This window comes from Benincasa hispida, chromosome 4 (assembly GCF_027475165.1).
Source record: "Benincasa hispida cultivar pf3 chromosome 4, pf3_genome.v1.1, whole genome shotgun sequence".
In the NCBI taxonomy this organism is placed as follows: Eukaryota; Viridiplantae; Streptophyta; class Magnoliopsida; order Cucurbitales; family Cucurbitaceae; genus Benincasa; species Benincasa hispida.
The window spans coordinates 14,185,877-14,257,965 of record NC_143481.1 but is presented as its reverse complement, the minus strand read 5'-3'; the positions used below and the strand labels follow the sequence as shown (position 1 = coordinate 14,257,965).

The 72,089-nt window shown below is 36.2% G+C and overlaps 2 protein-coding genes and 2 pseudogenes across 6 annotated transcripts; 1 reads left to right on the top strand and 3 right to left on the bottom strand.

The window, feature by feature from the left end:
- Positions 1 to 35,287: 35,287 nt before the first annotated feature.
- LOC150036509 (uncharacterized) lies at positions 35,288 to 38,284 on the bottom strand (annotated as a pseudogene).
- A 4,952-nt stretch (positions 38,285 to 43,236) lies between these two features.
- KCR1 (beta-ketoacyl reductase 1) lies at positions 43,237 to 46,304 on the bottom strand. Its single transcript, XM_039030392.2, has 3 exons — positions 45,332 to 46,304; positions 45,131 to 45,200; positions 43,237 to 43,777 (listed from the first exon to the last, which is right to left on the bottom strand). The coding sequence occupies exons 1-3, from the start codon at positions 45,967 to 45,969 to the stop codon at positions 43,523 to 43,525; spliced, it is 963 nt and encodes a 320-aa protein (XP_038886320.1). The 5' UTR covers positions 45,970 to 46,304; the 3' UTR covers positions 43,237 to 43,522.
- Positions 46,305 to 54,125: 7,821 nt separating this feature from the next.
- LOC150036508 (uncharacterized) lies at positions 54,126 to 55,291 on the top strand (annotated as a pseudogene).
- Positions 55,292 to 67,176: 11,885 nt separating this feature from the next.
- Positions 67,177 to 70,437, bottom strand: LOC120076873 (CAAX amino terminal protease family protein). 5 transcript variants are annotated; one of them, XR_005481658.2, is made up of 9 exons: positions 70,190 to 70,397; positions 69,940 to 69,998; positions 69,607 to 69,849; positions 69,092 to 69,152; positions 68,500 to 68,624; positions 68,307 to 68,369; positions 67,989 to 68,113; positions 67,323 to 67,537; positions 67,177 to 67,243 (listed from the first exon to the last, which is right to left on the bottom strand). XR_005481658.2 is itself a non-coding variant. In XM_039030819.2 (8 exons), the coding sequence occupies exons 1-8, from the start codon at positions 70,278 to 70,280 to the stop codon at positions 67,390 to 67,392; spliced, it is 915 nt and encodes a 304-aa protein (XP_038886747.1). In that variant the 5' UTR covers positions 70,281 to 70,437; the 3' UTR covers positions 67,177 to 67,389. The 5 variants fall into 5 exon arrangements, 3 of the variants coding, with proteins under 3 accessions (XP_038886747.1, XP_038886748.1, XP_038886749.1); XR_016529416.1 differs by having other exon boundaries at positions 69,940 to 69,994; positions 70,190 to 70,353; XM_039030819.2 differs by having other exon boundaries at positions 67,177 to 67,537; positions 70,190 to 70,437.
- Positions 70,438 to 72,089: the final 1,652 nt, after the last annotated feature.

Genomic DNA, 72,089 nt, shown 5'->3' with positions numbered 1-72,089 from the left:
TTATATGTATGTTTATAATGTATAGACTTATAGTATTGTGGAGCCCAATATTAAATATCTAAATTTTAAATCTAAGTCCAAAAGTCAAACCCAAAGTTGAAAAACTAAAAAAAAACTCTAAATTGAAAAGAAAACCACTATGTTTGCCCTGCCGTCTGGAATCTGATAGCCGAGTGCCAACTACGTCTGAAGTTCAGGCCTGATAGCAACTTGTCGAGTTGAAAACCACTTGCGTCTGGACTTTGCATTCGATTTCGAGAAAGTGAGAAACCCTTCGGCTTTAACTGCGTCACGACTCACGTCTGCATTCGATTTCGAGAAGACCTTCAAGCGTCCGTCTACCCTACCGAGCGTTCGAGTTCGTGAAGAGTCGAAGACCCTTCAAGCGTCCATTTAATTTCGAGTTCTTTCGAGTTTGAGTACTTTCGAGTTTGTTCAGTTTGATTTCGTGAAGACCTTTCAGGCGTCCGTTCGAGTTCTAGCCGCTGCCAAGCCTACCATACGACTTTCGAGAGGTGAGATCTGGAAAGGTAATTCTAATACATGAGATTAGTTTGAAAAGTAGATCAAATGATTGGTAAGGATATATTTTGATTGTGTTGTTTTGTTTTTCATTTGAAAAATAGAGACTTGTGTTGCTGCCCTAATCTGTCCGTTCAAGCCGCTGCCGTCTGAGATCTGTTGTCGTTTAAGCCGGTAAATTTTTTATAAAAATTAGTCTTTGTGTATGTTTGAGTACTTTGAATTTTAGGCTTGAATATGTTTGAAAAGTATGTTTGAATGCTTTTAATTTTAGGCTTGAATATGTTTGAAAAGTATATTTGAATGCTTCTAAGACATTCCATTATTCTAAGACATTCCATTATTCTAAGACATTGGTAGGTTGAAATCTTTGGTAGGTTGTATGCTTTGAAAATTAAGTCCAAGTCTAAAGAGGGTTTTTTAAATTAAATATTTGGTAGGTTGAAAACAATGTCTTCATCACCTTCTACAAATAAAGATTCTCCAAGTCCAATTCCAAGTCCAATCCCAGATTCAACCCCAAATTTAACTCCATGCTCCTCGAATGATGATAATTTGAATGTTGATAATTGTGTTATTCTTGGTGAGGATATTGAGAAGGGATCTTTAAAGAAGAGATTGACATCAGTTGTTTAGAACCATTTTAAGAAACAAAAAATAGATGGAGTGGACAAGGCAGTTTGTAATTATTGCAAACGAAAATTAGGGGGTGAAAGTAAAAATGGAACCAAATATTTGCATGACCATATTAAGATGTCCATATAAAGGACAAAAGGACATATGACAATCCCTATTGAATCCCAACAGAGAGAAGAACAATACATTGAGTTTATATAACTTCGATCAGGAAGCTGCAAAAAAAGTATTAGCTAGGATGATAATAAAACATGAATATCCTCTCTCAATAATTGAGCATGAAGGTTTTAGGAAATTTTGTAATGTTATCCAACCATTATTTAAGATGGTGTCAAGAAACACAATAAAGAAGGAGATTTTGAAAATTTATGAGACTAAGAAGTTGAAAACTATGACATTGTTGAATGAGATCAAAGGAAAAATTGTCCTTACAACGGACATGTGGACTTCCAACCACTAAACAAAAGGTTATATGGTTATCACTGCACATTTTGTTGATGATAATTGGATTTTGCAAAACAAAATAATCAGGTTTATATATGTCCCTTCTCCACACACTTCTGAGATGCTTCATGAAGAAGTAATGGAATGTCTGTTAGACTGAAATATTGTTCGAAAATTGTCATCTGCAACTGTAGATAATTGTAGTACAAATAACTCCATGGTTAATATGCTTGTTGATAGTTTGTGTGGAAACTTAATATTGGATGAGAGTTTATTTCATATGCGGTGTTGTGCTCATATTCTGAACTTAATTGTGAAAGATGGGTTGACAGTGATAGGAGATGGGATAAAAAAAGTACGTAGTATTGTGCCTTTTTTTTGGGTGCATACACAAAAAAAGAAGGAAAGATTTGAGGAAAATGCTCGTCAGTTGAATGTTTATGATGGTCAAATGTTGAGTCTTGATTGTTGTACTAGGTGGAATTCTATATATTTTATGTAGCCACTGCATTGAAGTACAATGTTGTTTTTTATCGATTAAAACAACAAGAACCAACGTATAAGTGTTTGTCTTTGGATCAAGATTGAGTATTAGCAAAAGAGATATGTAAGAAACTGAAAATATTTCATCACGTGGCTGAAATATTTTTTGGATCCAAATATCCTACTGCTAATCTTTTTTTCTCAAAAATTTATAAATTGAAATTGGCTATTTATGAGTGGATGAATTCTGGTATTCAAGAGATAAGAGACATGACTTTAAATATGATTTTAAAGTTTGATAAGTATTGAAAGAAAATTCATGGGGTAATGGCCATACCTACAGTTTTAGATCCACGTTACAAATTGAAGTTGATTGAGTTTTACTTCCCTATAATTTATGGAGATAATTTTTTTCTTGAGGTGAAAAGGATTAAAAGAATTTGTTTAGATTTGGAAACAGAATATCAGCTGAAGTATGAAGGTGAAAGTGATGAATATCGCTCTAAAAATTTAGTTGGAACATCACATAATATAGAATTTGATGATTTTAATGATTAAGACTTATTTGTATTAAATTCTAATAATATGAATCAGAAGAAATAGTTTGATGCATATTTGGATGAACCTGTCTTACCTCGATCATTTGATTTTGACATTTTGAGTTGGTGAAAATTGAATGGTGTCAAGTATCCCATTTTACAAGAAATTGCAAGAGATATATTAGCCATCCCGTTATCTAATGTTACATCAGAGTTTTCTTTTAGTACCTGTGATAGGATTATAAGCCCACATTGTAACAAACTTCATTCGAAGACGATAGAAGCTTTGATGTGTGCTCAAAATTGGATTGCAACTGAAGTTTTGACACGTTAGTTTGTTTATTTTGTTTTACCTCTTTTTAGCATTTAATATATTAATCAATATTTTATTTTATTAAAAATATGTGACAATATAAGGCACTAGCACGGGAAAAGAAATTGTTAAATATTTAGCAACTATTTTAGAAGATGTTGACGATTCTGATGAAGATGACGTGGTGACTAAGATATGCTCAAGGATTAACATGATTTTCTTATGACACTTTTTATTTTTTGTGGTCTAGCTTTTTTTTGTGACATTATTTTTTAATTACATTTTAAATATAGAAATAAATAATACCCTCAACTAATGATGGGTTGATGCCAAGAAAGGAGAAAGATTTGAATGTGAAGTCATCAGTGAAGAGAAAGACGAGCAAACTTTATTTAATTGTATAAGACATTTGTCTTTAATTGACTTCCTTATTCAAACTTTATTTAATTTTAAATTGTAATCTTATTTAATAAATTTGTGAGTTTTTAAATTGTGTTTATTGCATAGATTAGTCTAATATTTTGTTTATTTTTTGTGGACAAGTCAAATTTTAAATACAATCACTTGAATTAAAAAAATGAGGAATCCGATAAACTTATTTAATGGATTTGTGAACTCCTAAATTGTGTTTATTGAATAGATTAGTTATTAAATTTTGTTTATTTTTTGTGGATTAATCAAATTTTAAATAAAATCACTTGAATTAAAAAAATGAGGAATCCCCACGGGTAACTAGTAGTGGATTCTTTGCGAGGAACTAGTACAAGAATCTCCGCCCCCATTCCTGCCTTCAAATGGCGGGATGGGGGTGGCGATGGGGGGAGGGAGGAATTTCCTCCACGGGGCTGGGGACGGGGAACCCCTCGCCCCGCCCCGCCCGACCTCGTTGCGAACCCTAACTATTTACAAGTTTTAGGGCATAAAACCCAACACTTACCATTCTTGATTGACATCTGGAGAAAAATTAATCGCTTTCTGAATGTAAAAACAAACGTTGAATAGTTGTTGCATCGTGGAGGAATCACTACCTTGAAAGCAATTACAACGTACACTCGGTATCAATCGATGTACCGGTCGGGTAGGGTTGAAAAAGTAACGAGAAGAAAACACTCACAAAATAATAAATCATAACGACAAGAACCAATCACAATAATAAAATTTACATACTAAATGGATAAGTAATAAAAAAATCATTTCTTTGCAAGGTGATTACTCGAACCCACTTGTCCGACAAATGGACGACGCGAGGCGCGTGTGTGGTGAAAGAGACATCTACCACCACCACACCACCTTCCTATGGGCCTAAGCCCAATAGTCATTACCAATACCACCTACTTCATGAGTGGTTTTTGAAATGGGTTTTCTACACATGAAACCCTAATAAGGAATCTATATTTCATTAATATTCCAATTTTTCTCATTTACAAGAATATCTAACTTTCTTTAAAAAATTACAAGCAAATTAGAACCAAGTTACCATATTGTCTCCGACAGTAAATTAATTATACATTTTTTTAAATATAAAAGAGAAAAAGAATTTTAAATAAGGCGCACTCTTTTTGGAAAAATATATTAAATCATAATATTTTTTAAATACCCACAATTTTCTATATTCTTCAATTTCTCTCTCAAAACTGTTAAATACAATGTGATATACATATTCGATATATACTGTGATTTATGCACTTTTTTTTGTAGCTTTTTTATATATTATGATATATGTATTCGTTTATTTAATATAAGTTAGAGTTTTTATTATTATGATTATTTAGACTTCATGTATTATGTATGATATATACATATTTTTATTTGTTGAGATTTTTTACTATACTGTGATGTAAATGAAATTTATGATATACACCGTGACTTATGTCGAACATTAAGCCAATATGTGGTTTATATACTGTGATAAATTTCATCTATTGGTTTATATTATGATTTATGTCAATCATTGAGTCAAACTCTAATTTATATATTATGGGTATTAGTTTGGATATTTTCAAATATCTAACAAAGTGTTCTAAAGTATATTTAAAATAACCATGAATATGCCACATAAACCAATAAGTTGATACATGAAACCAACGTAAATCGAAAACAAAACTTTATTAAATATATTTTCTCTCTCGAATTAAACAAAAGAATAAAATCACAACAAATAAATGTATTTTCTCTCTCTAATTAAATAAAATCTCAACAAATAAATGCATTTCTCTCTTCTAAATCAAGGGTATTTCATAATGGAATTTCTTTTTTCAATGTCACATTCTCTCTCTAGCTGCTCACCGTACTCAAGGATATTTTAATTCAAAAAAATCTATTAATTCTTATGTACGAAAATATAAAAAGGTTTGGACATTTATGAAAATAAATTTTGAAAAATGATGGAAGGTATAATAACCCCTTTTGAACAAAAATCATTGTTCGAAAACTCTTAACTGCTTTGTAATTAATGTGGATTTTAAGAAATTCAGTATCAATATACATGAGTTGCATGGACAACCATAATCTAACGACATTAATTAAATAAATTGACATGCATTGTAGGAAATAAAAATAAGGATACACCAACTACCACTAACCAAATGCCATTAATGAAATAAATTAGGCGAATCATGTGAAGAAGTTCAGATAGAAATAGACATGTGATACTCTCAAGATTAAAATATCTATTGGTACGTTGATATATTTGTAAATTGGACTCGGCATCGATATTTAAATTTGGTTACTTACAATTTATAAGTCAGAGAAATAGTCCATATGGTTAGGTTATTGTTTTTTTAAAAAAAAAAAATTAGAAACATACTTATCCGTGTCTTTTCTTACATGAAAATTATTATTATTATTATTATTATTATTGTCATTTACTTGGTCTTATTAAAAAAAATTTAAGTTTAAGTTTTATTAAAAGTTTATGAACTAAATTTGATCAAATTAAAATATATAAACTTAAAATACAATTCCTCGAATGTATTTTGGAAAAAAAAATTAGAGAATAATTTGGAATTAATGTATGGAATTTTTATTTAAAAAGAGAAACAAATGAGAAAAGTGCTTTAAAAAAAACGAATGGAAAAGATTTGATAAAATATTTTGGAAAAAATTTGAAGAGAAAATATTTTGAAATTAGGTTTTGAAAGCTTTCTCTAGTTAGATGAATAAATGAGATAAGAGTTCATCCAACAACAATACGAGAAAGAAATTTGAGAGAATTCTTTTTTTTTTTTAAATCTTATGAAAGTTTGAGAAAATATTTTGCAAAAAGGTTTTGATAAAAGATTAAACAAAATATTTTGGAAAGATCAGTTTTTGAAAATTTTCTTAAACAAGAAACACAATTTTCAAGAAAGAAAAAAAATATAAAAAGTTTTTTTTTAAGTTTTTTTTTTTTAAAAAAAAATATGAACAATGAATAATTTCTTTGCAGAAAAACAAAGATGGTGGACAAAAGATAGTTCAGAACCTATTTAGGGTTAAAGAGTTTTATGAGACTTGTCTTTGAAAAAAAGAAATAAGTGAAAGAACTTTTGCCAAAAAGAGCATGGTTTTGAAAAAAGGAAATAAGAGTTTTTTGAGAAAAAAAAATGAAGAGAAAAAAGTTTTGAGAAAATATTCAGAAAATAGTTTTTAAAAAAACAAAATTAAAGAGAAAAAGTTTGAAAAAGTTTTATTTGTTTTAGAAAAAAAGTTTTCTTTTTAAAAAGATATATAAACAAGAAAGAATTTTTGCAAAGAAAAACAAAAGGAAAATGTTTAAGAAAATATTCGGAAGGTTTGAAAAAGGAGAATTAAAAGGGAAAATGTTTGGGAAGATAATTTGGAAATTTTTTTTTTAATGTTTTCCTAAAAAAAAAAATACATCAATCTTTGCACATGCACATATAAATTGAGAATTTAATAGTATGTATGAAAATTAGGGTTGGCAATCGGACTGGATTGGGCTGGGAGACTCCCCGTGAGGGTATTTGTCCCATCCTCGCCCCCGTCCTCGCCAATTGAAGGTAGGGACGGGGACGAGAATTCCCCACAGGACCCATTTCGGATTTTTTTTTAAATATATATATATATATATATATATATATATATATAAAATAAAAAAATTTAATCGAGGACTGACCGAGGACTCGGTTAGGATCCTTGGTTTGACCTTTATTCCTTGGTCCAATCGAGGATTGGGTCTCGATCCAACCCTGCGGAGATTTTTGCCAACCCTAATGAAAATAGGTAGATACACAAAATGCACAAAATGTGAGAGAAAAGTGAGGCGGAGAACAGAGAACAAATGACAGTAAAAGAGTTTTTCAATGGTCCAACTTAGCGCATTAATTTACATTGGGCGAAAGGATTTTATAGACCAATTTTGGTCTATTTTGGTCATACATAAATATTTGGCCAATGTTTAGAGGGATTTCTACATAAAAGCCTAAAAAATAGGCACGTTAATGTCTTGAACTTTTTTTTTTAAACTATTAACCTCCCTATTTTCACTAATATAAGTGATTATTTACAATTTAGCCTTCACCTACATTATATATTATTTATTTATTTAATGCATATTCTCTCCCTAAAATTCACACTATTTTCTCCTTCACCTTCCCACTCTTTTCTCCTTCCCCTTCCCGCTCTTTTCTCCTTCCCCTTCCCTCTCTTTTCTCCTTTCGACGGTGTCATTTGCAGGCGATAGATGAAGGCGTGGGACGAATTGATAGCTCGACACGAGATGACATGATCGACCTGGGACGATCGATGGCTCGGCATGAGATGACACAAACAACTTGGGACGAATCGATGGTGCAGATGACATGGGGTGAATCGACGGTGATGGGTTGAGAAGATTCGTGGTGGCCATGGCTAAAGAAGAAGAGATGAAGATGGAGGGTTATGTATTATAAACCCCCATATGAAGATGTGTTAGAATTAGAAAACACGCAGCGGAAGAAAAATAAATCATTAAGCATTCTAATTTATTAATTTTAGTTTTAAATTAACATGCTCACAAACGAATAATAGGGTTTCATGACATACCTTTGAAGAAACACTTGAAACTCGAATCCAGCTGCAAATCTTCTCCATGTCAACTTGTGAGCTTGAATTAAGGGAAAATGAGAAGAAGATCACTGGTTTATCAACTGAAGACTCCTTTTCAACTTAGAGAGATTTTCCGCTAAAATCAACCCAAGTGCATGCCCGATTTCCACTTCAATCTTTAGTATTTATTGCATGACTTTCATGCAAAGGAATTGTTGCATGAATTGTAGCTCATGCTTGGAAGATTGACTAAAAAATATGGTGGAATATGTGTGAGCTAGTTGAATAGAAAGTGGAGAAATCCCCTTTTTGGGATTTTCCATTTTCTATTCATTTCAATTTTGATTTTGTAATTGATTTCTAAAATCAATTTTCAAAAATGAAATCCTTATTAATTTTACAAAATTAATTCAATAATTAATTTTCTAATAAAATTAATAATAGTTAATTAATTCAACAATTTAATTAATTCAATATCAAATATTAAATTAATTTAACACTAATTCTACCATCATGAATCCCCATTCATGAATTTAATATTTAAACCATATTTAAATATTGATTGATTCTTCAATTTCGTTTAATTCCAAAATTAAATGTTTAATTATATTATATATAATTACTAATTCTCTTAATTATAATTTGAACGTTTCAAATTAACTTATCGCGCTACTCTAAGGCTAATCCATTTGTGAGCAGGGGGACCTCGTGGACCTAGATCATGGGCTTTAACGATCTGAGATTAATTAGTTAAACTCTTTACACTGAATTAACCCTCATTCATTAACTACTGGGTCACTCCACTAAAGCCTAGAGTTGCATTCCCCTCATTGTAGATATGTTATTCATTCGATATAACCATGATTAGTAAGTTAACTCTTCACAGGTTGTTCGTAATAACGGCTGGGTCAAATGATTGTTTTATTCCCGAGATTACCTCTTGTTCCTTTAAGTTCCATTGATCCTCTAATGAACAATACCGATCATCAAACCGAGTCTCTCTCGGGCCAATGAGAGGGTGGAGCCTCTTGTTCAAGACCCGGAGTCAGCATTTAAGGGAACAACCTCTCTACTGTCCCTGAAAGTGGGTAGGAGTGAATTCCATCTTGCACCCTTTGTCCCTAGCTATCTACCCGGTCTTACCCTTGAAATGGAGGTTTATTGAGTCGGTGTTGTTGAGTCAACCCTCACCTATGCAAATCTAAGGATAATCTCGAATAAACAGGAGTTCATAGTTAGCTTAGAATTAAGGTCAAGTTATCTAGGTCATCGTTTTGAAATAACCAGTCTTAGACAGTAAACAACGTTATAAAGTAAGAGTGACTTATTTCGTGGTCCGATCTTGTGCAAACTCATTGCACATGACGCCCCCATTCCTCATGTCATGACATGAACGAATTAGGATCACTTCGTTTGTAGCACCTTACAACTTCTTTAACAACTACAGAGTTGGCTGTATCTGATAGTGTTACCAGAATAAAGCACCCAACCTTATTCATATACTATAGACCATCTTGACTATTTACTCGAACCTGATCCACTTTTATGTCTCAACATAAAGTTCAAGTATTCATATAATAGTCATGGATATTTTTAATTTATTGGATTTATTTCTAAAATGAAATAAGCAATTCATATATTCAGTAACAACTTAATGAATTTTGCAGAATAAGTTTTATTGTTTATAAACCACGAGTTTTAGGACATAAAACCCAACAAGATGAACTTTATTTTTTCCTTATTTTTTTATAAATACTGTGATATATATGTACTTTTTTTAGTTTTTGTAGGAAATTTGATATATATTGTGGTATATGTATTCGTTTATTTGATAGAAACGAATGTTTTTTTTTATTTAGACTTATTGTATTATGATATACATACTGTGGTGTAAATGAAATTTATGAAGATTTATATATTGTAGTATATTTCATATATTAGTTTATACTGTGGTTTATGTCAAGCATTGAGTCAATCTCTAATTTATAAATGGTAGTATATTTCATATATTGGTCAGAATATTTTCAAATACCTAACAAAATGTTCTAAGGTATATTTAAAATAATCGTAAATCCATCAAAATGTTCTAAGGTATATTTAAAATAATCGTTTTTAAAAAAAAAAACCAATAAATTGATATGTGAAAACCAACATAAATAAAAAAAAATTTATTAAATGCATTTTTTTCCAAATTGGAAAATAGAAAAATAAAATAAAATAAATGCATTTTCTCTTTTCAATTGATAAATGAGAAAAACTATATTAAATGCATTTTCTCTCTTTATAATAAATGTATTTTCTCTCTCAATCATTAAAGTAGCTTTGAAATAAGGAATATATATATATACAACGAATATAAATAAATATAAAAAAGAGTAAAACTGTCCAAAAATAACACTAAAATACCTTTTTGAAAAAAATCAGATTTAAAGACATCTATGAAAATATATGGCCAAAGATAGGCTTCTCATGTAAAAATGTAATGTTTACATTAAAATAGGCTAATAAGAAAAATAGTAAAATTTAAAATTTCATTTGGAAAATGATAAAAAGGTTTTAAAATTACAAAAATAGCCATACGATTTTAAATAATAGAAAATAATAATTAGTAAATGATCAAACTACCCTAAAAACAACTAAATTAAGTGCAAACGAGAATTCAAGGATATAATGCTTCAAAAACAATTTGAATACCACAAATACACTATATAAACATTCTAGAAGCAATTATTAAAAATCACCTCATATGGTCCTTCACGCTTTCGACTGTCAATAGGACGTGTGCGTGCAAGGGAAGTGAAGTTGTTATTGGCAAGTGAGTATTTGAAGAAATTACAATCTTTGAACAATGTGATTGGACAAATAGAATCATTTAAGGACAAGCTTAGAAGCCCTATTAGATTTAGGGTTGTGTTTGACATCAATCTCAGAACGTCGTTGTAGAAAACAGTGTTCAAAGAATAAACAAACGTAACAAACGCAAGTAAGAATGACCAAGTTGACGACTGATAACGGGCAGAAATGCATGTTATTACAGTGCTAAGTTCTTAAACAATGCTGGCTTGTGTTGATAAAATATGTTAGATTGCGTCCAAAATATTAAGTTCATAACATTGCGGTCGCATGCGTTCATCGCATAGAAACAGTTAATTTTTGTATTTTTATGCAGAATATGCGTTGATGCACAGCGAAAAGTGCGATCACAAGAAATCAACGGACGAGTGCAGCATTACCGCAAGGCTTTGCGGTGATTTGTGTACGCAAACATCTACTCAAGAAGGGTTGCCGCATAGAGCCGGCGCAATTTGGTGGGCGCATCTGGGTGAAAGGCATAATTAATCACGATGGGACAGAAAGCTGATGACGGTCGAATCCGAATTAAGTTGACAAGCCGCTAACGATAACAAGTACACTCAGCTTTTTGGTGACAAATATTTGACACATCAGTCAGAGAATTAAAGCCATCCCATCTGTGCAATCATAAGAGAGAAGTCGCCCTTCACCCCGAAGATCTATAAATACCGAAGGCATCCTTCAGAAAAGGGGTTCACGAGTTCAAAGTTTAGCTTTGTCCATAGTTTCTTTTTTATTTTAAGGCGGAACAAGAGAAGAGTCAAGACGCTGGAAGATTGCTCAGGGAAACTCGAGAGAGAACCCGGAGGCATAGAAAGTAGAGAGCGGGCCGACTCTCGCGAGAGCGAGATTATCTTTTGAACACGAGTAGAAAAGACAGTGTAAAAGCCTGGGAAGCAAGAGATTGCTACCAGGCTCTTTATTCTCTTCTTGCATTGTTATTTTGTACTTCAACTTTATATTTATACAGTGGAAGTTCTTATTCTACATCTATTCACTCTCTTAGCACGCATGAGTAGCTAAACCTATCGAATGGGTTGAGAAGAACTAAGCTAACATGACCTGTTTTATCGCATGAGTAGCTAAACTTATCGAATGGATTTTCATCGCATGCGATCATCCTATTTTATGCTGTGCCTAACACCCCTTTAGAGCTACTCGAGAGAGAGTTTAAAGGAAGAACCTAAGACTTGAAAGAGCTAGGTTAGAATCTAGACTCGAGAGAGAGATTAGATCTGCATAAACAAGAGATAGGGACTTAGAGATAAGCTCTGTTTGCCAACCTGCATCGCATGCACCCTAGAGATAGGTATGAGATTATGTGGTCACCTTATTTATGTGTGTATCATTTTGTCATCGCATAAATAAGAATAGAGGCTTATGTGTAGGTCCTATAGACTCATCGCATATATCGCATGCGTTCTAGCATTAGAAGCCGTAGCATTCGCATCGAGAGATGGTTTACTATTGTATGTGTGTTACATGATCGCATAACATGAACGCATCCTAGGAAGTGTTAGCCGAAACCCTTCTCAACCCGTTCACCGCATACTCATCGCATCTTCCGTTTTATCAACTCTTTTCAAAACTCTGCTGCATTTGTTTATTTTTATTACCGCAACAACATTCCCAACAACTACTTGATTTATTTGGTTACCGCAAAGTCTTCTGAGAAATTACCATCGCATATTGTTTTCCCAAGTCCCTAAGTTCGACCCTGGACTTACAGGAAACTCAGGGGGATTTACACTTGGATTCCACTGAGAAAACTTGAGTGCTCAACACATTTTCGTCATCGCATTTCATCCATAATTCCACCTCATAATGCAAGAAGAGAATAAAGAGCCTAGTAACAATCTCTTGCTTCCCAAGCTTTTATACTATCTTTTCTACTCGTGTTCAAAAGATAATCTCGCTCTCGCGAGAGTCGGCCCACTCTCTGCTTTCTATGCCTCCGGGTTCTCTTTCGCGTTGTCCTGAGCAATCTTCTGGTGTCTCGGCTCTTCTCTTGCTCCACCTTAAAATAAAAAGGAAACTATGGACAAGGCTAAACTATGAACTGGCTGAACTCTGAACTCTGAAGGATGCCTTCGGTATTTATAGAGCTTCGGGGTGAAGGGCGGCTTCTCTCTTATGATTGCACTATGAGATGGCTTTAATTCTCTGACTGATGTGCCGAATATTTGTCACCGAAAAGCTGAGTGTACTTGTTATCGTTAGCGGCTTGTCAACTTAATTCGGATTCGACGTCATTAGCTTTCTGTCCCATCGTGAGTAATTATGCCTTTCACCCAGATGCGCCGGCTCTATGCGGCAATCCTTCTTGAGCAGATTTTTGCGAACACAAATCACCGTAAAGCCTTGTGGTAACGCTGCGCTCGTCTTTGATTTCTTGTGATCGCGCTTTTCGCCTTGCGTCAACGCATATTCTGCATAAAAATACAAAAATTAACTGTTTCTATGCGATGAACGCATGCGACCACAATATTATGAACTTAATGCTTTTTGGATGCAATCTAACATATTTTATCAATGCAAGTCAACATTGTTTAAGAACTTAGCACTGTAATAATGAGCATTTCTATCCGTTATCAACGACCTAGCAAGAATGGTCGTCATAAGCTAGATGAGATGATGCAATTCAAGGAAGGGTTGCTGAACCAATGATGGTAGCCATGAGATTGAGGAGGAGAGAGAGATTTGGGGAAGGGGTAGCAGCTAAGAGAAAAAGAGGATGAGATTTATGGGTTTTTGTTATTTTATTTTATTTAGATTAGTGGATAATGTAAACCAATATTTCATCTTGACGATTTAAAGTAGGGTACATTTTATTTAAACTTTTTTTATTGATTTAAATTCTATTAAAAATTATTACATTCTAAAAGAAAATCTAAAATTTAAAATTATATTAAAATTTATTCTAACGCATGGGTTTAAAAAAAAAAAAATCTAATTTTTCTTTTAATTCTCTCTCTATATATATATACTTCAATAATTTTCTATCTCAAATTCAAAATTTACAAATTCCAAATTTTTATTAACATAGATTCAAAAATTTTAAATTAAAAAATTTCGATTGTGATAAGAAAATATATACAAAAATTGAAAATTGAAAATAATTACATGAAACTGAACAAATCGAAAGAATATTACAATGTGATAAGGAAATGTATAAACAAATCACAAAAAATAAAATAAAATCGAATATGGTTAATGAAAGATATATTTGAATATATATTGGTGTCAGTAAAATATAAAATTCTGTTATGATTCGAAACCACACAAATGATGGCTTATAACTTCACATCACAATTACATATGTAAATGTAAAATATTATAACTAATAATTGGGAAAAATGTTGGTTAAAACTTCGTAATTTTATTTTACAATTACAATATATGTTGGATCTCATAAACTATGCATTGCAATTACATTGTATGTGTAAATGTAAATTAGTTAAATCTCTTCTTTTTTTTTTTTTAACAAGGCACGTGTATTTTTTCTAAAAAAATAAAACTGAGTCTATATACGTACATATATAAAAAGTTTTTAGAAAAATCTATGTATCTCAAAAACTTTTTAAATAATAATAAAAATAATATCATGACATAAAACGTGAAATTTTCAGAATGTGAAAAAAAAAATTCCAATTAGTTTGATGACAATATGTATAAAATAATGAAAAATATTAAGATACAATTTAAAGTAATTTTAATTTGATAATAAAAGATAAATTTAAATTTAAAATTGGAGGAGAAAAATAAGAAAGAGATTAGTTTATTTTGAATCAATTTGAGAAGTAGTTATCAAAATCTAATTTGATAATAAGATATAAATTCGAATTTCAAAAAATTCGAAATGGTGCTCATGTTCTATTTTGGAAAATTTATTACGTTATAATATGTTAACCTAGGTTGTTAATCAATCTCTCCATATAACCTCTATTTTATCTCAATTATTAATACTAATGGATTTGATTTCCTGCCAAATCTAAAGATATAATATAAATTAAAATCAAAATGGTGATAAACAAATTAAGGATGGATTTTCTGAATATTTTGAAAAAGTAGTAAAATCAAATCAAATCTGATATGAAACCGTCAATTCAAATTTCAAAATGAGAGAAAAATCTGACACCTTTATCTAAATTTGTTAGGTTGAAATCTCATAACCAATAATTTCAATTACATTGTATTTTTATTGAGAATTAATATACAATCTCATAATCGAATATTTCATTTACACATATTTCTATTGACAATTGATAAACGGTATAGCAATTATACGTAAATCTAAAAAACCGTTATCCGACCATACTATGGGTAATTTGGGGATTAAAAAAGTATATGTCACGTGTGCAACATGTTTTTGCCAAAAGCCTTATTAATTCCGTTTTTTGACAAAAATCAAGAGGACCCTCCGATTTTGCTAATTCCTCTGATTTCTCATTAAAATATTGGTTCAAACGTTATGTCTAAAGTCCGGCTTTTGAAATTCTAAAAAACTATGTTAGGAGAATCTTAACCGACTAGGCTTTTTGGTTAAACAACTTACTTATTAATCTATATAGAATTACTTTTAAAATTGTTCTAACATGCAAAAGTTATTTGATGGAGCTTTTAGATTTTAGCTTTCTTAAAAATTTAGTATCTTTCTTTTCCTATCTCAAATCTTCATTTCATCAATTTATTCTCTTACATTTATTCCAAATTTTAATTGGCTCACATTCTTATAACAATTATTTTTTTTAAAAAAAAATTGTTTCATAATTTTTTTTTTCATTAAACAAAAATGGTTGCAATTCAAATCATATATATTTTCAAATAATTATACAAATAAATCACACGGTTGAATGAGAAATTTTGGACCAATCACAAATTACCATGTCATTCATGAAGAAATTCCAAACTATCAAATTTGGAACAAATTAGGAGTCGACATGTGTCCTAAATTGGAATTGAAGACAAATTCTGATGACACTACATAGTTTCATCAGACCATTGATTATTTGGCCCAGTCTGATATTATTATTTGGGTTAAAGTCCAAATAAGCCCAAAAATGGGTTGAATTTGATCTAAATGTCGAATTAGACCCAAGTCCAACCAATCGGATCCTCTAACCAAGCCTAAGCCCACGAGGCCCACCAGAGAACTCTATAAATAGAGGAACTCTCCTCATTTGTGGGGGGCAACATTTTCTACATTCATAGAGCCTAGAGAGAATTCATCAACAAGCAGAAAACTCCCAAGATTCCTGAAGCTGCATTCCTAGAAGACAGAAGACTGTTGAAGACACAAAAACTCTTCCAAGACTTATACTTCAAGAATGTTTGGTGTTTTTCTTCTTCAAGTCAAGCACATTCACCCAACTAAGAAAGAATTAGAGGATCAAGTATTAGAGATCGAACCACATCGCATCAAATCAACTTCAACATCAACACCAACTCAAGTTCAACTCTACGAAACACGTTTCTCTGGAAACCTTATGTGAATAAATTGGCACACCCGGTGGAACCTCTCTACCTCTCATCTCTCTCTCAGCATCCAAGCAAGCCAAATGGCACCTAAGAAGATGGCATCCAAAGCTTCCTCCACAAACGGATCATACATGGGACCTATCACCCGCAGTCGCTCAAGAGAAGTCACGTAAGAGTAAGAGCAGAGCTCCCTCATCGCCCACAACATCTTGAGGCAAATGATGGAATCCCCACAAAGTGGGGTTGTCATCAAGGAAAACCCCTTGTTTGACAACTCTACTTCCGCCTCCAGCAAGTCGAAAAGAGATTCACCGCCATATGTGATTTCTGTCATGATGGCAGATGTGATGGCGGAAACGTCCATGGCAGAAATGTAAAGGAAGATTAACTTTCTGATGAAAGTCGTTGAGGAGCGAGACCATGAGATCACTGTCCTGAAAGAACAAATGCAGTCTCGAGAAGCTGCTGAATCAAGCCAAGCCCCTACGGTCAAAGCAACTGACAAGGGGAAGACCGTGCTACAAGAAAACCAACTATAACAGTCAGCCTCGGTGGCCTCTCTGTCGGTCCAACAACTGCAAAACATGATCATGACCTCCATAAGAGCTCAATATGAAGGGCCGACTCAAACTTTCTTCATATATTCCAAGCCATACACTCAGAGGATTGACAATCTGAGAATGCCTTCAGGGTATCAACCCCCAAAGTTCCAATAATTCGACAGAAAGGGTAACCCAAAGCAACATATCGCCCACTTCGTAGAAACATGTGAGAATAAGGGAGACCTACTAGTCAAGCAGTTCGTTAGAACCCTCAAAGGAAACGCTTTTGACTAGTACACAGACTTAGAGCCTGAGGTAATTGACAACTGGAAGCAACTTGAAAGAGAATTCTTGAATCGCTTCTACAGCACTAGGTGCACCGTTAGCATGATGGAGCTGACAAACGTCAAACAATGGAAAGGAGAGCCGGTCATCGACTATATCAACCGATGGAGAGCTCTGAGTCTAGATTGCAAAGATCGACTCACCGAATTATTTGCTGTAGAAATGTGCACGCAGGGTATGCATTGGGAACTCATCTATATCCTGTAGGGAATAAAGCCCTGTACCTTTGAAGAATTGGCGACTCGTGCTCACGACTTGGAGCTAAGTATCGCCAACAGGGGAACGAGGGACTCCTTGAGCCACGAACCGAAGAAAGACAAGAAAGAGGTGAAGGGCACCGAGAAAATTATGAAAGGTGCCACAAAGGAATCAATGGTCGTTAATACGACCCCATTGAAGTTTTCCTCAAAAGGGAAAGAGAAGAAGATAGAAAAGAAAGACGAATGAGGCAAAAGACGCCGCCTAACCCCAAAAGGAGCGATAGGAAAAAGTCAACCCGTTCCCCGACTTCGATGTTACAGATATGCTTGAGCAACTACTAGAAAACCACCTTATCTAGCTACCAGAATATAAACGACCGGAATAGGCCGACAAAGTGGATGATCCCAACCACTGTAAGTATCACAGGGTCGTCAGCCACCCAGTTAAAAAATGTTTTGTACTGAAGGAATTGATCCTCAAATTGGCCCGTGAGAGGAAAATAGAGTTGGATCTAGACAAGGTGGTTCAAACAAATTATGCTGTGGTGACAGTAACTCCAAGCGTGGTGGCACCAATCATATATTATGAAGAAAGGGAGAGCTTGGTCCAATTTGGGACCTTCGAACCTGTGGTAGTGCGGTTTCAACAGGAGGTCCAAGCCACAGATCCTCAAAACAGAGGAGAATGTGTTGACGATGACGATAATGAAGGTTGGATCCTTGTGGCACGTCGTAAGAAGGAAAGACTAAACTCTACCCAAAAAGAGTTACGCTCTTATAGAAACTACAGGAGAGGGAGCAAGACACAAAAAAGGAGGGGTAGAAAGAAGGCCTGGAGGCGCAAGGTTGTTGACGAAAGAGACGAGGATGTTCCTCATCCCAGACGACAAGTGACGTTAGCAGATTTCCTCCCGAAGAACTTCAGCAATTGGGGTTCAGAGGAGATGCTAGAGGCTGCTGCATGTCATGCTATCAATACCATGGAAGAAGAAGATACCATTCCAGGTCCACTAAAATCGACAGGAGAACCAAAGGGTTCGTCACTATTCAACATAGACGACTTGCTCTCACTCCCGCAAGAAGCTAAGAAGACCCTCATTGAGGCACTGTTAGAATCCAACGCCTCTAGTACATGACCTTCGCAGCACGTGCTTATGCCTCGTGTTGCACATCTATAGGCTTTTCAGATGAAGATTTGCTACTGGGATCCAAATTGCATAATAGGACTTTGTACGTCTCTGGATACATTCGAGAACAGAGAGTGGGTCGAATCCTCATAGACAACGGATCTGTCGTCAATATAATGCCTAAGACGATTATGAAACAGTTAGGCATACTCATAGAATAGCTATCAAACAACAAATTAATAATTCAGGGTTTCAATCAAGGCAGCCAAAGGGCGATAGGCATGATACGCTTGGAGCTTTTCATTGGCGATCTGAAGGCCGACGCACTTTTTCATGTGATAAACTCAAAGACCACCTATAAGTTACTATTGGGATGCCCTTGGATTCATGGGAATTGTGTGATTTCATTGACACTACATCAGTGTTTCAAGTTTTACCAAGACGGGATTAAAAAGGTTGAAGCAGATTCTAATCTGTTTTTCGAGGCCGAGTCTCACTTTGTAGATGCAAAGTTTTACCTAAAGAGTGAGAATTCTGATGAGACTATGCCAATAGAGAAATTTCTGGCAAAGAAAGTAGTTGGATACCGATCAAGGTCGCCAATAGACATAGAGAAAAGGGCAGGTAGCAAGGTACAAGCCTCCAGCCCAAAAGAGAGTAGAATATCGCTCAACGTTGGAGAAACACCCGTGGTAAGGGGTGAAAAAGTCTAAAAAATTCTGATTCTGCGCCATGTCCCTTATCGAGACAAAAAAAGGGTAAGTCACCTTTTATGAAATGCTCAAAAGGTTTGCAGGTCGACGATATAGAAATTCTGAAGGAGAGTTTTGTCACACCCCTCACGCCGATAACGAAGCAGGAAGTCCACAAGCAAGAGGCGGAAGTGACGGGGTTAAAGCTGCCCGAGAGGCAAACTGAAGACAGATTCGATCCCAAGGCTTATAAGTTGTTGGCGAAGGCGGGCTATGACTTCACAACTCACACTGAGTTCAAGAGTTTGAAGATTTATGAGCAACCCCGACTCTGGCCGACCCAAAAGAAGATTTTGCAAGAAGGACACGCTATACCTACGTCGAGGGCGGGACTTGAATATAATCTGTTAGAGCCAGTCCACATAATCAAAAAGGCGAAAGGGAAAGTGGCCAATAGTAATCATATTAATGTAGAAGAAATCGATGATACAGAAGAAAAGGAGGGCAAAGATAAAAAAGCCTTAGCCTTCGACCGTATTAGACCGTCTGCCGCACGCGCCTTGGCCTTTGACAGATTAAGCATGACAGAAGCAGAAAGGGAAAGCCCACATACTATTCCCAGAGCTACTCGATGCTCAGTCTTTCGAAGGTTGACTTTGTCGAATGAAGGAAATGAGGAAATCATCTATCAATCACCAGTGGTGGTGCGACCGTCAGCCTTCGAAAGACTAGGTGTAGTTCCAAAGGAGAGTGAAGGAAAACCCCACGCTTCCATTTTTTATCGCCTGAAGCACGAGAAGGCTGAAGATCCCCTCGACCAATATGTCCTTAGTAAGACAAAAGGGAAGGGAAAAGCCTGCGCTGACGCCCCCGAAATGACTAAAAGGAAGAGGGGGCAGATACCCCGAGCGTCCATCTGGCGACGAATCAACCTTAAAAACGTCGAAGGGTCATCGGACCATAAGCCATCAGGGGAGGCAAAAAGTGATGGGGAAATCCATAGTACCGTCCCCCCACGCATGAAGAGAAGGACCTTCGTTACTCTAAACACAAGTGAGAGCTTGTTCAAAGTAAAGAGGCGCAACATTGTTTTCACCAATCCTCAGAGTGGAAATTTAGAGCAGAAGGAAGGTGAAACTTCGTGCCACCACATCACCATCAACGAAGAATCCGAAGAGGGTATGACTGTAGAGAAAATGGAGGACGCTCTGCAAGGTCTAGATGATGGTGGTCAATCCATAGTGGACGAGCTAAAAGATGTGAATCTAGACACTGTAGAAGAACCACGTCCGACTTCATCAATGCATCCCTCTCGGAAGGGGAAGAGGACGAATGCATGAGTTCGTTCACCGAATACAGGGATGTTTTTGCCTGATCATACAAAGAAATGCCGGGACTAGATCCAAAAGTAGCAGTCTACCATCTCGCGATCAAACAGGAGTGTCGACCCGTTAAGCAGACTCAACGACGCTTTCGGTCAGAACTTATCCCCCAGATTGAGGTTGAGGTCAATAAGCTGATTGAGGTCGGGTTCATTCGCGAAGTTAAATATCCAACATGAATAGCCAACATTGTCCCTGTTAGAAAAAAGAATGGATAACTTCGTGTTTGCGCAGATTTTTGCGACCTAAATAGCGCATGCCCGAAAGACGATTTTTCATTGTCCATCACAGAGATCATGGTCAATGCGACAACGAGACATGAGAGCTTATTCTTCATGGATGGATCTTCCGGATATAACCAGATACGAATGGCCCTCGTGGACAAGAAATTGATGGCATTTCGAACCCCAAAAGGGATATATTGTTACAAGGTAATGCCCTTCGGGTTGATGAACGTCAACACTACTTATCAACGTGCCATGCAAAAGGTGTTTGACAATATGTTGCACAAACATGTGGGGTGCTATGTGGATGACCTTGTGGTCAAGACCAAGCGGCGATAGGACCATTTGAAAGATCTAAGAACCGTGTTCGATCGCCTGCGAAAGTACCAGTTAAAAATGAACCCCCTCAAATGCGCGTTCGGCATAACCTCAGGAAAGTTTCTGGGCTTCGTTATGAGACATCGAGGGATAGAGATAGACCAATCCAAGATTGATGCCATCCAGAAGATGCCAAGGCCAAAGAATCCACATGAGTTGAGAAGTTTGCAGGGACATCTGGCCTACATCCGGAGGTTTATTTCTAACCTGGCAGGGCGGTGCCAACTCTTTCAAAGACTGATGAGAAAGGGAGGGAAATTCGAATGGGATGAGGCCTGCCAGAATGCTTACGATAGCATAAAGAGGTACCTGATCAGCCCTTCTGTCTTAGGAGCCCCAGTAGCGGGCAAGCCGTTGATACTGTACATTGCAGCGCAAAAGAGATCACTGGAGGCACTATTGGCACAAGAAAGAGAAAATGGAAAAGAACGCGCTCTCTATTACTTGAGTAGGACCCTGAATGGAGCTGAGAGTAATTATTCCCCTATAGAGAAGACGTGCCTTGCGCTCTTCTTCGTGGCAAACGAACTCCATCCCACTACTATCTAAAAGAGGAGACAAGACAGTAAATATGATTTATTGTTCTTGGAGACATGTCTGGTAGAGAATGATGATTCTACCTGGATCCTCAATTCAGGTGCTACCAATCATGTTAGTTCCTCTTACCAAGGATTTAGTTCTGGGCAAACATTGCCACAGGGAGAGATGACTTTTTTAGTCGGTACTAGTGAGGTTGTTTTAGTTGTTTTTGTAGGCAGGTTGAAGTTATTTGTTGACAAGAAATGTTATTTAGAACTGGATAATGTTTTTATAGTTCCTCATACTAAGAGAAACTTAATCTCAGTTTCTTGTCTCATTGAACAAGGCTACAACGTCTCATTTTCTGAGAATAAAGTGTTTATTTTCAAGAATGGAATGGAGATTGATTATGGTTCAATGTAAAATAACTTATATGTACTAAGGTCGTTAGTCATAAAAGCCTTGTTTAACACTGAAATGTTTAGTACGACAACAACAGCTAAAAGACCAAAGGTTTCTCCAAAAGAAAATGCCCATCTTTGGCATCTTAGGTTAGGTCACATAAACCTCAATAGGATTGAGAAGTTGGTGAAAAGTGGACTTCTAAAGAGTTTAGAAGAAAACTTCTTGCCGGTATGTGAATCATGCCTTGAAGGCCAGATGACCAAATGACCTTTTGCTGGAAAATGTTACAGAGCCAAGGAAGCCTTGGAGTTTATACATTCAGACCTTTATGGTCTGATGAATGTTAGAGCTCGAGGTGGGTATGAATATTTCATCTCTTTTGTAGTTGATTATTCAAGGTTTGGGTATCTCTTCCTAATGTAACGTAAGTCTGAAGCCCTTACCAAGTTCAAGGAGTATAAGGCTGAAGTTGAAAACTTGTTAGGTAAGAAGATAAACACACTACGATCTAATCGTGGTGGAGAGTATATGAACCTCCAATTCCAGAACTATATGATAGAACATGGGATTGCATCCTAACTCTCGGCCCCTGGTACATCTCAACAGAATAGTATATCAGAAAGGAGAAACAGGACCTTGTTGGACATGGTTCGGTCTATGATGAGTTATGCTAATCTTCCAGATTCGTTTTGGGTTATGCAGTGCAGACTGCATGTTATATCCTGAACAACGTTCCCTCAAAAAGTGTTTCTGAAACACCTTTTGAGTTATGGAGAGGTTGTAAAGGTAGTTTACGCCACTTCAGGATTTGGGGCTGTCCGACACATGTGCTAGCAACTAACCCAAATAAGTTGGAACCGCATTTGAAGATTTGCCTCTTTGTAGGCTACCCCAAGGAAACGAGAGGAGGATATTTCTATGATCCGAGTGAGAACAAAGTGTTTGTTTTCACTAATGTTATCTTCTTGGAAGAAGATCACATGAGGGATCATAAGCCACGAAGTAAGCTCGTTTTACATGAGATCTCTAGTGAGACTGAGACTGTTGAGGGTTTAGCAAGAGTTATTGAACAGGCCGACAGATCAACAAGAGTTGTTGAGATTGGGACATCTAGTCATCCAGCTCAAGAGTTGAGATTGCCTTGACATAATGGGAGGGTTATGAACCCACCGGATTGCTACATGGGTTTTTGTTGGAATAAAAGGAACAGATGATGGGGTTATGCACGTAATCATGCATTGTACATGGCTTAAGCTATGCGTTTATACCCATGCATTGGAGGTCATGCATTGGAATGGAAAATATGCGTTAATCTAGTATGCAATGACTACGCGTTCCTATCACAAGTTTTCTTACGTTCGTTCCAAGTATAACAAGAATGCAAGTTTCTTGGGTAATTCGAGGTCGAACACAAGGACTTGTCACTTAATAATGCTTGTGAAGCAATGTGTTTGAGGCAATGAATAAAAGTAAAAAGAAGAAGTTTAATGGGTATACACACTACTTCTACTCCTAACTAAACGTATAGAGCAATAGGAGACTTGCGATGAGAATTGGTAGATATACAACAACTGTTAATGCATAGTAATGTTTATTATCTTAAATCGCTCAAGTAATCTCAGCTCGTCGCACTAACACATCACACACCTCTCGGTGGTCAGCCGCATGACTATATCTCTATAGTGCATGGTTGCGTCAAGTATAAGATTATGCCAATCTCTAGAAACAATGCATACTTTGCTTTAGTGCATTCCATCTCTTACCTTCTCAGGCAGTTAGACGTAGTTAATTAACTTATAGACAAGCATTGCAACAACCCATAGACAAGCGTTGCTACAGCCTTTCACCAAGAAAAGAGGATTAACTCACTATACTCACACAACGCACACCTCTCGGTGGGTTGCTACATGCGTCCTATCTCTAGGCTACACATGCAATCGCCTTTGATAAATAAACGATGAAGGTAAATGATGATAAAGATAAAGATGATGAAGAAGATGGCATTGAAGGAATCAAGATATGCATTGATTACAAAATGTCTTAATATCTTAAGCTAAAATGTAATACAATACAGAGGTTAGAGAATAAATGAAAGATTCTGCGTCAAGGCTGCCGGTGGTGCCATGGATGAATGGTGGAGATGTCTCGCTCGAGCTCTATCTCCGACGAAAACTCCGGTCATCACTCGGTCTGGTTTGTGGAAATGAAGAATTCTCATTGAAAATCTCGATCATGCTCTCATCTGTGATCACAAACCTCTACCTTGAGGCAGAAGTTCGGATGCTTTGAAATGAAGGTCCAAGGGGCTATTTATAGAGTTTAAACCCCGACAACTATCATGATTGCATTATGTCTCACTGCTGCCTTTGTTGTGATATGGGTAATGCCACATCATCTTATCTTATTAATACTCCCAAGGTATGCGTCCAAACTTGATCCAGCTGAAGTATCAACGCATTCTACCCATCTTGCGATCGCCCTTCTATTATGGTTGTCACTCCGTGGTCACAATCTCCAAGTGATCACCGCATTCGCTTGATCACCGTAACTTCCATGCGATGGGCACATTCGATCATCGCAACTTCCATGCGATGGACGTATGCGATCACTGCATGCATTCGTCTATGGATATCTCAGTTTTTAGCGCATGCGTTTGTCTTTGTGGTTGCCTGGCTTCAGCGCATGCGTTTGTCTGTGATTGCTTATTTCTAACGCATGCGTTTGATTCCTATGATAGCTACAAAAATAGAAACTTTGGCACGGAGTAACACATAATATTGGGGTCAGTGAGGATTTAGGTGCTAATAGACGCAAAACTCAATTTTTTGCAAATTCTAAGTATTATCACCGCATTTTCTACTTGTTAGTCCTCATAATTCTAAATAAAAAGCTTATAATAACTGGCATTTCTGCCAGTTATCAGTTTGACTGAAGCCCTAAACGTCATTACGAATGATGGGGTCGAGGATCCATTGTCTTTTAAGAAAGCAATGGAGGATGTTGACAAAGATGAATGGGTTAAGGCCATGAACCAGGAAATGGAGTCTATGAACTTCAATAAAGTCTAGAAGCTTGTTGATTCATCTGATGGGGTAACATCTATTGGGTGTAAGTGGATCTATAAGTGAAAGAGAGGTGTAGATGGAAAGGTGCAAACCTTTAAGGCTATACTCGTGGCAAAGAGTTATACCCAGGTTGAGGGAGTTGACTATGAGGAAACTTTCTCACCTGTTGTCATGCTTAAGTCTATCAGGATTCTCCTATCCATAGCCACATTTTATGATTATGAAATATGGCATATGAACGTCAAGATTTCCTATCTTGATGATAATCTTGAGGAGACCATCTATATGACTCAACTAAAGGAGTTCGTAGTTCCAGATCAAGAGCAAAGAGTTTTCAAGCTTAATAGGTCCATTTATGGGCTGAAACAAGCATCTAGATCTTGGAACATCAGATTTGACACTACTGTCAAATCGTTTGGCTTTAACCAGATGCTTGTGTATGGAGCTAAGGATCTGATCCTTACAGGATACAACGTTGCTGATCCTTTTACAAAGGCCCTCACGGCTAAAGTGTTCTAGGTCACTTAGAGAGTCTGAGTCTGCGGGACATGCGGCATCTTGTCTAGGGCAAGTGGGATATGATATTGGGGTATGCCCTAGTTTATTGTTGGGACAAGTGGGAGATTGTTGGGATTGGTCTCCCGAGTCATTAGGACAAGTGGGAGATTGTTAGGATTGGTGTCCTAATTCTCCCGAAGTCTCGTTGTTTTGTAAAGATGCACATTGTTTAATGAATAAAATAATTGTTATACTGGCATTTACTCATATCCAATAAACAAAGCTCCTTGGTTATCTTATGTGAATTTAAGAATATATATGAGATATACAAATGGATCATGCCTTAAGTGATAACCTAAATAGGTCTGTAGTATAAGGATTAAGGTGGGATACCTAATCCTGGTGACACTATGGATACGACTCGCTTTGTAGAGGTTTGCAAATGTTATAAACTACTACAGATGGTTGATCCTAGCCATTCATGTGGAGATGTGGAGCGGGCGTGTCCTATACAAAGAGTTTGTATAAGACCTGGACCACGAGATGACTTGTAAAACCCGAACCCTAATTACTTCAAGTAAGAGTAAGTAATGTGATGTCTTCTAATGAGCTAAATGAAGCCATGTCTTCAGAAGGGTAGAAGATGTAAGCAAGAAGAAATAGGCTCTTGGGTAGCTAAGTGTAAAAGTAGGACAAAACTCGGCTTGGCTAAGGAAGGTCATGCTTGATGATGGAATGCATAATAAGCATATGAATGAGACCATGCCATCTAATGAGGTATGGTGCTAAAGTAATATTGTGAGTGAAGTTAGCAAAAGGAAATTTGCTAAATCCTAGCTCTTCATCACCAATAGTGGGCCAGGTGGCACAAGGAGAGTTCATGCTAGATTTTGGGCGATAATATAAGCAAGAAGATCGAGTTCATTGGGTCAGTTTGGACAAACTACTTAGGCTATATGTGTAATTCTAGTGTCATTCGAAAGCTCTATGTGTCTATTTTCTGTGGCTGGGCTGCTGGAGGGAAAACTCGCCGGAATAAGGCTGAAAGGGCAAAATAAAGATAAAGGGTTCGTTTCTCATGTGAATCTAGGCCATCAGTGAAGAATTAAAGCTCCAGGACGAATTACGAATCGTTTTAAGCTAAAAAATTGAGGGAATATTGTTAACTCAGTTATAAACAACCTTATAGAATGAAAATTTTTAAGATAAGGCCTGGAAATCGAGTTATATAATTTGAAGTTTGAACTGGAAATTGTTGAACAAGTAGGCAGCTGCTTGAATTGGGGCCAATGATGAAGTTTTGAATCTTCAGATTAAACGACGAGGAATTTTGAGCTGAAATTTTAAGGTAATTTTGCTAACTCAATTCTAAAGAAGTTTCTTCAAAAGAGGGCTGGATTTTGAGTTATGAATTTTTGAAGTTGTAACAGAGAATATGTGCATAAGCAGAAAGCTGCTTGGGAAGAATAAGTAAATAGATCATATGGAGAAAGAGGATCTCGCTAATTTTGTAATGAAGATCTCGCTCTAGAAGGGAATCTCGCTAGAAATTGGGCTGAATCTCGTTGGTAAGGTTAGTATCGCTAGATGACAGTTTGCTAGGAAAAGTTTGACCTCGCAAGTAAAGCTGTCTTTGTTGATGAAAGTTTCTTTAGTAAATGAACTATTTAAGGTATTTTGCTAAGAATTCTGAGTAGTTTAACCGGGAATTATGTCCTTTCAGGCCAAGAAGAGCTAAGAGAGGCATATAACCCATTAAGAGGCCAACGAACTGTGAGTGACTATGTGATGACTTGCCGTTTTAATGATTTAGAAACTATGATTTCTTGAAGATATTTCCCATGCTAAGTGTTTAAATGGATTGCTAAGCAACATATTTGTGAAACTGTTTCTCATGTTAAATAAAGCATGTTTTCCATAGAATTGACATGATTTAGATATGTTATCTTGTCCAAATACTATCAGTATGTTTAAGTAACTCCATTTTTATGATGAACCAGTATGATGGATGAACTAGTATGATGATTTGAGCACTAAGCCTTAGTGTTCAACTAAATGTTTATGACAGATACTGAAGGACAATGAGAAGGTGTCCTTTCAAGTAAATATTTATGACGGATACTAAAGGACAATGAGAAGGTATCCTTTCAACTAAATGTTTATGACTAGTTATATGATGGATACTGAAGGACAATGAGAAGGTATCCTAATGATACTGAAGGACAATGAGAAGGTATCCTAGTCAAGTACTTAAGGTATGATGGTACTCAGTTATAACTACGTGCACGTAGGTAATACGACGTTGAGGGATTGAGCAAAAGGGTTCTCCCCGACCAAGGTTGACATTGAGGGTTAGATCTAATAGTTCACTCTCAACTAAGGATAAGGGTAGTCATATCTTCTCCTAGGCTAGAAGGATAGTTTGGAATTGCTAATGGTTATGAATGTTTATCAACGCATGATGTTACTAATGTATGAATTTTCCAAGTATGTTTTCCATATCTAATGCATGCTAATAATTTTTACAAGCTAGATCAACATGATTTAAGTCAACTTATTTTACAAAGTATGAAGCATGCGTTAGGGTTAAAGCTAAGGTTGAATGAAGCTTGATGTACCTAAGATTGTCAAAGTACATGCGTTGGTATTCCTAAACATAATGAGAAGGGATACTGAAGGTAGGGAAGGTATCCTAAAGAGTTTTCTATGTTATATTCAAGAACTTGATAGCTTAAGTGAGCCGGATACTGAAGGTAAGGAAGGTATTTGAATAAATGTACCTAAGGTGTTGACGGTACATAGAAAACTCCATGTGTCGTAGGTAGTTCTGAATGAGAGGCCGAAGTATGGGTCTCCTAGGCTATATACCAGCAAAGGGAGGCCGAAATATGGGTCTCTTGGCCGGTTACAGACGTTGGGAGCTAGAGCGATGTATGCTTGTTTTCAACTAAGGAATAATGATGTTTAATGGTGATTTAAAGGTTTTATGTACATGTTTGCTTGGTATACTTTAGTTTCAATGTTATGGTTTCAAGCTTCTAGTTTTGAGCATGAAATTTATATTTTTTATTAAGTCACTCACTGGGTTTCTAGCTCACGTTTTCAAATGTTTTCTTTCAGGTAGCGGTCAGTTTTCAAAAGGCTATTCTGTTGCTGCTCTGCCACTCAAGAAAACAGGTTGAAGGAAGCGTAATTAAAGACCTATGTTAGTTAGTACACATGTGTCTGTCTAGTGACTAGTATGCTAGATGGGGCTCACTAAGTTGTAATATTTATGTATGAACAATGTTGCGAAACCTTGTAATGTAAATATGTTAAGTTCCGAGTTAATATGTTGGTATATTAATGATATGTATGTATTCAGGGTTTGAGTAAAGGTTAACAGGATAGTTAGGCGGTAAGTGCCAGTAAAAGGGTTGGTAACTGCTGCAGCCACCATTCTACCCAGGTTTAGAGGGTAATCTGGGGTGAGATGTGACATGACTAGACTCTGTATATAACACCGTTGATACAAGAGACTTACATCTCACCTAGATGACTATAGGTGACACGACCTCAATCCTGAGTGTTTTGGGAACTCCTGCCTTTGAGGGCGGTCCTTTGATTAGTATGGGTGAGAGTGGTCAGATTGCCAACTCAACATGCCTACCTTTTTGGGGACTTGTCTAATCTGGGAGCTGGGAACTCAATCCACAAGATGGAATTCACTTCTTTTTCGAAGCAGGGATAAGTAGAGAGATTACTCCCTTAAGGGCTAATTCCAGGGCTTGAAAATAGTGGCCACAGCTTCTCTTTAGAAGAGAAGACTCAGTCATAGTAGGACTATGACTTATGTTCATTAGAGGGATCAATGGTACTTAAGAAGACAGATGTAACTACAGGGGTATAATGGTTATTGGTCCATCTGTACTTACGAGCGATCTGTGAAGGGTTGTCACACTGCTTATTCGTTAAGATGGACACATAATATATCTGTGGTAAGGAGAGTTCAGCTGTTGGTCTTTAGTGAAGTGTCTGATAGTTAACGGATGGTGGATCCCGTGACTAAAGAGTTTAAACAGTTATTCACGTACCGCTGGAGCTTCGAGCTATAGGTCCATAAGGTCCCCTTAGTAGCTCAATGGATTCAGTTAACGATTAGTTCTTGGTGTTGATTTGAAATGTTCAAATTGACAAGAGGTATTTTGATATATGATATAAATGGTATGATGTATGAGATATATCTAGTGGAAGATTGGTGTAAATGAGATTTACATTAAGTACCATGGAATAGAAGAACTATGGTTTATATGTTTCATGAGATGAAATATTAAAACTATAGGTTATAAATATAGTATGATAAGTTGGTTATCATTTATGTTTATAATAATATTAATTATTGGATAATTAATTCTTTTTCTTTTAAATAACCAAAGTAGTGGGTGGTTATTGAATCATGGTAACCGTGAGTTTAAAAGGAAAATTGATTTTCTTATTTTAAAAAGAAGGTTTAACAAAAGATTGAAAAAGTTTTTGAGTTTTCTCTTCACGCAAAAGAAACTCACGAAGTCGTCAAGTAAATTCGGATTTACTAAACGATGGCTGGGCGAGCTAAACGACCGTGCAGAGTAGAGCTAAACGATCGTGTAGTATTTACTAAACAATCGCATAGTTTTGCTAGATGATCGCTGGCCCAAGGTAAACGATCGTGTAGAGTCTGTAGGCGACAGACCGAGCTAAACGATAGACTAAACGATCGCATAGCTTTATCTAAACGATTGGGCATTGACCTATACGATAGGTCTTCGTTTTCTCCTACTTGCCCAGTCGTGTACGCGATCGTTGTTTCCTCCTTCATCTGCTTCATACTAAGTCCGAACAGAGCCCACCCTTGGATTTTTACATCGAGAATACCAAGGTTGCCTTGTTGGTGGTGTCAAACTCAACTCGACACCGTCGAGGTTTTCTGGAGGCCGTTCATGGTGTTGTGGAGGCCGTTCGTGGTGCTGAGGAGTTCATGATCGAGGAGATCGTTGAGGACGAGTACGAAGAGTTCGTGTCGAGGAGATCGTTGAGGACGAGCACAAAGTGTTCGTGTTGTGTTCGTTGCGGTATTGCGGTCGTGTAAATCAGGCGTTCAAGGTTGCTGTTGTTCGAGCATTCGTGCGCAACAGAGCATGGAGACGCGTTTGCCATTGTGCATAGAGTTTGATCTCTTTATGCATTTGTATTGTTCATGCTGTAATCTCCGTTAATTGCATAGCCTTTTGTTTTGAAGTCGACTGTAAATGCATTGTGTATTCATGATTGTAATTTGGAATTATCGTTCTTCCGCTGCTCATGGAAATCTCGCTTCCGATTTCCTTCAAGTACGAGGTGAAGCATGACGACTTGAAACCCTACTTCACTTACGCTCGCCAGTTGATGGAAAAGTTCGAAAGCGTGACGTTGGAACATGTCCACGGATAACAAGAAAGCGGATGCCTTGGTAAACTTAGCCACTACCTTAACAAACCTGGATAATGTGCCTCTTAATATATCGCTTTGGTGAAGATGGGTTGTACCTCCAGTTGGGACTGCATATGGGTAAACAAATGCGATATCAGTCTACCTAATCGACAAGGAAGACTGGCGGCAGCCCATCATAGATTACCTTGAGCATGGAAGGCTCTCGAATGACCCCTGCCGTAAAATCGAGGTTCGTAGGAGGGCCGTGCATTTCATTTACTACAAAGGGGTCCTATACCATGGATCCCTGAAGGACTTTTCCTTCGATGCCTTAGTAAAGAAGAGTCAGCGAAGGCTTTGGAGGAAGCACACTCAAGCGTATACGGCGCGCATCAAGCTAGACCAAAGCTACAATTCCAGCTGAAAAGAATGGGTTACTATTGGCCGGGAATGATCCAGGACTCAATGGATTATGCAAAAAAGTTTGTAGTCTATCAATATCACGTGAATTTCATTCATCAACCGCCCGAGCCTCTACATCCAACCATAGCCTCATGGCCTTTCGAAGTATGGGGATTTAATCTGATCGGCCCTATAACACCTAAGTCGTCAGCAGCCACTGACTACTTCTCAAGATGGGCTGAGGTTGTCGCTCTAAGGGAAGCTAAGAAAGAAAACGTGGTGGATTTTATCCGCACTCATATCATTTATCAGTACGGTATTCCCCATCGGATCGTGACGGATAACGGGAGACAATTCTCCAACAGTTTGATGGACAGGTTGTGTGAAAAATTCAAATTCAAGCAATATAAGTCATCCATATATAATGCTGCCGCAAATGAGTTGGCCGAGGCATTTAACAAGACATTATGCAACCTGATGAAGAAAATTATTTCCAAATCGAAGAGAGATTGGCAAAAGAATATCGGTGAAGCATTGTAGGCTTATCGCACAACTCACCGTACCCCTACAGAAGTCACCCCGTACTCTCTCGTTTATGGGGTAGAAGTTGTCCTTCCTTTGGAAAGAGAAATTCCATCGCTAAGAATGGCGGTGCAAGAAGGGCTGACTACAGAGGACAACGCTAAACTGCGGCTCCAAGAGTTAGAAGCACTGGATGAAAAACGGTTGGAAGCTCAACAAGCATTGGAATGTTACCAGGTGTGAATGTCTAAAGCCTTCGATAAGCATGTAAAGCCTTGGTCCTTTCAAGTCGGTGATCTAGTGCTCGCTGTAAGAAGACCAATTATCACGATAAGACAAATGGGGAATAAGTTTACACCTAAATGGGATGGGCCCTACGTCGTCAAAGAAGTCTACACAAACGAAGCGTATAAGATAGTTGATCAAGATGGGCTAAGAATTGGTCCAATCAACGGCAAGTTTCTCAAGAAGTTTTACGCTTAACAAATGTAAAGAAAAAAAAGAAAAAAAAACCTTTGTTTAAACTACGTTATAACTTGATCCCTGTCATTATAAAGGGTACGTAGGCAACTTAAAGAAATTTAAGTTCAGTCACGTGATAAAAAAAATATATGTGCATGTACATGAGTCAAAAATAGATAAATAAACAAATAAGAGAAGCATAAATTTAAAGGAGACTACAATGCGCCAGAGACATCACTGAGAAAATGACAAAAAAAACTTCCATATAAGAGATTTCAGCACTACAATAGTTGAATCCAGTAGCTAAAAAGAGAGAGGAAAAAACACTCCTAGGCCACTGCCTACTAAGGTACGCCTAATCCATAAGACAAGCAACATCAAGTCAAGGTACCCAGTGGTAGTTCCCCAGCTCATGCTGTATGGCTTCCAACACATGGTGTAGGACATCCAAAGCTTTGTCAAAAAGGATTGGGGTGGTCTCGATCTCGTTTATCGCCCCCCACATCTCCGAGGCCTCAAGCTTATGGCGAGTCAAAAGGCCTTCGCTCTCAGAAATCAGCCGTGATATTTCGGCCTGTTCGGCCCTGATGGCCTCCAACTTGGCTAACAATTTCTTTTCTTCTTGTAAGGCCCAAGAGTCGCGTTCAAGTAGTGCCTTTCATTTAGCAAAAGCACTACTCTCATTGTACAATATCTTATCCAGATCAGACTTAGCCTCCTCCAGATGTTGCTCCTTACTTGTTTGATTTAACTGAGAGGAATAAGATAACTGAAACTGATTATACTTCTCCACGTTTCGAAAGTACTCATTGACAAGTTTTCTGAGAGGAGGGAGGTTAGCACTAAAAATGTCGAAAATGGCTCGGAATATCTCATGTGTTTCTTTCTCCAGACTAAGAACCTTCTCGAAAGGAGTACGCATGATCTTCTTATGCATAGTCTCCCACATGGCCGAGGTTGCATGGCGTCGAACGTTCGAAACCACAGTGGCAGCACATAACTCAAAAACCACGGGGACGACTGGGGTTGGTGCCCTATCTACTCACCTCGGGAGCTCACTATTACTTGGACTTGCCAAAACCCTCGACGCTTCTCCGGGTTGGAGAACTGTAACGACCTGACCCCCTAGGACTTAGGTAAGGCCGTTACTAAAATAAATGCATGCAAAGAATTTAAAACGACGCTCAGTTATTTGAAATAAATGCTAATTAAAACAAGAGAAGTTCAAAAGACATTTATTAAATGAAATTGTTAAAAATAATAATAGGATATCCATAAATCATAAAGGTTAATAAATACATATGAAAAAAACAATTCTTAATAATAAGTTTCAAACATCAAAACTAAACATTAAGAGAAACATGGAAAGAACTCTAAATCTCATGATGCGGACGCTTAAAAACTAGTCCCAGTGACACGATCACGAATTCCGCTGCGCCATCGCCGGTGCATTTCTACACTTACCTGAAACATCAACATAAGAAAGAATGAGTATGAAATACTCAGTAAGTAGCCCCACCACTGGGGTCAAGCTAGGCATCTATGTCCTCTAGATACCCACATATGGCACATAAACACATGGAACAGACAAGAGACTTTGTCCTATCTTATTGTAGTTAAGTATGCCCACAAAACTGGTGGATCCCAAAGGAACCACAAAACTGGTGAATCCCGGAGGAAACACAAAACTGGTGAATCCTTAAGGAAACACAAAACTGGTGAATCCCGAAGGAAACACAAAATTGGTGAATCCCAAAGGAAACACAAACTGGTGAATCCCGAAGGAAACACAAACTGGTGAATCCCGAAGGAAACACAAACTGGTGAATCCTAAGGGAAACACAAAACTGGTGAGCATCTAACTAATCAATGAGGATATTCACACAGTCTCAACGTTCAAAGAATCAACATCGTACAATTCTAAAACATACATGAAATCTTTGGTACCATGGCTCCATCACATACACATAATCCTCAACAACATATTATACAACATTCATGTAGACCTTACATCATAATTTTACAACATATAAGTATGCCTCAACACCAGCAGATCAGACGTCAACATATGAAAACACATACCATCACATACTAACGATCAAGTGCTTAGGCGTGTATTTGAACAATTCAGTACTCATGCCAGAACATACTTTGATTCAGGTCATATTATCAATCAACATACTAACCATTTACCATAACATACACTCACCATGCTAGCATACAACTAAAGGCTGGCCCGTGGGCAGTTCCAGTGGTAAGATTACTTACCTCAAAGTCAAGTTCAGATATTAATCCAAGCTAATGCTCTTCAACAAAATAAACCTTGAATTAAGTCCCCTAATATAGGCATAATACTAAATTTCAGTCTTTGGAATCAGGACCCAACATAAAAATTTAATCAGACGGTCACCAAAACTTACCCAAACGAAACTCGCAAAATTTCGACTCCAAAATTTCGTCTTAGCAGATTTTAGAACTCATACCAAAACGCCAATCTGAAAATGATTTTAGTCCAAAATTAGTAACTTAATTTTCTTATAGGTACCCTTAACCCAAAAGACAAACAGCCCAACTACTCACCCAAACTTAACAATTCCTGACGAAAAACCAGTCTTCTTCTCGATGAGCAACGTCCTCAAAATCCTCTGAATATCGCTTCTGAAAGTCCAAACTTAACGGATTTTAACCAAAATTATTCCAAAACAAACCACACCCAAACTTCCAGGAAAACACCTAAAACTAAGAATCTTACCCAAAAGAGATGTGACAGCAACCGCGACGACGGTAGGAGCTGGGCGATGTCAGACAAAGAAGTGGCTCTGGACAACAAGATGGATTAGCAACAACGTCGAACCCACGATCTTAGATCTGGCACCCGTGGATGGTTGAGAGTTGACAACGACCAACACGGCGTGAGCAGAGGCGTGCGAAACCTCAGTGCGAAGAGTCGGCGGCGAGGAGAGGCACGGACATGCAACTAAGAAGGGAGAGATCACCCGGTTTGGGTCGCCGATGCTCGTGGACAGCACAGTTAGGCAAGGGTTGTCGAGAGAGAGAGAGATGTGAGCGGTAGAGGTGATCGGCGAGCGGCTGGGATTCGTGGCTGATGGCGGATGTTCAGCGTCTGATCTAGGCGGCGGCGGCTGAAGGAGGAAGAAAAATGAAGGGGGGGTTTCGCATGAGAGTGAGGCGTGAGGGAGAGGGTTATTCTTTTTATTTTTAAAATAATAATAATAAAAGGAAAATAGTACAATTATAATTAAATATTTTCCTTATTCCACCTTATACCATTTAAATTTCTTTCCTTTTCCAAGAAAAATAAATTCTTGCCATAAATTTCCAAATTGAGTTTGACAATTGAAAAGAATTTAAATAATTTCCACGCCAACACTTAAATCCTCGCACTTATACTTTAAATTCAAAAATTCCAAACGTGCCCTTCCACTAAGAATAATTACTGAAAAGGGAAAAATTACATTATTATTAAATAAAAAGGCGCGGGATGTTACAAGAACCCTTTCTACCGCAGGCACCAAGGGACAACTAGTTTCCTTGGCTACAAAATCTGAAGCCTCGATGTTCCCAACGACCACCGTCTCCTTGACATGAGGGATGTCACCGAGGATAGCACGCACTTGATAGGACCTTGGCACGGGATCCACCGGCAGTGCTTCAGAGGTACCAACTCCCTCAACAGCCGAGTCAATAGCGAAAGGGCCCACCAAAGATTCTTCGCTTCGTGATGCTTCAAGTCCTTGAAGAAAGAGGTTCAGGGGTGACTACAAAATGGGAGACTAAATGTAAATCGTATAGTTAAAAAAAGACGAAATGAGAGGACTTATATATATATATATATATATATATATATATATATATATATAAGGAGGATGACGTACCAGTAGGTTGAGAGCGTTAGGAGCCATCGGATCATCCAGAACCCTCTCAAGAAAATCGACATCCGATGCCCTGTGCTTTTTGGAGGGTCGCTTCCAATAACGATTGTCGGTACTACTATGACTGTTCTCCTCAATCGATTTGGAAGCATCTTTTTGTGTGATCGCTGTCACCTCCTCAGTCAGGTGAAGTTGCTTCCCTCCATGGTTGGTCCCTTTACCTTTGGGTAGTCTTGGTGATGTTGGGGGAAGAATAGCACTAGTCACTAACAAATGACGATTCTCTTCAAAGTAGTTCCCGTGCTTTGTTAACCACTAATCCTTGAACCGTGGGGTAACATGAGTGTGCGGATCCAATGTATGGGCAGGCAAGAATACCTGAGACAAGGGCTTGCGTCTCGTGCATACTCTTCAGTAATGTAAAACGTTCTTCGGTGTAGGGGCGGGAGGTATTCCCCCTATATCATTTGGAATATCTTGATGAAAGCCGAATTGTCGGCCGAAGCGAAAGGGACTATATGACTCTATAGTTCGGACATTCCCACATTGGGAGGATAAGTAGCCTGATTGCATGCTGGAGAAATAACTGGACTTCAGAAAAGATAGGTCTATACCGTCAGTTAGGCGTTCATGCCTGCTCCTGTTCTGAATGCTTACGTGCCATTGAATACTAGCGCTGCTATGGATCAATTCCCGTGCCTCGTACTTGTCGAAGTAAATCGAGCCACCTTCACCAGAAAAGCCTGCCATCTTGGGACTTCGAACAGCTGCAGGAATAGGGTAATGCATGTTGAAGTAATGGGCCAGCCAACTATGGACATAATGCATGGGGAAGTGAAAGTTCATATGCCCGATTGGGTTTGAAGCCTCTGCTATCAGCCCTGGGCTATGATAGATGTTGGCCAAGACCGGAATGGCGAGACTATAGACAATCCCGTGAGCCATCAAACTAGCCATTCTGAAGACTCCAGGGCGAAGGTAACCTCCCTTCTGGGGAAATACATAAAGACATAACCAGCAGAATAAAAAGGCGGCCAGATAGGTTTTGTCCTTCAACTCGTCTCCTACCTCTAGCTCTGCGAATAGCATGTTTTCCCTGCTCGACCAATCTCGAAACTCGATATGTGTACCGTCAGGATTTTACATAGACCGGGATCAAGAAGCTTTCTTTTGCTTTCGTGTAACGGGCTTGTAATATTTGTGAGCCCCTAAGAACCAAAAAGAGATCCAGGAGCTGATAGACACTGAGGATTCATGCTTCGAGGGAGTCATGCGATTTTCTCTCTACGAGCACACTATCGAAAAATACGCCTGAAAAAGGTATTCACACGTTTTCGGCAAGCACCTCTCTTTGTCGCGGTGATCGGTTAGCTCTTTGAAGGAAGGAACCACTTCCTCGTAAAAGCTTCCTTTGACTAGAAGACCCCCAAGCAACCAGAGGTCCCCTAAAGAAATTGGTGCTTCGCCCGCCGCGGTATGAAGAGTGTTGGTTGAAGGGCACCAGGCTTCACGGAAAGCTCGAACTATGTCATCATTGCGATCATATGTGTACAAAGAGGTCGTCACTTCGCCAAGAAAACTAATGTCACAAAGGAATCGCTCGTTTCGACCTACTACAACCTCAAGCCACTCCCAGTAACAGTCAATGAAGTTGAATTCTCCAAGGACTTTTGTCATGACGGTCCAGCGAACCTGACCCTCAATTATGCGACGTCCAAGAGTTAACACTCGATCTGGATTAGGGGTCTCCTCATGAATAGAAGATCACAAGATCCATGCACACTCTCCTCAGGTCAAGGGCGCTTCCGTCAACAATTTGGAAAGGATCATGTTGTCATCTAGACTTGGCCAGCGATCAGCGAAAGGACCAACTAATGATTTTGCCACAGGAAGGTTAAGTCTTTCCTTCATGGGCTGACTCTGATCTTTAAGAATCACGAGATGTCTCTCATTAGATAAAACATGCTTGGTAAAGTAAACCATTGTTCTGCACAAAAAAAAAAAAAAGAAAAAGAAAAAAAAAAAAAAAAAAAAAACAAAAAGAAAAAAAAAAAGAAAAGAAATGTCACAGGGGGATAAGGTTCAACCATTAAAAAAAAAAAACCCTATCCTCCGTGACAATTTGCTAAAAGAAAGAGATTGGGGGTACCGTAGTAGACCCTTCTAAGATTGAATGAGAGAGTTGTAAGCCTTTGTAGGGCCCCTCTCATGATGACCAGGATGCACGAGCGGCACACGAGGCAGACCTTTCCGGGATCCCCCCTAAGATGACCGAACGGAAGAGTTGTAAGCCTTTGCGGGGCCCCTCTCATGACGATCAGGATGCACGAACGACGCTACAAGGTAGACCTTTCGAAGATCCTCCCTAGTGTGATCGAATGGGAGAGTTGTAAGCCTTTGCGGGGCTTCTCTCATGACGGTCAGGATGCATGAATGGTGCTATAAGACAGATCTTTTGAGGATCTTCTCTAGGGTGATCGAATGGGAGAGTTGTAAGCCTTTGCGGGGCCCCTCCCAGGACGATCAGGATGCACGAACAGCGCTACGAGGCAGACCTTTTGAGGATCCTTCTTAGGGTGATCGAATGGGAGAGTTGTAAGCCTTTGCGAGGTCCCTCCTATGACGATAAGGATGCACGAACACGAGGAGGAACATGGATATAATAGACAGACCATGCCAGAGTTATCCTTATGTACACCAAGGAGTCGGTCAGGCAGACGTGAGAGGAAAAATCCACCCTGATTACTGATGGGCCAGCGAGATTAAAAAAATGGTTGTGCTTCCTTAAGTTACGCTTCAACTCCTACAAAAAGCAGGGGACGAGTTAGTAAAAAAATAAGTAAGTAAATAAATAAATAGTAAAAGAAAAAAAGTTGGAAAGAAAACTGGAAAGAGAAAACAAAAAAAAAAAAGAAAATAAGATAGAGAAAAAAAATAGAAGAAAGAAAGAAAAGGAGATCATGAAGAAAAAAAATAAAAAAAAAAACAAAAACAAATTAGAAAAAAAAATTAGGGAAATAAAACAAGAAAAAAAATGGGAAATAAGATAGTGAAAAAAAAAAAGAAAAAAGAAAGAAAAGAAAGGGAGATCGTGAAGGAGAAAAAAATGAAGAAAAAAATTTTAGGGAAAGAAAACAGAGGAATAAAAGAGAAAAAGAAAGAAAAAAAAAAAGTCCTAATTTTCTATCTCTCTCTTTCTCGCTTGCAGCCTCCCTCCCCCCAAAGTTTTTCTTAGTCCTCAATCTCTACCCATTCTCTTTGCCAGCAACCACCCATCAAACATGGAGGTGAGCGGCGGCAGACGACCCACTTCCAAAGATGGAAATGTGGGAAGCGTTCAAAGATTGCAGCAATATCGACGACCAAAAAAAAAGGAGGACATCAACATCATCCATTCCGATGGCCTCTACCATACGATAGCGATGATGCAAGCAGCGACATTAATTGGTCATCCCCACTCGTTTCAGCGATATAAAAATGAAAAGGATTAAGAAATTATAAACAAGGATTGGTCATCCCTGCTGGATCCGCTCATTGAAGTAGCGAAGATATCGCAATATACAGTCCATGATGACCATATACATGCCAGCGACCATAGAAACTGCTTTTTTGCATGCAGAAATAACAAGAGTGGTAATACAAAGAAGATTACTTTTAGACTGTCGATCCAAAAGCTCCAATACAAGATTCAACTCCATTCTTCTTTATCAAATGAAGCCATTGGAAGGTTGGGGATTATGGAAATAAACAAAGATGGCAAAAAACAAAAAGAAAAAGGGGGGGGGGGGGGGGGGGGGGGGGGGGGGGGGGGCATAAAGGTGAGATGAAGGAGAGTTGAACACTGAGATAATGAAAACGATGTGTGTTGCCCAGTATATATAACCAGATTCTAACGGGATTCTCTCATAATCTGTTGAAATTTCATAAGATTGTGTTATCTAAACTAAATTCAAAATGGTGGATGGTTGGTTTGAAATTCTGATTTTTAGCTAAAATTGGTTGGGATGAAAAGAAAATCCAATGGATTGTCAGCCCAAATTCATTTCAAAGGAGGACTGTTGTTCAGTTAAAAAAAAAAAAAAAAAAAAGTCAATTGAATCCAAATTCAAGATCTTTGTAGTATGGGAACTTTATCTTGAAACAAAATCCCAATATATTCAACTAAAAAAAGTATGGAATCTTAAGTCTAAATTTCAGGCAAAATCCAAAGTTATCCAAACTTCATGTGAAAATTAGATTAATATTGGAATTACACTGAAATTGGGAGTCATTGGTCTATTCTTATCCAAACCAAATTTTGGGCCTCAATTTCACCTCAAATCATAAAATCTTAGCATATTCCAAATTTTTATCTCAATCCAAAGTTCATTTGAGATTCAATTATACCCCAATTTCAAAACTTCGACATAATTTAAGTGTTGCCTCAAATCAAAATATGGGCGCACTCCAAAGTTCATCAAATCAAAGTAGAAGTAAAGAGAAAGACAAAGTTGAATTTTACTTCAAATTGAATATATTCTAAAAAAAGAAAAAGAAAAAAAGAGATTGGTAAAATTTGGGATACTACTCAAGAATTCAATATGCAAATAAAGTGGAGCATAAATTCTACTTTAGCTCAAACAAAAGTTTACTCTCAAACAAGAAAGTCAAGAATTAAAGTTCATCTTTTGTTTACTTGGCCTAAGTGCATCGAGCAAACAAATTTCAAATCAAAATTTTGAGCTAAAATCACATATTTTGATCAAAATGATGTATCAAATTAAAGGAGTTAAAATCACACATTGATTTCAAATTATCTTTTTCGAGATCCACCCACCGTATAGATGTGCATAAATCTCGAAAAAAGTGCATTTGTTGAATGAGAAATTTTGGACCAATCACAAATTACCACGTCATTCATGAAGAAATTCCAAACCATCAAATATGGAATAAATTAGGAGTTGACATGTGTCCCAAATTGGAATTGAAGACAAATTCTGATGACGCCACATGATTTCATCAAACCATTGATTAATTTGGCCCAATTTGATATTAATTTTTAGGTTAAAATCCAAATAAGCCCAAAAATGAGCTGAATTTGATCTAAATATTGAATCAAACCCAAGTTCAACCAATCGGGCCCAAGGACCAGGCCTATGGACCAACCAAACCCAAGCCCATAAAGTCCACCAGAGAACTCTATAAATAGAGGAAGTCTCCTCATTTGTGGGGCAACATTTTCTACCTTCAAAGAGCGTAGAGAGAATTCATCGAAAGATAGAAGACCGTTGAAGATACAAAGACTCTTGTTCTGTGTTTTTCTTCTTTAAGTCAAGCACATTCACCCAACTGAGAGAGAATCAGATGATCAAGTATTAGAGATCGAATCACATCGCATCAAATCAACTTCAACATCAACACTAACTCAAGTTCAACTTCACGAAACATGTTTCTCTGGAAATATCGTGTGAACACACACTAAAAAGAATATTTATTTGACAAAGCTAAAAATGATATTTATTTTATATATTTATCTATATCTCACCTAATCAAATCTATCTTTTATTTTTCATGAGTTATATGCATCATTTTTTAAAAAAAGTATACCATATTCATTTTTTAAAAAAATAAAGCTATTTTTCTTAATATTTAAAAATTAATCTATAACAATTAAAATTATCACACTAAAAAATTATTTAAAATTTTAAATAACAAAAAATAAAATAAAATAAAAAGAAGTTGATTATAAGTCTATTTTTTAGTTATTATATCTAAAATGAGATGTTTTTGTATTTATTTACCATACACCCTAACTTGCTTTTTTAAGTTTAAGCTTTTGACATTTACTAAATACTATTTTCTTTTCACAACTGATTTTTCTAAATGCACAGCTATCATCAATTATTTTAAAAACTATAAGAATTTCAGATGGAACCTAATTTATATCCGATCAATTTTTTATCGACTAAATTAGTTGCCATTGGTTCCTAGAGTTGGTCCTCGAGTAGGTTGTTGGCGGTAGCCATATTGGAAGAGATAGAGGGATAGTGTGAGAGTATTTTGGTAATTTATTTAATTATAAAATTTTGGCAGTGGTTACATAATATCTTCCTATTTTATAATTCATCCATTATACCTGTTCAACCATTTTCTCAAATTTTTTTTATTTTTCTTATTTTATGTTTTCAATAATCCATATTGAAAAATATGGATCAAAATGCAACCCCAAGTTTGAATTAAATAAAGAAAAATCATACAATAAAAGTATATGATCAGAATAAGCACTCGTATTTTAAAGAACACACAATAATGGTGGTTACTGTTATTTTGGAGAAGAGATGGATGGATTGTTAGGTAAAATGTCTAATCTCTCATTCCACACAAGATGTATTTTGGTGAAATTATGGGTTCTAGAAGAAAGTTGTTACATTCAAAACTGTGTAATTGGTTTTGATACACAAGTTTAAATTAGAAAACTTATTTTGTTGAAAGTGTAAATTAATGAAAAAAATCTAATTCTTAGGTTTTAGTTTAAAGTGAAAAACAAAATAGGTATATATATAGAAAAGGTAAAGGTTTTTCCCATTTTGCATCTTCTATATATGATACAAATGATTGATTAATACATATTTATTATTTTTGGTTTTAACCCATTTCTTCTTTATCAAATAAACAAAAGCATCTCCTTAAAAATTTTATGAAAAATACATCATTGATGTATTATCCACTAAATTATTTTTGAATTAGCGAATCACTTTATAATAAAAGAAAAAACTTACCCATTTTCTTCCAACTTTATGAAAAGTAATTTGCAAAACATTTTGAAAATACATAACATCCAAAAAAAATCAAATGAACATGTAAAGAGGCTGATCAAATGGGCTAATGGGGATATTCATAAAAACTGTCATACGTGTAACATTTAAGATGAGAAGAGAACAAAATGGAGCACATCATTGCCTAGTCTTTTTACCTTCTCAAGAGAAAAATATCAAAAAAGGAGGATCTAAAATGGAAAAGATATATTGGAAGGTCATCAAAGAACAATAAAAGAAAACATTCAGATCTAGTATGCTTGTGTTCCAAATTTCAACAAAGTAGCTGAGACACTAAGGAGAAATGTTTTTCTTCTCCACAAATTAGAACTATATATCCTTAATCTTCCTACTCTTTCTTCCTGGAGTCCTTCAATTGTCCTCTCTTTCTGATGCCAAGACAAAAGTTCAAGCGCCAAGCATCGACAACAGACTCCGGCAACGAGTATGCCAAACCCCATAAAAGTTGATGGGGCCAATACGGTGTGCAGCGAGGCTCGTATCCAATCCAACGGAGAGCTGCTGCTGCATATCCATTCGTTGAAGGAACAAAGAAGGATGATCTTCGAATAGATGCCATCTTGGTGGCAACATATAGCGGAACCTGCGTCAACCAAGTTGTTAAATGAAGGGCTCAACAGATTTCTCATATTTTCCTTTTGTGGTTCAAAGCCACTCTAAAAATAAACAAAACTTGAGACAAACAAATCTATCAACTGCAGTACAAAACTATTATACTTTCACGTATCATGAACTTGTGATAACCGAAATAAATAAGGTGTTAACAACGACTTGGAAATCATCCTCTGTCAGAGAAAGATGCAAATGACAGACAACAAGCTTTCAATGTGCTTATACGGAAGCGGTACAGGACAGCATATCAAGGGATAAACCTGTCTACTTTAATAGGAAAACAAAAGAATGTGGCAAAAGTTGACAAGCAAAATCAAATACCAAACTTAAAATATCTGTTGCAATGCTTTCTAGTAATTTACCCACTAATTCTAACAAAGAGTAAGTACAATCTTTTGAGACATGCTATTTTCAACAAAACAAGTCTTGAAGACCTGACAATAGAATAAATCTTTCAAAACTCAAAATTTCGACAAAAATTTAGTTCTAGTGTTGCTTTTCTTCTCCATTTCATAAAGTCCACACTAGATGGATGTTTTACATTCATTAAATGCACATGAGAATACTTTCACTGAATTGATACTTCGGGAAGTTTTTAATACTTCTCTGTAACTTTTATAACCATTTTACAGCCTTGCAAAACTATAGACGGAGCCACAGAAGGAGTATCCAACAACTTCAAGATAAAGGTAAAAAAAAAAAAGTGATTTTCACAGACTGATCAGCAAAAGAAAGGCCTTGTTTCACCATTTTTTTAACCATCAACTAAATGAGTTCGGGATGATCATTTAGAATAGTGTTAAGGACACTTTTTCAGTAAACCCATTAGAAAAGAACCACACATTATGTGCTTCTTTTAATAGCAGTATAAAGTGTTTTTAAAATTTCAGAGGTATGTTTGGTATAGCTTGTGAGAGTAATGTCTTTAAGTGAACTATTCTCCTAACCTAACACTCCTAGAAATAACACTAATAGTGCTCTAAGCCAAAAAAGAATTTAAACACGTTTTCCTTTCTTTCTAATTTTCCAAACGTATTCTTAAATCTTAACTTAACAAAACATGATAACAAGTTAGAAAAGCAGTTTTAACGAGTTAAGAGACCTTTTAGCATCAAATCATGCCAAACTCACACAAGAGGTTATTTGAAGAAAACAAAAACCTTTTTTCTTTCTTTTTTTTAGTTCAACAACATTAGTATACGTGGACGTGGGGAATTCGAACTTCAAATCACTTGGTCGAAGGACATATGTTTTAACTAGTTGAACTTCACTAGATTATTTTGACAATAGATCTGACCCAGGAACCAACAACAAGAGATATTACCTGACATTGCACATCAATTCCACTCTTCTTGTACTCCACATACAGGCACCTCGAGAATTGGTCGATGTACCTGGAAATTATTCCAACATTCATCATTCTTCCAGTAAGATACAACATCGCATAACGGAAATATACATAAGCTATGGTGAAACAAAGATACGAAACTTCAGTAATACGAACAAATGAATAAAGGGGTCTTACGCTTTGGTGGCAGCATAGACAGTATACAGGGGATCTGAGGGAATAACAATGGCAGCACCAGAACCAATGTTAACAATGGCGCCTCTCTTCCTCTTCAACATTCCAGGCAAAACAGCATGAGTCACCTTGGTGGTGCCTTCAACATTAACCTTGATTAAGTTATTCAGAAGCTCCTCATCCACTTCGTGAAAAAACCTTCCATACGGATACGAAACCCCGACGTTGTTAATCAAAACCCCAACATCCAACCCTTCGATCGCTTCGGTGATTCTCTTAATCCCTTCTGAGAGATCGCCGGAGAAATCAACAATTACGGACTTTATCTGAATGCTGCCGTATTTAGCAACGATTGAATCCGAAACGTCTTTGAGTTTCTCAGGGTTCCGACCCACCAAAACGAGATTGAGACCTTTGCGAGCCAATTGAAAAGCGAAACTCTTACCGATTCCATCAGTGGGTCCGGTGACGAGAGCCCATGAACCGTATTTCTTGAGATTCTTTGGGGGTCGAAGGAAATTGACATAGATCCCTTTGAGAAAGATTAGTAAGAATTTCAGAGCGGAGAGAGAACCCAATGCGAATAGGAAGAAAACCCAGAAGGGCTGGGATTTAAGCTGCTCAAAACAACTGAGCTCCATGTTTGAACTGGGAGAATTTGGGAGTAGAAATCTGGGTTTTAAAGGAACAAAAGGCAGATTTCTAAGGAAATGGAGAGGAAGATAAAGAAAAAGATGGAGGGGATTTCATTTATGGAAACGGATGATGGGTTGCTGAAGTAGATGAGCAAACCGCCTCATTAAGAATCTTACCACTTCCAATGGAGAGTTTTGTGTTTCAGCTTTTAGGTGAGAACTGCATGGTTTTAGGGGAAGTTATCAGAAATTGCAAGCTACCATCTTGATTGAAAACTCGTAAAAATAATTAAACTCGTTAGATTATATATCGAGATTATGTAATCTTGATGCTAATCTCCGACAAAATAACACTGAGATTTTATATATTTAAATTTTCTAGGTGAAATCCCATCGAAATTCATATATTTGAGTTTTATTGTGGAACCTCATACGGGATTAAATTCTACATATATCCCAAATCTTAACCAATTTTTAGAAAAAATTTAGGAAAAGAATCGATTTGGAAAACCTAATTTGATAATTGGAATACGTATTTGGAATTTTAAAAATTCAAAAAACATAAATTAGGCTAAAGATTTGAAAATTTTGTTATAGTATTTAGTAAACATAACCAAATTTGGAGAAAATTTGAAAATAGTAAAAGATTTGGGAAGAATACAAAAAAAAATTAGCAAATCTCAACCTGTAAAGCAAGATGTACTGAGAAGACAAAAAAAATGGATAAGTTGAAAATTTTTTGATTTTTTTAACTAATTCTCGATGGTCAATCTTGCATGAGATAGACCAAGAAAAACTATTTTTATGAATTTTCAAAAAACGTGCTAGTTTTGTAAGGTAAAAACTTAAGCATGCTATTTATTTCCCGAGTTTTAGGCCGAACGGAAAAGAGTTATCAATTAAATATATACGGTCTCGATTTTACAGAAATGTTTGATGGTTTATATCCTATTTTGATATTTGAACTTTTATTCTATTTTGGTCTCTAAATTTTCAAAAACGACCATTTTAGTCCTTTGAACTTAAAAAAAAGTGTTTATTTTGTTATATACTATTAAGATTTTGTTAACTCTCCGATGAAATCACGCTAGTATGTGTTGAGCAAAATAAGGATGAATTAAAATGCCAGCAACCAATTCGATAAAGTATTGAACAACCAAAATCTTGAACACAAAATGACTTTTGAGTTCTATAGAATATTGTTTATTTTGCAGTATAGTCATCTAAAAATACAAGTGGCTTTATCATTTTGTTTAAGAGTTAACAAAATTTAATGACATGGATCAAAGTAAGCACTTTTTAAAAGTTTATAGATTAGAATGGACATTTTTTAAAAGTTTATGAATAACAATAGAACAAGTTTCAAAGTTCAGAAACTAAAATAGATAAATAGGAGGGCGAAAAACCAAAACTTGCTAGTAAATCTTAGCATGTGCAGCCTTCATTTAATAATTCTTTTATTTTTTTATTTTTAGTTTTTAAAAAATTAAGTTTATCAACCACTCTGCCACCTTTAAATTTTTTGCTTTGGTATCTATTTTTTTATCGTTGTTTTAAAAATCAAGTCAATTTTTAAAAATAAGACTCGTTTACTTATAATGTTTTACATATTTCTTAAGTATAAGAGCTGAATTCTTTGCCAAATTTCAAAAGCAAAACAAGTTTTAAAAAATTATGACCCTATTTGGTAACCATTTCAATTTTTGTTTTTTATTTTGAAAATTAAGTCTATTTCTTCTTCATTTCTTATCATGATTTGCATCTTTCTTAAATATAATAGTTGAATTTCTAGTCAAATTCAAAAAATAAAAACAAGTTTTTTAAAGCTACTTTTTTTAGTTGACATGGTTTTTTAAACTATTGGTAAAAAGAAGATAACAAGGAAATAAAATTAGAGGTAAAAACAAGCATCTTAAGGCTTAACTTTTTTTTTTAAAAAAAAAAACCAAATAGTTATCAAATACGGCCTAGAAAAATAGTTTTTAAATACTTTTTTGTTTTAAATACTTTTTTGTTTTCTTAAATTTGGCTAAGAATTAAACTATTATATGTAAGGAATATGCAAACCTATGTAAGAAAATGAGAGAAAATATACTTAATTTTTAAAAATTAAAAATCGAAAATAATTATTAAATGAGTGCTTAGTTTGATATTTCAATAGATTAGAAAATAACTCTCTACCACAAATGTATTATTAATTTTCCAATAAACTTTGCAGACATATTCCCATGTAAATAAAAAAGGAGAGTAGTAATCTTCAAGTAAGTTGTTGAATATCTATATCCATTTAACATAGGAGACGCAGTTTGTCATGCTCAAAGATCAAATATGCTCTCACAGGCGTTTGGGATAAGAAATTGGATATTATACTCCTAAATTATTATAGTTGAGTTATAATAGTTTGTACTTCGAGTGTAGATTTCTTCGATTTGAGTTATAATAGAATGTGTTTGAGGTGTAAACTATTTTAGTTTGAGAAGTAAGTAGTAAACATTATAACAAATAATAAATAAATGATGAATGTAAAATAGTAAAAATTGTAGTAAATAGTAAATACGGTAGCAAATGAGTGTTTTGAAATAATGTTGACTATAGTTAATTGAAAACTATAAAATAGTATTTACTATAATAAGAAATGGTTACTACAGTCTTAAGATAATCTTTATCTCAAACGTCCCTTTAGAGTTTGAAATTATAGAATTCACTTATTACAAGGTGGTTAGCATTGACTTTTGTAGTTTATTATTATTATTATAGAAGGATGGAATCGTTTAATTGTAATAAAAATAACTGCACATGTTATGTGTACTTTATTACAGTTTAATGGTCAGATAGGTTACCTTCGACTTAAATGGTTATATTCATAGAAAAATTAAATCATCTTTTTTATTTTTTTTAAAAATGTATTATAATTAAAATGTGGGGTGGAGAAATCGAATCTCAAACCTCGAGGTCGATAATACAAACATTATGCCAGTTGAGGTACGCTCATGTTGGCTAACTCATTTTTTTTTTCATAATTTTGGATGTTTAATTTTGGTTCAACTCTCAAATGGAGTTGAATCCAACCAATTACACCTTTAATTTAAGTAATTTCTGAAAACAAAAAACCCTCTAACCATATGAAATTGATACATATTAGAGTTATTCTATCTATTTATATTATATTTAAAAACATAGTATCATTATACTTTTAAAAAAATATGTCACTTTGCCAATTATCAGTATAGGATTTTTCTTTTTTGGACAATAGTATGATATTTTGTTAGAGAAAATTAGGAACCCATAAATCTCAGTGAAATAATTACATAATTGGAACTAAAAGGAAATATAGAAAATTATTGTAAATTTGAGGAGTACGACGGAAACACAGATGTCAATAAAATATAATATTAAAATAAATAAAAAATAATAAACTAAACTAAACATAATATATAAATATAAGAAATAAATAAGTAACAAAAGTAAATAAAATAAAAAGGATGAATTTCTCCACCTTCTCAAATATTTTTGAATTTTGTCCAATATGTGTCTTTCAAAATCCACAAAATGTCATAATTTGGCAAGTAGGAAGTCCATTACATAGATACTAAAAATGAATATTTATAAGATACATGGACAACTCTTTAAAAAATAAAGAAATGACACATGATCAATGAACACTAAGTATGAACATCTAATGAATATCTATTTTTTATAATATTTATAATAAAAATTCAATTATGAGATATGGGAATATTGAATAACTTTTGGCACGGCCAATAATAACGAAGAGTGGGTAGATGAGGCGCTCGCCAACTAATTACCTAAATAACCAATGACCATCCTCTGATCTGTCACTCACCACTCCTCGGTCCTCTCAAATTACAACCAACTGCCCCACATTATTATTTTTTTTACATAAAAAGTGTTCGAAGAAAAAAGTGAAAAATTAGACTTTTCTAAAAACAATCGATATATACACAATAAACCTGAACTATTTGAAATATGTTGTAAATTCGTGGAGTACAACAACGCATAACGAGAATATAGATATAGAAAAAATATAGTAAAATAATATATAATATAATAAAATAATGAATGTTATGTAATACCTTATAAACACATTACTTTATCTAATTAGACCCAAGTATAAATCTAAATAGAATCTTAATAAGTCCAGGGTCGAACTCAGAGATTGCGTTCTATTGATGCGATGACAACGAATGTTTCGATCTTGACACAATTTTTTGTTAAATATGCGATGAGTTGATATACCTATACTGGCAAATAAGGATGAATGCGATGAGGGTCACAAGCGTAAGTAAAACAGCCTAAGCGGAGAGATGTAGATTACTAATGAATAAAATAGGGTTGAGAGAAATATTCACTAATATTTCCTAAGCAAATGCATAAACCATGTGTTCGCAAATCACTCAAAATCATAAGTTACACTTCTTAGTGCATTTAGCCACAATGTCCTATTTCTAGGATGCATGCAATGAGTATTTGATGCAAAAGATGTCTTTTTATTTCCAAAGGTAATCTCTTATTGTTTTATGAAGTCTAAATCTTTTGTTTTTTCAAACATAGATTCATTCTATTTAGAGCAATCTCTTGACTCGATCAAAATAAGTCATGAATCATACATAAAACAAGTTGAACGCATAATTATGCTTTACTTAGTTCATGTTAGTTGCAATTTTCTCAACTCATTTAGAAATTAGTTGATCATGATTGAAGATGGAGAGATGGATAAACAATAAACTATAGATGCATTCATAATGATAAAAAAAAAAAAGTTTTTCAACATTTTACACAATATAAACCACAACAATAGTAGAGAAAAAGAGATAGAGATAGAAAATCAAGTCGTGGGGTACGATTCCTTGCTCTTTTCGACTCTCTAAATGACTGCTTTACAAAGATTGTGCTGAAGGTAAAGTTTTCCCTTTTGTTTCAAGAAGAAATCTTGAGCTTTCACTCAAGATTTCATGATGGCTCGAAGGAAATTGTTTTTAAGTGAGGATTTTTTGTAGAGTTTTCTCAAATGTCTTGGCTCTCTCCTTTTTGCATGGAAATTTCGTTGAGTATTTATAGGCGTCAAGGAGCAACTTCTTCATCTCTCACTAATGAGCATACTGACAGGATGTATTAATTTCCATACCCTATTGCGCCTCCTGCTCCGAATCAATGTTGGGGTTGATGCCTTAAATCTCACAGGGTACTGTAGTTTGTAATTGTATTGTATAAATATTTTATTTAATTAATAAAATATGAGATATTTTATTTGACATTTAGTAATATTAAACCCACAAACCAATAAACTAACATTCAATGTTATCATCTGTAGCTTAAACATATATGTAGAGACATACCGGTGGATCATGTTTAATCGATAACCTAAATGGTCTGTAATAGATGAATAAGGCTACCTTATCTTGGTGACACTATGAATATGGCGCACTTTGTAGATATTACAATTGTTGTAAAGTGCTACAAATGATATGATCCTGATCATTCATGTGGAGACATGTGAGCGAGGGTATTCTATACAAAATAATTTGTATAAGACCGAACTACGAAATGACTTGTAATACCCCACACATTTTTTAATAATAATGTAATTTCAGTAACTTTATTAATTGAAATTTCAGTAATTGTTATTAGTTGGAGGGTATTTTTGGAATTTTGGACTTTAAGTGTAAGTGCGAGAATTTAATTGTTGGCGTGAAATTATTCAAATTAGAAATTAATAGCAGGAATTAATTTTCTTTTGAAATGGAAAGGAATTTAATAGTATAAAGTGGAATAAGGAAAGAAATTAAATGTAATTATACTTATTTTCTTTTTTGTTTTATTATTATTATTTTATAAAAATCAACCCCCCTTTCTTCTTCACGCAATCCTGCGTCCCCTCCCTCGAAATTTATTTCCTTCTTCAACCTCACCACACGTGCCCTAGCCGACCCCCACACCTTCATCACGTGGCCGCCGCCGTTGCTACCCAGCCGACCATCGTTCGTCGACTGTCGGCCCAGCACCGACTTCCAAGCCCAAACCGGTCTCCGCCGCTGCTCGCCGCCGATCTCGCCAGTTGGTCTGCATCATGCCTCTAGCAGCCACCCGACGCCGACCAGCCCTGTTAGTTGAGGCCGAGCCACTCGTTCAAGATCTCTGCCGTTGCTCGTTGTCGTTTCTCCGTCCGACCAGCCGTCAGTTCGACCTTCACCTTCATTCCATGGGGTTTTTGCCAGAACTTGGAATCTGGAGTAAGATCTAAAGTTTGTATTTTCTTGGATGGGTTTGGTCACTCTTTGGGTTTGGATTTAATTTAATATAATATTTATGTTGTGAAGCTTGGATTGAAGTTTCAAGATGTCAGGACCCGCTATCCAATAAGATTATAGTTCGGCTCCAGGGAATTTTGAAGCGTGTTTGGTAAGTAATGTGAACTTGAAGCTCTTCGGAATGGGTTAATATGCTGGAAATTGGTTTTAAATTCCAGATTTTGGGTTATGAATAAATTGGTATCTTCGTGCTAAGCTTGGAACAGATTTCTGGATCATCACATAGTTTGGGTAAGTTGTTTTGTGGCATATGAGGTACTTTCGTATTTGGAATTTAATCCTAAACGTCGGACTTAATTGTGATTTTTTATTCAGGGTGTGATTCAAGAATTTTACTAAGTTAAAGGAGGGTGTGGATTACTTTTTGTTAGATTGGGTTTCGAGGTAAGTAATCTTACTACTGGAACTGCCCACGGGCCAGGCATTAGATGTATACTAGCATGATAAATGAATGTATGACAGAATGACAGCATGATAGATTGATAGTATAACATGATCAAAGTATGTTCTGTTACGAGATCCGAATTATTTATTTATGCACATAGACACTTGAATGCTAGTATGAGATGGTATGTGCTTCCATGGTTGTATTTGATCTGATGATGTTGAGGTATACATATATGTTGTAGAACCATGATGTTGAGGTATATGTGTATGTTGTAGAGCCACGATATTGAGGTTTATATGTATGCCATAGATTCGTACAGTGATGATTATGATGTTGAGATGGTGCAAATGTCCTTACTGATTAGTTAGATGCCCATTAGAGTTTGTGTTTCCTTCGGGATTCACCAGTTTGTGTTTCCTTCGGGACTCACTAGTTTGTGTTTCCTTCGGGATTCACCAGTTTGTGTTTCCTTTGGGATTCACCAGTTTGTGTTTCCTTCGGGATTCACCAGTTTGTATTTCCTTTGAGATTCACCAGTTTGTGTTTCCTTCGGGATTCACCAGACTAGTTTGTGTTTCCTTCGGGATTCACCAGTTTGTGTTTCCTTCAGAGTTCACCAGTTTTTGTCTCCTTCGAGATTCACCAAAGGTAGTGGGCATACTTAACTACAGTAGGATAGGACTCAGTCTCCTTCTTGTATTATGTATATGTGTCCCATGAGGACTAGAGCAGTTTATATATTTCACCAGAGGTGGGTATCTAGAGAACATAGATGCCCAGCCTGACTCCAGTAGTGAGGTTACTTACTGAGTATTTTATACTTATTCTTTCTCATGTTTTTGTTTCAGGTAAGGGTAGAGATGCACCAACGATGGACAAGCGGAATTCGTGATCAAGCCACTGGGACTGAATTCGTGATCAAGCCACTAGGACTAGTTTTTACGCTTCCGCATCATGAGATTTAGAGTTATTTTCATGTTTCTCTTAACTTTTAGTTTTGATGTTTAAAACTTACTTTTAAGAATCGCTTTTTAGACTTGTTTATTATCTTTTATGATTTATGGGTACCCTAATATTATTTTAGTATTTGAATTTAATGAAAGCCTTTTGAACTTACCTTATTTAATTAGCATTTATTTCGCCATAACCGAGTGTCATTTTGAGTTCCATGCATGCATGTATTTAGTAACGGCCTAACTTAAGTCCTAGAGGGTCGGGTCGTTACAGTTGGCATCAGAGCCCATGTTTTGGGTTCTATAGACTGACTTACTACGTAAGTCTAGATAGTCCCTGTGGCTCAGTAACGGATCCCTCGTCATCGCCAGGAACGTCCTATTAATGAAAGTTTCAACGCATATATGAGAACAGTGATGTAGTGTTTTAAATGCATGATGTCCGAGAAAGACCCAGAAATAGCTAGTTAACGTATGAATTTATGACAGAACATGGCACCTAAACCTAGAACAAGAAAGACAGTTAGAGAAGAAATGCAAGCAGAGAGAGCTGAGAGTAGCCAGACTATTCCGGCAGCTCCAAATCCACCTGTGACCCAAATTGATGAAAAGGCGATGGAAGCTAGAATTAATGAAGCTGTTGCATCCTCTCTAATGGGAATGCTGCAAGACCTGATTCGTAGCACGATGGCAGGACAGGCTGCCCAGACCCAGGCTCAAGAGGAACCGGTGCCACCTGAGCCGTTACAATAGACCCAACCGTAGGATAGAGACATGTAGGGCCTGTCTTTTGAGGCTAAACATCTGAGGGATTTTCGGAAGTATGACCCTCGCCCCTTTAATGGATCGTTGGGGGACCCCACCAAAGCAGAGATGTGGTTGTCATCTATTGAGACAATATTCCGTTTTATGAGGTGCCCGGAAGAGCACAAGCTTCAATGTGTAGTTTTCATGTTGACTGGTAACGCAGAAATCTGGTGGCATTCAGCAGAAAAGATGATTGATAATAGTGGTGAACTTGCAACCTGGGAGCAGTTCAAGGAGCGCTTTTATGAGAAGTACTTTTCAGCCAACACCCGATACAAAAACAGGCAGAATTCTTGAACTTAAGGCAGAGAGTTATGTCGGTGGAGAAGTATGAGCAGGAATTTGATAAGCTGTCTCGCTTTGCTTCTGAACTAGTAGCCACCGAGGCAGCGAGAACAGAGAGATTCATCCAGGGCCTGAGGAGCGGACTGTGAGGGATGGTGCATGCCTTGGATCTCAAGACATATGTTGCGGCACTACGGGCTACCATGAGGATTGATGCTGACTCCCAGGTGGGAGATGAATACAGAAGGTCGCTCGAGACTGGGACCTCCGCAGGTCAGAAAAAGAAGGTTGAACACAGGGCTCCTAAGCATCAGCAAAGGAGCCAGAACACAGTGAATGCTCCACGTCAGTGGGGACAGCAGGGTTCCCAGGTTATGACTGGTAGGGAGGATAGGTCGATATGTACCACTTGTGGTAAGCGACATTGGGGACATTGTCTAGCCGGCTCTAGGATCTGTTTTCGATGTGGCAAGAAGGGGCATATGTCAGATAGATGCCCGAGGAGGAACATGCCTGAACACAGGGGCCAACCCGTAAGTTCGTTTCAGGGAGGCCCGAGTCGTTAGCAACAATAGGGTAGGGTATTTTCCACCACTCGACGTGAGGCCGAGAAGTCAGGCACAGTGGTGACAGGTACACTTCTCATTTTGGGGCACCATGCTTTAGTTTTATTTGACTCTATCTCTTCACATTCGTTTATATCTGTTGTATTTGTGAGGCATGCCATGTTAGACTTAGAACCTTTGCCATTTGCATTGTCCATTTCCACTCCATCAGGAGAGATCATGTTAGCTACAGAAAAGATAAAAGCATGTCCGGTAGAGGTAGCCAATCGCACATTAGATGTAACCTTGATAATTTTAGATATGCGCGATTTTGATGTGATATTGGGCATGGATTGGTTAGTTGCTAATCATGCCAGCATAGATTGCTTCCGTAAGGAGGTCATCTTTAACCCTCCTACAGGAGCCAGTTTTAAGTTTAAAGGGATAGGGACCGTAGTCCTACCCAAAGTGATTTCCGCATTGATGGCCAGTAGACTATTCGACCAAGGAGCCTGGAGCTTTATGGCCAGTGTGGTGGACACTAGAGAGCTGAAGTCACCTTGACTTTGGAGCTAGTAGTGAGGGATTTTCCAGACGTTTTTCTAGAAGATCTTCCCGGACTGCCCCCGCAGCGGGAGATAGATTTTGCTAGTGAGTTGGAGCCAGGCACAACCCTATTTCGAAGGCTCCATACAGGATGGACCCGACAGAGTTGAAGGAATTGAAGGTCCAATTGTAGGATTTGTTGGAAAAGGGTTTCATACACCCTAGTGTGTCACCATGGGGTGCACCTATTTTGTTGTGAAAAAGAAGGATAGATCGTTACGTCTGTGCATTGATTATAGAGAGCTGAACAAGATGACCGTTAAGAACAAGTATCCCCTTCCCAGGATTGATGATTTGTTTGACCAATTACAGGGAGCTACGGTATTCTCTAAGATTGATCTCTGGTCAGGATACCATCAGTTGAGAATAAAAGACAGTGACATACCCAAGACAACTTTTCGTTCAAGGTATGGACATTATGAGTTCATAGTGATGTCGTTCGGTCTAACGAATGCACCAGCAGTGTTCATGGATTTGATGAATAGGGTGTTCAAGGAATTTCTCGACACCTTTGTAATTGTTTTTATTGATGACATCTTGGTTTATTCTAAGACAGAGGCCGAGCATGAAGAGCATTTGCAGAAAGTTTTGGAGACATTGAGGGCCAATAAGTTGTATGCTAAGTTTTCTAAATGTGAATTTTGGTTGAGGCAGGTGTCCTTTCTAGGGCATGTAGTATCGAAGGAAGGTGTCTCTGGGATCCTGCAAAGGTTGAGGCAGTTACGAGTTGGGCTCATCCAACCACAGTCAGTGAGGTGCGCAGTTTCTTGGTGTTACCAGGCTACTATAGACGATTTGTAAAGGACTTTTCTCACATAGCCGGCCTATTGATTCAGTTGACCCGGAAGGGAGTAGCATTTGTCTGGAATGAGGCTTGTGAAAACAGTTTCTAGGACCTCAAGCAGAGGTTGGTTTCAGCCCCAGTTCTTATAGTACCGGATGGATCAGGTGGTTTTGTCATTTACAGTGATGAGTCCAAGAAGGGGTTGGGATGCGTATTGATGCAGTAGGGCAGAGTAGTTGCTTACGCTTCACGACAACTAAAGAAACATGAACAGAATTATCCCACACACGACTTGGAATTAGCAGCAGTGGTTTTTGCTCTTAAGATCTGGAGACATTACTTATATGGAGAGAAGATATAGATCTTCACCAACCACAAGAGTTTAAAGTACTTTTTCACTCAAAAAGAGTTAAACATGAGGCAAAGAAGGTGGTTGGAGCTGGTAAAGGATTATGACTGTGAAATTTTGTACCACTCGGGAAAAGAAAATGTAGTGGCAGATGCTCTAAACAGAAAGGTGACTCATTCAGCATCCCTCAGAGTGCAGAGATTGCAGTGGCCATGGGAAAGGTCACGGCATAATTAGCACAGTTGTCGGTGCAACCGAGTTTAAGGCATAAGATTATTGATGCGCAACGAGACGACCCTTATCTGGAAGAGAGATTTCGTAGGGTGGAGTTAGGCCAGGATGGCGAATTCTCAGTTTTAGCAGAAGGTGACCTCCTTTACCAGGGGCGTTTGTGCGTGCTAGCAGTCAGTAATATTAAAGATGAGTTGTTGTCAGAGGCTCATAGTTCCTTATTTTCGATTCACCCCAGTAGCACCAAGATGTATCGGGACTTGAAATGTTACTACTGGTGGAATGATATGAAAAGAGAGGTTACGAAGTTCGTCAGTAAGTGCTTGGTGTGCCAATAGGTGAAAACCCCGAGGCAGAAACTAGCAGGCTTGTTACAGACATTGAGTGTACCAGAATGGAAGTGGGAGCATGTGTCTATGGACTTCATCGTGGGGTTGCCTCGGACAGTCAAAGGTTTCACTGTGATATGGGTTGTGGTAAACAGACTTACGAAGTTAGCACATTTCATACCTGGGAAGTCTACCTTTTTAGTGAATAAGTAGGCACAGATATACATGAAAGAGATGGTGAGATTGCATGGAGTGCCCGTGTCCATCGTGTTGGACAGAGACCCTCTTTTCACATCTAACTTCTAGAAAAGTCTCCAGGCAGCTTTGGGGACCCGGTTAGACTTCAGTACAGCTTTCCACCCTCAGACTGATGGGCAGACAGAGAGATTGAATCAGATATTGTAAAACATGTTGCGTGCCTGTGCCATAGAGTTTTCGGGAAGCTGGAATGCTCACTTGCACTTAATAGAGTTTGCTTATAATAACAGCTACCAGCCCACTATTGGGATGTCACCCTTTGAGGCCCTATATGAGAAGAGTTGCAGGTCCTCTATATGTTGAGATGAGATAGGAGCAAGGAAATTGTTAGGACTTGAATTGGACTTGAATTGGTATAGACCACGAATGAGGCAATACAGAAGATCAGGGCTCGTATGCAAACAACTCAGAGCAGACAGAAGAGCTATGCCGATGTAAGACGTAAGGACCTAGAATTTGAGACTGGTGTGAAAGTGTTCTTAAAAGTGGCACCCATGAAAGGTATTCTGAGGTTTGGCAGGAAGGGAAAGTTGAGTCCGAGATTCATTAGACCTTTCAAGGTCCTAGAACGAGTTGACCCGTAGCTTACTGTTTGGCATTGCCCCCAGCACTGTCTTCAGTTCATAATGTCTTCCATGTTTCGATGCTAAGGAAGTATGTGACAGACCCGTCCCATGTAGTTGACTATGAGCCCTTACAGTTGAATGACAACTTGAGCTACGAGGAGAACCCTATAGAGATCCTCGTCAGAGAGGTAAAAATATTACACCGTCAGGAAATTGCTTTTGTGTAAGTCCTGTGGTAGAATCACCAACTCAAGGAGGCTACCTGGGAGTGAGATGATGAGATGAACGCCTAGTACTCGGAGCTTTTTCAAGAATGAACTTTCGAGGATGAAAGTTCTTTGAGGAGAGAAAAATGTAACACCCCGCACATTTTTTAGTAATAATGTAATTTCAGTAACTTTATGAATTGGAATTTCAGTATTTGTTATTAGTTGGAGGGCATTTTTGGAATTTTAGACTTCAAGTGTAAGTGCAGAAATTTAATTGTTGGTGTGAAATTATTCAAATTGGAAATTAATGGCAGGAATTAATTTTCTTTTGAAACGAAAAGGAATTTAATAGTATAAAGTGGAATAAGGAAAGAAATTAAATGTAATTATACTTATTTCCCTTTATTATTATTATTATTATTTTATAAAAATCAAACCCCCCCTTTCCTCCTCACGCAATCTGACGCCCCCTCCCTCAAAATTTCTCTCATTCTTCAACCTCACCACACGTGCCCTAGACGACCTCCACCCCTTCATCGCGTGGCCACCGCCGTTGCTGCCCAGGCGATCACCGTTCATTGACCGTCGACCCAACATCGCCTCCCAAGCCCAAACTGGTCTCCGCCGCTGCTCACGGCTGCTCGCCGCCGATCTCACCAGCTAGTCCGCGTAGGTCCGCGCCACGCCTCCAGTAGCCACCCGACGCCGACCAGCCCTGTTAGTTGAGGCTGAGCCACTTGTCCAAGATCTTTGCCACTGCTCGTTGTCGTTTCTCCGTCCGACCAGCTGTCGGTTCGACCTTCACCTTCATTCCGTGGGGTTTTTGCCAGAACTTGGAATCTGGAGTAAGATCTAAAGTTGTTATTTTCTTGGATGGGTTTGGTCACTCTTTGGGTTTGGATTTAATTTAGTATAATGTTTATGTTGTGAAGCTTGGATTGAAGTTTCAAGGTGTCAGAACCCGCTATCCAATAAGATTATAGTTCGGCTCCAGGGAATTTTGGAGCGTGTTTGGTAAGTAATGTGAACTTGAAGCTCTTCGGAATGGGTTAATATGCTGGAAATTGGTTTTAAATTCCAAATTTTGGGTTATGAATAGATTGGTATCTCCGTGCTAAGCTTGGAACAGATTTTTGGATCATCACATAGTTTGGGTAAGTTGTTTTGTGGCATATGAGGTACTTTCGTATCTGGAATTTAATCCTAAACGTTGGACTTAATTCTGATTTTTTATTCAGGGTGTGATTCAAGAATTTTACTAAGTTAAAGGAGGGTGTGGATTACTTTTTGTTAGATTGGGTTTCGAGGTAAGTAATCTACTACTGGAATTGTGCATGGGCCAGGCATTAGATGTATGCTAGCATGATAAATGAATGTATGACAGAATGACAGCATGATAGATTGATAGTATAACATGATCAAAGTATGTTCTGTTACGAGATCCGAATTATTTATTTATGCACATAGACACTTGAATGAAAGTATGAGATGGTATGTGCTTCCATGGTTGTATTTGATCTGATGATGTTGAGGTATACATATATGTTGTAGAACCATGATGTTGAGGTATATGTGTATATTTTAGAGCCACGATGTTGAGGTTTATATGTATGTCATAGATTCGTACAGTGATGATTATGATGTTGAGACTGTGCAAATGTCCTTACTGATTAGTTAGATGCCCATTAGAGTTTGTGTTTCCTTCGAGATTTACCAGTTTGTGTTTCCTTTGGGACTCACTAATTTGTGTTTCCTTTGGGATTCACCAGTTTGTGTTTCCTTTGGGATTCACCAGTTTGTGTTTCCTTTGAGATTCACCAGTTTGTGCTTCCTTTGGGATTCACCAGACCAGTTTTTGTTTCCTTCGGGGTTCACTAGTTTGTGTTTCCTTCGGGATTCACTAGTTTGTGTCTCCTTCGGGATTCACCAGAGGTAGTGGGCATACTTAACTACAGTAGGATAGGACACAGTCTCCTTCTTGTTTCATGTGTATATATGTCCCATGAGGACTAGATGAGTTTATATGTTTCACCAGAGGTGGGTATCTAAAAGACATAGATGCCCAGCCTGACTCCAGTAGTGGGGTTATTTACTGAGTATTTTATACTCATTCTTTCTCATGTTGTTGTTTCAGGTAAGAGTAGAGATGCACCGACGATGGACAAGTGGAATTCGTGATCAAGCCATTGGGACTAGTTTTTATACTTCCGCATCATGAGATTTAGAGTTCTTTTCATGTTTCTCTTAACTTTTAGTTTTGATATTTAAAACTTACTTTTAAGAATCGCTTTTCAGACTTATTTATTATCCTTTATGATTTATGGATACCGTACTATTATTTTAGTATTTGAATTTAATGAAAGCCTTTTGAACTTACCATATTTAATTAGCATTTATTTCGTCATAACCGAGTGTCGTTTTGAGTTCCATGCATGCATGTATTTAGTAACGGCCTAACTTAAGTCCTAGAGGGTCAGGTCGTTACAGTTGGTATCAGAGCCCATGTTTTAGGTTCTATAGACTGACTTACTATGTAAGTCTAGATAGTCCCTGTGACCCAGTAACGGATCCCTCGTCATCGCCAGGTACGTCCTATTAATGAAAGTTTCAATGCATATATGAGAATAGTGATGTAGTGTTTTAAATGCATGATGTCTGAGAAAGACCCAGAAATAGCTAGTTAACGTATGAATTTATGACAGGACCAGTTAATGAAAGTCTTTTAAACTTACCTTATTTAATTAGCATTTATTTCGCCATAAATAAGTGTCGTTTTGAGTTCCATGCATACATGTATTTAGTAACGGCCTAACTTAAGTCCTAGAGGGTCGAGTCATTATAGACTAGTCTCATTATATAACATCATTCATAATTGAGACTTACATTTCACTAGGATGACCGTAGGTGACATGATTTGAATCATGAGTGAGTTGTGAACTCCTGCCTATGAGGGTTGTCCTTTGATTTGTATAGTTGAGAGTGGCCAGACTGCCGACTTAATAAGCCTATCATTTTAGGGATTCGTCTAATTGGGGAGTTGGTAACACAGCCACACAAGACGAAAATCACTCATTCCCCAACGTCGGGGTAAGTCAATAAATTGCTCATTTAAGGGCTAATTTCAGGGCTTGAACAATGTGGCGTCACACCCTCTCCTGACTCGAGAGGGGTTTGGTCATAGTTGGACTATGACTTATTGTTCATTAGAGAGATCAATGGTAGTTAAGAAGTTAGATGTAACTACAGGGGCAAAAGATAATTTTGGTCTAGCTATACTTACGAGCAATTTGTGAAGGGTCATCGCACTATTGACTGGTTATATCCAATGATTATTGCAGTCAGATAATGGCTAGGAGGATTTGAAAGGCATTATGGCACTAAGATTTCCAAGGTTTAGCCAAGGCTTAGCTCGGAATTGGCCTGACCCTTGAAGGTCCTACGAAGCTTGGCTTGTCACATGAGTTTGAATTTCATATTTCAAAAAAAGATGCCTGTCTACCCCTATGAGGAAAGACGGGATTCGTGTCGTGGACAGCTCAACTGAAGAGAGCAGATGAGCCTTGATTCATGAGAATTGCCGCTTAATTTAGATTGAAACTATATATTTCGAAATATATAGTTTCAATCTAAATTAAGCGGCAATTCTCATGGCATGTTTTACTCCGGGCCAGCAGTGAACGAAGTGTTAAAGTAGAGAAAAAGAAAGAAATGGGACGTAGAAGTCAAGTCTATTTGAAATGAAGGTAAGCCAGTCATCAATTGGAAGCGGGCAAGATGGTGATGAATTGTGAATTCCCTGAATTGGTTTGCCCTTTTTTTAGGGTACCCCGGGGACACAGAAATATATATGTAGTGCAAAGAGTGCAACTGTCGATCTTTAGTGGAGTGCACGACAATTAATGGATGTTGAATAATTTAATTAAAGAAGTTTAATTAATTATTCAAGTACCATTGGAGCTTCAAGCTATAAGTCTATAAGGTCCTCTCTGTCATTATTCGTAGCAAAAGGGATAAAACTGAAATGAAAGAATAGTCTTTTTTTTTTTTTTTATAGATCATAGTGATAGTATAACTTAACTGGAATTTCTTCATAATGCTCATTTGACCCAAAGCAGATGTATATCGAAGAACCAAAAAATTGTCTTTGTCTGAAATTTTGATACATATGTAAATCAACTCCACAATAACAAAAGTGGATTCTTTGTTATTTTCTTTATGTATTATTTCGAAATTCAAGGATTAACTAATGAATCACAAATAAAAAACTAAAAAACAGTGAATGGATTCATAATAGTATCCATATGACTTGTAATAGAACTTATATTTGATATAAATATTAGTAGTGTAGAGAATTAACGAATGAAGTGAGTTCATTAAAAAATCAAAGACGAAAAAATGGCAAAAAAGAAAGCATTCATTCTCCTTCTATATCTTGCATCTATAATATTTTTTTCTCCGGTGGATCTCTCTCATTTAATAAAAGCCTAAAATCTTGGGTTACTAATTGGTGGAATACTAGTCCATTCGAAAGTTTCCAACAGTTAATGGATGTTGAATAATTGAATTCAAGGAGTTTAATTAATTATTCAAGTACCATTTGAGTTTCAAGCTACAGGTACATGAGGTCCCCTCTATACCTCAACAGGGATTAAATGAGAATCAATTTTGGATTAATTTGAATTGTTAAAATTAATTGAGGGAATTAATTATATGTGATATAATAAATTTATTTTAATTATATATGATATAATTACTATAATGTTTATGATACATTATAATATAAAATTTATTTGAGAGAAAATAAATATTTGAATATGATTCAAATATTAATTATGTGAATTGGATTCATATAATTAAAATTAGTACAAATGAGATTTATATTAAATATCATGCATTAATGAAAGAATGAAACCTATAGGTGATATTGTATTTGATATAATATTAAACTATAGGTTATATGTTATATTTGATATAACATATAGTTTAATATATATTATATGATAAAGTGGTTATCATATAAATATATATTAAATATTTTATTAAAATAAAAAATTTTAATTAATTTATTTTGAAAAATAATTTTGAGAGGGAGTTGCAACTCCCTTCCCCTTTTTTTTCTCTATAACGTGCATGAGTGGGTGGATGTGCACATTTGTATTCTTCTTCTTCTTCACTATTGAGTTTTTATGATAGACATGCAGAACACTCTGAAAAAAAAAAAAAAAGAAAAAAAAAAATTCTCTGATCTCACCCTCTCAATTTCCCTCTCTTCCAAAATATCAAGAGCCCACACAACTCCTTGGATTCTCATCCCAGAGAATACTGAAGGTTCTGATTGGTGGTGGTCAATTAGAGTTTCGAGTACGTTGTTGTTTGTTACAATTTTGGAGAACAAGATACACGAAGTAGATCGGATCTACAAAGGTTAGTATTCTCTCCTTATCTTTTTTCTCAATTCTTGTAAGCATGCTGTAATTTTAATTTAATGCATAACTATTTATGTATTATTCTGTAAAATTCAATGTTTTGTAAAAATTGGGATTTAGGATCAATCCTCGCCTTCGCTCAGGACCTTCACCGGTTCCTTCAGTCAGAAGTTCATTGGCTCTGTCGCGAAGCTTTCTTGTCAGTTATCAACTTGGTCTTTGATTTGACTTCCACCACCTATGTGTCATATCACCTTCTATTGCATGAGGTTATGCGTTTCCATCTATGGGATTCCAATATTGGCGTCGGGAATTTCTTTGCGGTGATATCTTGTGATCACATAAATAGATTTTCTGCATCCAAAAAGCACAATTTTATTTCTTTTGTGGATTGTGAGTTTTTGTACGAATGTGATCGCATGATATAATTAATTTCATGATTTCCTTACCAAGCTGTCACATTTTCCAAGATTTTTCCTAATTGTTTTCGATAAAAGAGGTAAAATAACTTGTATTTCTACAAGTTATCAATGCGTCTATTAATACCATAAAATATCTAAATGGTTCACATGTAAAAATGTAGGTCCATATATATCACCATGAATTCATTGCAAAAATGTAGTGATTTAGTCCTCACTTTAGTTGGTGATGGTCTAATTATCAATTTTCCTTAGAGAAAATATCACATGATAATTCATTAGATTGAAGAATCTTCTAGCTTTTCAATGGATGTCCATTTGAATTCTCAATAATTATTCTCATCATTATAGACCTTGAATGACCTAATTTGTCATGCCAAATTGTAAATATGTCTAGATTCATGATCATCATGTTCATTGTTGCATATGTTTCAATTACTCGTATATGAGTATAATATAATCTAGAAGACAAAGCAGACAACTCTTCCAGTATACGTTTTTCATATGAGACATTAAATATGATATAAAGTTTCTCCCTATTATTCTTTCTATCAGTCTCAATATGATAACCATTGCAACATATATTTTTAAAACTAAGTAAATTTCTTTGCTTTGTGATTGTCTAGAGAACAATGTATTGTCAATTATAAATTTTATTCCTCTAGACAAAATAATATTTGATTTTCCAAAACCTTTAATCAAGTTTGCAAAACCTGATATCATATTGACTTTTGCTTCTAGCATTGTCAGTTTAGAAAAAATATTTTCTACTTGTAAGTATTGTATGTGTAATTACACTGTATCTTCTTTACTCATTTTTTTAGTCACCTAACATATGAAAATGAACAAGGTTTCTTCATTATAGAAAATAATTACAATACAAAAAACAACATTTGGAATATACAAAGGTTAACATCTTAAGAGAAGAAAAAAAAAACATGGAGATGAATAAAGAAACATTAAATCTAGATATTTTCAAAGTAAAAGAAAACACTTGATGTTCCATCAATTTTATCAATTTTTTCTTTAGGAGATTTAAAGAAGTCTGCAACATCCAAATTTATCATATGAGATGAGTCAAATATGTCATTATCTTGACATGCAAAATTTATTTCCACATTTCTTTTTTTCTTTTTCCTTTAGAGATGCTTGATAGAGATCAAAATATTTTGACGTACAATAAGTACGTGACCAATGGCCCATCATTCTTTATCAAAGACATTTATTTTCAACAACTTTTATCTTGTGGAGCTTTTCCTTTTGTGATCATCACTTCGTGTGGTTTTTTTGAAATTTGAATTATTAGAACGACCACCACGAAAATAATAATTATTTTTTCCTCTACCACAGTCACGACCTCGACGGCGACCACAACCTCGACCACGATTATTAACATTCACAACATTCACTTCAGGGATGGTGTTATTCTAGTTGGTCAAGATTCATGATTTTTTTTTTATTTTTTTTTTCAATAACTCATTATTTTGTTCGATCACCAAAAGACATGAAATTAGTTTAGAATACTATTTAATTTTTTTTTCTCGATATTGTTACTACAGGAGTATATCCGAAATGTAGAAAAATGTCTTCCTTAATATATTAATTTAAAATTTTAGAGTCTCAAGTGCATTCATTTACGTCGAGCTTTAGGAAAAAAATTTGTTTTCTGATGATCACATTTTTATGGCACCCAGGTGTGGCATTAAGTACTAATGACAAATGATTATTACCATTAATATCAAATGCTACAAATTCTAATTTTGTTATATTTTTCATAGTAACACTATTACAAAATATTATATCTATATTAAAAATTTAATATATATAGCAAATATGTAAAACAATATTTAATTTATTAATTATAATGAGTCGAGAAAAAAATCAACATACCTTTAGGACCTACCCTTTAGCGGAGAAATGAAAGAAGTTCCTACAAATAACGTGATAAATTTACGGAGCACAACAAACACACAACGAGAACATAGATATAGAAAAAATATAATATGATAATAATATATAATAAAATAAGTAGATATTAAAATAAATAAAACATAATATATAAATAAATAAAATAAAATAAAATAATAAAATATGAAATAAGGAATTTCTCTAAAATCTCTACTTTCTCTAATTTTCATGGAATTTGTCCAATGTGTCTTCTAAAACCCACAAAATACCACTATTTATAGGTATACATAGACACTAATAATGTGTAATGTTAAGACACATAGACAACACTTTGAAAAGTAGAGACATGACACATGGTCAATGGATACTAAACATGAGCATCTAGTCAACATCTATTACCATAATATTTATAATCCAATATGAATTTTAAGAATGTTAGTGTCGTTGTATTAGTTGCATGGACACCAAAAACCAAGCGACCGACATTTTGGTGGGGAATAAATGTTTGGCTACCCTAGAAACAGGGATATATGAACTATGGTATAGATATTTCAATGCATCAATTACTTCTAAATTTTTTAACATGTTGAAAATTTAAACCTACCTAAGGAAAAAGTGTCAAAATGAGCTCAACTTAATGATAATTGACATCATATTCCTCTTAGAGGTTGAAGGTTCGACCACATCCCTTGTATGGAAAAAAAAAAGCTATTAGTACTTGACGGGTTACCTCTTGATTAGATATTCAATTCGCCACCTATTGTAAATAAATAAATAAATAAATAAATAAAAGACTGGTTACCTAAGTCGACTCCCATCACTTGTCTTAGGGAAAAAAAACCATTAATGCTTGACTTGTTACCGCTTGGTAAGATATTCGATTCTCCCCTATTGTAAATCAATAAATAAATGAAAAGACTGGTTACTTAAGTTATTTTTATTTTTCTAGCTTAGGAATTCTGGTTACCTAAGGATAAATATACACTTGAGGCCTGAGCATAAACCAATCAGCTTTCACTTCGCCTAAATCAGTTTTATTGCTCACGATTCTCCAAAGAACTTGATTCGTAGCGCCACAGAATTCCTCCAACCAGATTATTCAATGCATGAGAAGCCATCGGCACAACGATACTGGAGGATTCTATAGACGCATAACCATATGCAAGTCCAACAAAAGTTGCCCTGCCCAAAAAAAATGGAGAACAGGAATAATCATAATTTTGTTTTGAGTTGAAAACAGTTTTTTCTACACTATTTACAAACAACACTGGGCAGTCTGGGCTATCACAACAAAACATTCAGCGTTCCAAGAGCAAAGGCAAGCACTCTTGACTTAGCTTTTCGTCACAACATCATAATGGTTTTTCTATTTCAAGGGTCATTTTTTAACGTTTATGAATTTCAAAGGTAATGTTGCAACTTTTGAAGGTATAGAGATAGTTTTGAAACGAAATGGCAAAGTTCAAGGTAATTTTTATAATTTAGCCCAATTTTTAATCATCAGCTGATCAGCATATTGTAAGAGCAAAGGCATATGAACTGTGCAGTTAAAAAGGATCTGATTCATGATCTATTGCTGAGGATAGTTCTACATCAGGCATATCATCAGAAATTCAGATAGAGATATGGATACCATATTGCAAATGAATATTTCCGGCCGCCACCCAAGTGTAGAACACCAAAAATGGCGGCTGTCACCACCACACTTGCCCAGTTGAATCCCAAAAGCGGCATCAATGCACCACGAAAAAGCAATTCCTGATGCCCAAAGATATACATGTTACCCAGAAATGATAAAGGATAAATGGATGATGGAACAAATAAATGGAGAAGCGAGGTCTTGACTTGTGCTGGATTTTATTTATTTATTTACATATTTTGAGTGAAAACAAGAACAACAAATAGATAGATGTAGAAGAAAATGAGATATGTGTTGATAGACTTTGCGCACCTCGCTAATCCCGGGCAAAAAGGCAACTACTACATAATCTAAAGGTTGAAGAGAAGTGAGCACCTGCACTGGGAGTTTGGGAGTTATGGAGTATTTTCAAATGCTCGAAATCATCAACGATAAGTTGGCGGCGAACAAAATTTTAGGTCTCGCTGCCTCTAGATTTACAGATAAAAACTAAACAGCCAGGTACCTGTCGATTGGCTGCTTCACTAGACTCGGCAAAGTCTGGCCATGCTTTCAACAGTAAAAATCGGGATGAAGATATTAGAACAACCAGTCCTATAATCAACTGAAGTTGCCTCATCTCGAAACTAACTGCCAGAATGGAGTACAGTCATTTAGTCCATAATGACGAAGTCCAAAAGAATTTAAACAAAAGGGGCATTGTGGTTACACATTCTCAGCCATTCTTCCAAAGCACACAAAATGGTTTGTATTCAATAGAAATGAAACCTAGAATCTTTTCACATGGTAATACTTTATAGCAATTAACGAGAGGACAAAAGAAACATCAGTACACGGTGCAGCTATTAATATAAGAGCCAACCATGATTTATAGTTTTACAAGAGATGAGAAGTACAAACTTGATTGTCATGATGTTTAAGAGCATCGAGAGTGTTATGTGGACAATAAGTTAGATCATGAATTTTTTTATAACTAACCTACAATCAATATCAGCTAGAAGTTGTTTTGCTTCAGCAGTCTTGTGAGATAGACACTCTCTCTCTTCAAGAAGAATAGTAAATTAGCAAGAAGGGAGAAATGAACTTGGAAGTCCTACATGATACTTCCGAGGTGCAGTCAATCACTGGCAATCCCTCTATCGATGCACCATGAGATACCTACAACATACACCGTTGAAACAGGTCTTAAAATGCATTTCTTCATCTTCCAAGGTCAAGAAAAAGCCATTGATAGTCTTTCCAATACGTTAAGACACTAATTATCTTCATAAAGGAAGGCCAGTGATTACAGTCATAAAAGAAATCTAAAACTATGACATAAGGAATAGGTCTTCAACCTTTTTTCCCCATTCAAATTGATGAGTGACAACATATCATTCACAAAGAGATTTCATATTGATAAATCTTCATGCCACAACGAAATTAAAGAATAGAACTGATGACCCTGATTTTACTTTCAATTTGCAAGTGGAAGTGATGTCCATGAACTCATGTTCCACTTTCCCTACGTGATTAGAATGATTATCCTAAATCAAGTAGAGAACAACAATGAAGGAATATACGATTGGAAAAAGAAAAAAAAAATGTTACTTTTTGTCTTAGCATGTATCACCTGTCGAATTATTACACCCAAAGCAGCAATCAAACCAGAAGTAATTATGCAAGCCCGAAGCACAGAACTCCTTGAGGAGATATTAATCATCCGGTTCTTAGGTGAACTATCAGAAGGGTTCATCTGTACATCTTGAGCATTATCATCAGCAGAAGAGGACGTTATATAACCTTCCTCATTCGTTCTTTCCAATTTCCTCGCGGATTTCCGCTTTGCATAAACTTTTGGCTTTACATTTGACCTCTATACCCAAAAGAAATGGCTACGAACATAAAGGACAAAAACATATAATGAGAGAAAACAAACATTGTAACCCAAATTTGCAAGTCTTACACTGCATAATCCTCTGGGGAGAACCCTTTGTACATTGCAGAGGCCAATATCCTTCCTACCTAACGAAACACAGCCATTAACAGTTTAAAGGAGGATATAATCTTTACAAGTGAATCAAGCACGGCGCTAAATCGGCATTCATTCAAGAATATGCGTATTTGGAAAGAAGTTGATTGAATTGTCAGCTGATTCAGTGATAGGTTTGGCGTTTTTATTGAAGAACAAGAGCGCAGAAGAGAAAGGGGCTTACCCATGAAAGTAGAATTCCGCCATGTGAACGGATTGAAGGTGGAAGCGGTGTTCGTTGATTTGCATCGACAGTTGATAGTGAGCAAATTCATAACGAATTTACGTTTCCCAATTCCGGTCGAGCTTCAACTGAACTGGCCACTGGGTTTAGGATAAAATGAGCCCAAAGGAAGGTTTGGAAGGGATGGAAGGTTTAGGAATGAGTAAAAAGGACACAAATAAAAGGAGTGCAATTTTCAAAAGAAAAATAATAATTACATTTCATCTACTTATTCAATTATAATTTATCACGTGACAAATTCTTGGTATTCTTTTTAAAAATATTTCGTTTTATTTTTTATGTATGATAAGAGTGGAATGTATAAAAATAAATGCATCCAAATATTCCTGTTTTTCAAAGATAATATTTCAATATCATTTTATATGAATATAAATATATTAGTTGACACTACGTGCGTTACACGTGTTGTGTAAAGTTTCAAAAGATAACTTATTTACAAAAATTAATAATATAATATTATTTTAGGGATAAAGAGTTTTGTTTTCTAAATAAGTCATGAAAAATATTTATAAAAATTTTGGAAGTTAGATAAGAAGAAATAATAATTATTTTATATTAACGCAATTTAAAATATATCAACAAAAGTATATATGAATTAAATATGTACAAAAGAACGTATAAACTAAAATATTTTGTACTATTCTATTTTTTTTTAATTTTTTGTTAATCATCAATTAGTAAAAAAAAATCTATTGTGATTGTGATGATTTGATTATTTACTCAATTTTGAACTCTAAATTAAAATATTATTTTTTTTAAAAAAAAAAGTTATGACACACTTAGTAAAAATAATGTATTTGTTGTTTTGATTTAAAGATTAATTATCTTCTTAATTTTTTTTTAAAAAAATCTTCTTGATTCTAAACCTTAATTTTAACCAAAAAATATATATTTTTAACTATGTGATAATCCTCTCTTAATTCAATCTAAAAATATTTCTTATTTTGAGTTGGATGGTTTGATTATAAACATATTTTTTAGATCATAATCCATGAGAATCCTTGATTTATTTTCTTAAATTCAAACTTTAATTTAAACAACAACAACAATAATAATCAATTTTGTAACTACTTCCTTTAGTTTTTAAAAAATTGTTTTCATTTTGATTTGGATGGTTTGATTATCCTTTAAATTTCAAACTTTAATCTAAACAAAATATTAAAAGTTTATTATTTGTAGACTTTACAATGGTTCTTCCTAGTTTCAAACTAACATATCTTAGATAAATAATAATAATAAAAAAATAGTGGTGCGGTACATAACCTTCTAGATCTAAAAAACATAGGAATAAGTAATTGTTTTTTTTAAAAAAAAAGTTGAAAAATAAGAGATACATGAAATAGAAAAATTGTAGACAATGTCTGCACTCAGTGGCGGAGCCAGAAATTTTGTATAGGGGCACTATGTAATAAAAAAACTGTAAAAAAATGTTTTAAAAATATTCATAGGTCGATATATTAACTAATTAGTACAATTACAATTGTTCTCTACGAGTTTTTATGTTTTGAAATCGATCCAAATTTCTTGAATGAAAAGATATGATTCTGAGGTTGATAAAGGCCTTGTTTTAAGTATGTCTATGAACTTGATCTTAAATCATCATCATATTTAGAAATTTTAGTTCTTAGATTAGGATTCAAAGGTAGTTCTCCTAAATTGATTTCTATATAAGATCTATCAGAATCAAAGGTGTCACACCCTTCCCTAGATTACCCTATTAATCCAGAAAGAGATGTGAAGACAACAATTGTCAACTCTCTTATGACAACCACTGTCCAACATAATCCTGAAAACCAGTGTCCTTAGCACCTGCTAAACCTGATTAGCAGTTATAATTCTC

Coding starts and splice junctions, on each gene's coding strand:
- KCR1 (XM_039030392.2), bottom strand. CDS start 45,969: ATGGAGCTCAGTTGTTTTGAGCAGCTTAAATCCCAGCCCTTCTGGGTT. Junction 45,201..45,331: donor GTCTATGCTGCCACCAAAGC/GTAAGACCCCTT, acceptor AATAATTTCCAG/GTACATCGACCAATTCTCGA. Junction 43,778..45,130: donor GAATTGATGTGCAATGTCAG/GTAATATCTCTT, acceptor TGGTTGACGCAG/GTTCCGCTATATGTTGCCAC.
- LOC120076873 (XM_039030819.2), bottom strand. CDS start 70,280: ATGAATTTGCTCACTATCAACTGTCGATGCAAATCAACGAACACCGCT. Junction 68,625..69,091: donor CTGCACCTCGGAAGTATCAT/GTAGGACTTCCA, acceptor CCATTCTGGCAG/TTAGTTTCGAGATGAGGCAA. Junction 68,114..68,306: donor TTTTGCCCGGGATTAGCGAG/GTGCGCAAAGTC, acceptor TTTGGGCATCAG/GAATTGCTTTTTCGTGGTGC.